The sequence below is a fragment of the Callospermophilus lateralis genome, chromosome 17 (genome assembly GCF_048772815.1).
Source record: "Callospermophilus lateralis isolate mCalLat2 chromosome 17, mCalLat2.hap1, whole genome shotgun sequence".
NCBI lineage: Eukaryota > Metazoa > Chordata > Mammalia > Rodentia > Sciuridae > Callospermophilus > Callospermophilus lateralis.
The window spans coordinates 76,958,947-77,031,035 of NC_135321.1; the positions used below are offsets into that span (position 1 = coordinate 76,958,947).

The 72,089-nt window shown below is 43.5% G+C and overlaps 1 pseudogene; it reads left to right on the top strand.

Annotated features, from left to right (window-relative positions):
• Window positions 1-23,257: 23,257 nt before the first annotated feature.
• LOC143382725 (RNA-binding protein EWS pseudogene) lies at window positions 23,258-24,626 on the top strand (annotated as a pseudogene).
• Window positions 24,627-72,089: the final 47,463 nt, after the last annotated feature.

Sequence of the window (72,089 nt, forward strand, 5' to 3'; positions counted from 1 at the left end):
AACATGCTTTCAAGTATATCAATATCATTGTATATTTGTTTTCCTTTAGGAACTAATATTTTATAGTCATTCTAGTGTTTGTCCTAACAAGTCTACTTACCCAAGTCAAGCATAAGAACAATTATTCTATTTATTTAAAAAAAAAGTTTAGCTGCATGCAAACTGAAAATATGCACATGCTTGAATTGTATGCAAAATAAAAAAGAAAGAAACTTTATGCCAAATAGATATTTAAATTATGAAATAGTAGTGTCAAATGCCTATTCAAAATTTTAAGCTGATAAGATTTTCATATCATAGTTAACAAATACTTTTAGTTTTATATTTCACATTAGTGATAATTAAGTAAATAATATATTAAATAAATTCTAGGCATTCAGTTTAGTTTAAACCAAATCATTTCATGATGAACATAGACAATATAAGCAATTAGAAGCTGCTCTGATTAACTAATGGACACAAAGATTTCTAATCAATGATTTTCCTGTACCTACTAAAAATCTATTATCATTGCAGGTGATTGGAATATTTGTGTCATTTTTTTTAAGTTTGGATTTGCAAGACCAGTATGTTCCTTTTAATGACACATATCCAACAATTCAAATAGCTGTCAGGGAGTGGACCAAGACTTCCAGCTCTAACTACATGATTGATTGAGATATCCCAGTCACTATCTTCATGGATTTATTTCACTCTGCATAGATTAACTGAAAGTAGAAGTACAAGATATAATCCATCTTTTTATATTGTGCACACACAAATAGCACTATGTGATACAAAATGTTATATTATTATATAATGTTATTTTTGTAGGGTGTCTACTGTGTGCTGGGCACTGAGCTGGTTCACTCTTTTATATAGAATCTTAGCTAGACAGTTTTACATGTACTCTACTTAATCTGACCTCATTCCTTGGTATAAGTGAGAGTGGTGAATTTCAAGAGTATTTAATATGCCGATTATCATCAGAGAGACTATATTAATGATGCATCTGCAATTACTAAGCAACATTAACTATAATAAGGTTTTCCTTACAACTTTCAAATGTTCTTAACGTGATTTGATTTTTCTTGTGGCATTGAATGCACTGAATGCAACAAAGATGGTTTTTCTCTCTGCGCATGAGGGTGACATCATCCCCCTGTCAGAGGGCCTCATATGCCCCTTGCTCTGTAGACAGGACGGGGGGTGCAGACAGCTGTTTTACCAGCTCCCTAAAAGCTAGGTGTGAGCCCAAGGCAATCCTGGTCATAGGGAGGTCTGCTGGGGACAGAAGAGCAAAAATTCGTCCCTCTGACATCAACAGAAATGTTTGTGTGAAGATGTGTCTTGAGTTGCTGTACCAACCAGGGAACTGCCCAGTCTGCAAAAGTCTTACTGTAGACGGTAATCAGGGTCCTGATTTTTAAGCCATTGTAACCTAAAATGTGGCCCCCAGCCAACCGTATCAATGCTCCTGGGACCTTAGGAGAGATTCTGGATCAGGTTCCCACCCAGACCTGCTGGATCATCACTTTCATTTAACCAGATGCCCTGATGACTCATTGTGAGCCCTCTGTGTGACTGCAACTCAGAGCACCCACCCGGGGCAGAGCCATGGGGCGGCAGCCCTTGGGCTGGCAGCTGCCCAGTCGTCTGCATCAGCCGGCAGGATGCTTTGCTAGAGATGCTACTCACTTGAGTTCTCAGACTCTGACTCCAAAATGCCCTCTAGACCCTTTTCCTCAGGCGACAAGAGCTTCTTATCAATGCCAAGTCAGGTGTCACTGCCTGGGGACCACAGCCCGGCCCGGACTCTCACTAAGCATGAGCACCTGGCCTGGACTCTCACTAAGCACGAGCACCCCGGGCTGGACTCTCACTAAGCACGAGCACCCGGCCTGGACTCTCACTAAGCACGAGCACCCCGGCCCGGACCCTCACTAAGCACGAGCACCGACGAGCACCCCGGCCCGGACTCTCACTAAGCACGAGCACCCACGAGCACCCCGGCCCGGACTCTCACTAAGCACGAGCACCCCGGCCCGGACTCTCACTAAGCACGAGCACCCCGGCCCGGACTCTCACTAAGCACGAGCACCCGGCCCGGACTCTCACTAAGCACGAGCACCCCGGCCCGGACTCTCACTAAGCACGAGCACCCCGGCCTGGACTCTCACTAAGCATGAGTACCCCAGCCCCAGCTTTCTATTGGGGCCAACAATAGAAAGCCAACAATTCATTGTGGCTCTGGAAACTGTTTACCTTTAAAAAATAAGGTTTGTAACAAGTTTCCCATTCCATTCCCTCAACCGTCCTTGTTTCTAAAGACACATTGTAATAGAATAACAGGAGAAAAATGACTGCTTTGAAAGTGTCTGAACAAGAGGTTGGCCTGGTCATAGCAATAGGAATATCTCGATACTGCTTTACCCCATCTCAGTCCTCCTTTAAGGAGAACTAAATCCCACTTTTAAAGAAGACAGATAGGCACGTATTAGTGGATAGCTTCACAATGTCTGTGTATGCAGGCATTAGATGACATATTCCTGTTTTTAAATAAGCAATACTAAGTAGGACCCAATTATTGGCATTTTGTGTTGTTAAAAGTAGCAAAAAGTAGAGAAAGTCAACATGTTTCCCAGTTCCCAGAATATGATTTTCCAGCATGGGAATGATGTTGACAATGTTTTAGTAAATGGGAACTTTTTCCCTCTCTTTCCAGAACTGAGACTGGACTTTTTCCTGCCCTTGTACAAATGATTATTAATCTTTCCACAAGTCCATTTTTTAAAAAATATTTCCATAAAGTGGAATACAAAACTGTAACTGAAAAGTTTGAAGACAGATGAGTAATATTCTAAACTATCTCTGGATTCTCTTTTTACTATTTGTAGGCTCAAACAGGCTTCCTCTGAAAATGTCACTGTGAAGTTGTCCCCCTTACCCCCAAGCCTCCTTCTCCCTCAACAGGTAGAAAGTAAAGGGTTATTATTATTGTTTTTTGCATTACAATTCTTAATACACCTTTATACCACAATTTATCATATCTCTGTTTGTATATAAGGTATGTTGCGCTGTGGATGGATGATTATGAATGTAATGCATTCCACTATTGTCATGTATGTAAGAAATACGTTTAAAAAAAAGAAAGTAAAGGGTTAGTAATGGAACCCGTAAAAAATGACACCGCCGCTCCCACCTCTGTTCAGTAGTGAGGAATGTGTGTGCTTATACAGCCGGGTTAGTCTAAAGGAATTTCCATAAAACCACCAATTGCATTACATCAATGCATCCTCTGAAACCCCATGGTGATTTTCCTAAACAGGACCAGCTCACTGGCTTCTTGTGTATTATCTCTCCTTGTCATTGCCAAAGATTCTCTAAATGTTTACATTCCTGCAGGACCATACTAACATGGCCAGTTAGCTAATGTGCAGTATGAAGGGAAAAGTAATGCATAACCTGCCAAGAAATATGGCTGAGATGGAAAATGTAGCCACAAGGCAAAAGTGTCGGAATACTATGCCGCCTAAAACCTGGGGTATGAAGCATTCCATCCACCCCTCCTGACTGTTGGGGTGGAATGAGTGGGTGGAGGAGACCTGGGTGTGGGAAGGAAGAGCAAGCAGGAGAGTGACTCAGAGAGCCCTATTCCTCTTTCCAAAACACCATGGGACAAGAAGGCCCATCCTTGATGCTCGGGCAGTGCAGATGGTGAGGAGAGCTCACCAAATCAGAACGTGAGCTCCTGAGCGCAGTGACTGTGGCCGGGGAGAGAATGCTGTGAGGTCCAGGTCAACCCACTCCTGAGCATGCCAGCATGTTGGACGTGGACAGCTCTCGGCGACAGTGGGGGAATCCCGTGAATAGCACAGAAAGGAAACCTGGCACCGCGCATTCTTACGTTTTGCTCCAAGTCCCCGTCTGTCTCTGCAGGCCCTTCTCTTCTCATTTCATGTGTTCTCCAGAGTGGCTCTCCCCAGGACTTCAAAAACTGCTGGTGTGCTGACGTCCTCCGCCTCCATTCCCTGCCCAGCCTCTCTTCTGAGCAAGTTTCAGAAACGAACATCTTGCTGCCTAGGGGACATCTCCTTAGGGGTCTTCCATGGGTGCCTCACAGTGGCCATTCCAAAGACAGCTTCTCCCTCCTGCCTGCTGCCTGCAACCTGGTCCACTGTCCTCCCCCATCGTATTTGAGAACTGCTCTGTAGCAGGAGCCCTATTCTCTGTGACTCTGGTTCTGCCCTGGGCTGGGCTTCCTTCCTAAGGGTGGCTACCTGGACCCCTGGGGGACAGCTCCACCTGGCTCCAGCTGACCCCTGAGCTCCTACCTGGTGTCTGGGTGGCCCCACCTGGAGTCAACCTTCTGATAGAAGGCCAGGGTGACTGGTTCAACAGAATCACCACAGACCTGGAGAAAGCATTTAAAAATCATGCAATTAAACAAGAATCTAGGGGGAAGGAACAAACCCCCGAAACTGCCCCACCAACATGCCCTGTGAACAGCAGCCCAGAGCTGCCGCAGAGTGGGCCCCTATCCCCTGTCGGGAGGTCCACTCACGTTGCTCTTGCCAACACCTATCCACAGCCTTGGCTCTGGCCATTCCCAATTGCGTGAACCTGGCACCTGGTGATGTGCTGTTTCTCCCTCCATGACGGCACCTTTATTTTTTCCCCTGGATCACCTTCAACTTGCAGCTCCTCCATCCAGATCATTCTACATCCTTCCAGACTCTGTCTCAGGCATCGCCTTCTAAGAGACCTCAGAGTCGAGTTAGAGGGACATTATCAACAGGTGGGAACACACTCACATCTCCCTGCAACCTGGCCCGTCTCCTGTCCTCCCCACCCCCTCAGAATCAGGGCCTTTGTCTTCTCCGTGTGCCAGCTCTCAGCTCATGGTACTTCTCCAGTACTTTCTGGAAGATCAGCTGCTGTAAAGAACAGAGTTCTTGTGTCCATGACCTGGACACACTTAATATAACACTCTGCTAATTGCAAAAGTGTGTGGTTTTGCTTTGTTTTTGGCACCAGGGATTGAACCCAGAGGTGCTCATCCACTGAGCCACATCCCCAGTGCTTTTTTATATCTTATTTAGAGGCAGGGTCTGGACGAGTTCCTTGACATCTCGCTAAGTTGCTGAGGCTGGCTTTGAATTCGCAATCCTGCCTCAACCTCCAAAGCTGCTAGGATTATAGGTGCGCCACTGTAATCCTGCCCGATGTGCGCTTTTGCTGAGATAGCTCAAGGCCCTGATGTCCCTCAGTTCTCTTATTCATGAAATGAGGATCATGAGGTATTCCCTTTCTTAACCTAATGAGGATTGGCATCCAAAGGTTAGAGTTCATGGTCAACTCAGAAGTCTTACCAAATGTAAGCTTTTTAAAAAGGAAAGATGATAGAAAGAAGAACAGTCACAATTTGTGAAGCTCACTTTGGGTGCCAGGCACCATTTCTTGGATCCTTTCAACAACCCCAGGAAGGAGGTTAAATCATTTGCCAACGAGCATAGAGTTGGGACATGATGGAGACAGGATTTGAAGCCCAGCAGCTTGGCTCCAGAGTGCATTGCTGATGAGCATGATAAAAGCTAACGTGGACTGCACCGTGACCATTCTACGATATGCTTTTTACAAATATTCCATCTTATATGCTCTACAGCCCTGCTGTTACTGAGCAGTTGGGGTAAGGGAAAGGATATTCAGGAAGCTAGTAAAGCAAAGAAGATGAGAAGCTTGCTTTCCAAATAATTCTTTTTCCTTGTGCTGACAACTCATCTTAGAGTCATAGGGTTTTTTCAAGTGGCGGATAAATGAACTTGATTCTGTAGTACTACCACCTGGGGACCATTGTTCTCACTGCCTGGATGAGCAAATGGAGAGAGAGGAGAGGCCAGCATTAGTTCAGACCCAAGTCTTCTCCAGATGGGAAACCAGAGGAACAGCACTGAAGCAGTGGCTCCCAGGGTGCAGATCCACAGGGAAGCTCAGCCAGGTTGACTCTAAACTGAAAGTGTTGAGTATTTTTCTAGCCTGCATAGGTAAGGGGGATCCCAAACAAGGAGCTAGAGCTTGGAGTTTCTGGGAATGGGGGGAGGAGTTAGATGGACAGGAAGTCTTGTCAAGGTTCTGGACCTTTCCTAAGTTCTGCCAAGCTCACCATATAACCAGGGTGGTTGACACAAAGTTCCATTGGCAGTGAAAAGCTTGTATTCCAAAATTTTCTCACATTATGCTAGCATCCCAATGTGTTCCGTTTGCTGTTTCTTCCTGAATAGGTTCACGTTATGCATTTTTGGTGGAAATACAGCAGGCACTATATGAAGTCCAACGTCAACTTCGCTGGCCGAGGTACGGTGGGGTCTGCCAGCCTGGCCCACGGCAAAGTGACATTTTCTCTTCCTAGTCAGTAAGTATTCTGGGGGGAGGTGTATGGAGACTAAGTAGTAGCCTCCCCTGTCCACAGGGGAGACATTCCAAGACTCAGGGGTGCTAGAAGCCACAGGTCAAACTGAACCCCATCTATGTTTACGTCCACCTGTTCATTTAAAGAAAGTGCTACACTACTTTTTTTTCTTTTTTCATAACCAAATTGCCAGCATAGCTACTATTGCTCTTTGAGTCCATTAGCTAGTAAAACAAGAGTGCACTTTAACACAAGCACTGTGAGATACTTCCAAGTTCACTTGATTTCTCTATTTTTTCTTTTCTTTTTTTCTCCTTCTTTCTCTTTCTCCCTTTCTTGTGCTGGGTATCAAACCCAGTGCCTCACATATGCTAGGCAAATGTTTTACCATTGAACTATATCTTTGTCCCCAAATTTGATAACCAAGATACCCATACTAAGATATTAATGGGCAGGCAGAATAGACAACATGGATACGCTGGATAAAGGAACAGTTCATGTCCTGAGCAGCACAGGGTGGATGGCATGATATTTTATAATGCTACTTAGAAAAATGTTCAACTTTTAAAACTTATGAATTGTTTATTTCTGGGATTTTCCATTTGCTGTTTTCAACCCTCTATTGAATTCAGGCAACTGAAACCACTGAATAGGAGCGGGACTACTGAGTCCCATCCCTGTTAGTTCATGCATCAATTGAAAATTAGATTAGTCTTTCCATTGATTATTGCAAAAAAAACCAAAAGGTGATTCCTTCTTTAGATCCAAAATGGGGATATTTTACAGAGTAACTGACTTTTCCTCCTCAAAAATCTCAATCTCATGAAAATTGAGAACTTGGTCCAGATGAGATGAGATTAAAGAAACATGACAACCAAATGCAATATGGGATCCCAGACAAGGACTTTTATTTCTTTTGCTCTCAAGGATGTTCTTAAACAATTGGCAGAAATTATATAAAGCCTGCATATTAGATAATCTACATCCATGTTAATTTTTTTTTTATTTTGAAACTTGAACTTATATAAGAGAATATCCCTGCTTTTTTGGAAATTCCACGTTGACCCATCTAGGGGCAGAAGGGATTATGGGTAAAACTTTCTATCAAATGTTTCAGAAGAAATAAACATGAATCTATAAAGAATGTAAGACCTTATGATAAGAAGTTAATATGCGGGAATCTGAGTGTAGGGCCAATGAGGGTTATTTGTGCTATTCTTGAAATCTGTCTGTAAATCTTAAATGATTTCAAAGTGACACAGATTTAAATATTTATTTTTTATTTTTTTAGGTGGACACAATATCTTTATTTCATTTTTATATGGTGCTGAGAATCAAACCAGTGCCTCACGCATGCTAGGCGAGCTCGCTGCTACTTGAGCCTCATCCCCTGCCCAACACAGATTTAAAATGCACCGTAAGACTGAACGGAATCTGTTGCTTGGCTATATTCGACAGGAGGGATTGGAATCTTCACTCCTGGGGAAAGAGGGCTGGGGTCACCTCACCTCTGGGAACATTCCAAGATGGGAAGACAGTCTATCTACTCCATCCGACTCTGACAGATGAGGACTCCCAGGGATGCCTGGTATGAAGCCCCTTAGTCAACAGGGCTGGGTGTTGAGAGGGAAGTATCTGAGTCCCTGCCAAAAATTCATTTTCTAGAACACTGGTCATAGCTATTGCTCCTGCCTCTAAATTCCAAATTCCAGCTACAACATTGCCACTGTCACACAGCTCCACTCTATCAAGTCCCCTGAGATAGATCATTCCAGAGTCTGCGCTTCCATGTGTTTTATATGGCGGCAACGATGAATCCCTTTAGCCACTAACTCTTACAAGGAAGTCATCTGAAGCCACCCCATGAGTCAGCTCCTGTCTCCACGACCCCTGTGCCCACATGTAGATAATGGCTCCAGCCTACCAAAGGCTGAAAGGAGGGACCCCAAAACAGACCTTGGAGCACTCCACCATCTTTGGGGACAGCACAGTCTGCTGTTCATTTCAGTCTCTCATTGGGAACCCTTCTGAGTCAGCGCTCTGTTTGCAGCACAAAGTCAAGATTTCTGTGGCTTCGGCCAGAGACAGTCACATGGAAGGGCTGCTGAGCTGGCTCGCTGACTCAGGCCCTGACAGTCCCTGGTTCTCTGCAGGGATGGGGAAAGGTTCACCCAGAATAGCTTTTTTATGGCCTTTCTATCCTTTTCCCACCACATCCACTTAGCATGCCTCTAGAGAGAATATAAAATTGAATACATGCCAAGAAAATGGACACGGCCCACCCATATTAATAACTTTACTGTATTAATAGCTTGCCACGGTCAACGGTCTCCCCTGGGGAGAACTTAGTGTCTCTCCTTGTGAGTTTCTGTTGGTTCTTTATTTGTGCTTTTTTGCACCCCCTGGACTTGTTCCAGGAACAGCAGGGTAACTGACATGTGAGGGAACGGAGTCACATCCAGTAACAGCTCTCACCTAGGGACAGCAGAGCTGACCCAGCAGATACCCCTCGGCTGCCGAGTTCCCATCGGGGGAGGGCTCTGCGGGTGCCCTGAAGACCAGTCTATATATATTGCATCCCGGTTTATCAGCTGAGTAAACAGAACCCTAGAGAAGTTGACTAGCAAGCCCAAAGATCCATGGGTAATACAAGATGTGAGCCCTTAGTCTTTCCACGGGATGATACTTTAATACCAGATAGCGGGAAACCAAGATGGCCTTCTTCATTTCCCTGTTGGTGTGTCTAGACTACAGGAGGACGCTCATCCCTAGCACCTCTTTCCACTTGAAGTTGCCCTTTTATTTCATTGCTTGACATCCTCCATAATCTTGCTGAGCCAGAAAGGATTGCATTCCTATGATTACTCAGATCTCTCATGAAGTGGGAGCTGGAGTTCTTCAGAATGCAGCTCCTGTCTGGCAGTGAGGTGGGCTGCAGTAGCCAGTAGCTCCACATCCAGTCTTGTAGTGTGGTTTCTAATCTCTTTTGACTTTTTGTGACTTATGCATCATCTGGGCTTGTGAAAGGAGATGTTCCCACTTCTGGGGGAACTGAAGGTCTGCCATATTTCTCTGGATAAAGTTATTTCTTTATAGTAGCATCAGTGGCCAAGTGCATCCCTAGAATAAAGCTTCCAGAAAGTGTCTAAGAAGACATTTTCTCCTGTAACTAAGGTGGTGCCGTTGTCCCCAGAGCATTTACTTAAATCAGGCACACTGGTGGCACCCTGCAGTATCATCCACAACTCTCCACCTGAGAATTTCCCTGTGAGCGTGACCTATTCCAGGGAGAAGCCAGCGATGACAGGGATTAACCTTCAGTCAATGAGCCAAGATCCTTCTATTCCTTGCCCCCTGGGGGGGGAGTCAGGGGGATGGTCTCACTCTCCTTTATCGGCCTCCAGTGGGATTGAGCCAGGACTTCCCACCACATTGGGCTCCAGGCTTAGATTTTCCACTCCAGAAACTTGTTGCAGGCTGAAGGCATCCATCAGAAGTTTCTGGAGAATACACGAGGGCCACACCACAGTGCTAATGAATTTTCTATTTTAACAGCCTACACTGAAGGATTCAACACTCCTGTTCCAACGCTGAGCGCCTTGAAGCTCAAACACAAAAAGGAATTTCCAATTATAAGGAGTGGAACATTTTGTCTTTTGCAGAAGAGTAAGATGTTTCTTTTTCCTTATAGAAACTCTTCCTTGGCTACCCTAGGGTGCATGCTCCATTAAGTCATATGAATGGCTTCCAGGGTAGAGTGGTCCCTCACGTGTGCTAGCAAGCACTCGGGGACCCAGCACGCCCGGTTTCAGCAGAGTAGGCCAGGGGTAGGTGAGGGTGTGTCTCAACATCTGGGAGTTCTTCAGCTTCTTCCCCTCACAGCCCTTGGCACAGATGTGGGCGTTTGGCACCTTGAGACCCAGTGAGGTTTCCCCTTTGCTTCTCTTCTCTGGATTTACACAGAGATGACAGGTCAGGGCTTTCACAGCCACTTTGACCCCATGAGAGAAGATCTTGAAGAACCCATTGGAGAGGAGCTGAGCTGAGAAACAGAGAGACACTAAGTCCTCAGGACACTGGGCAGGAGACTCTGCCTGTCCTCTGGACCTTCCAGCAGTTGACGCATGAATTTTTCTTCCTGCTTAATCAAATTTTAGACCAGTTATCTTTCCCTCACAGAAATGCAATGGATCGGGAGAAGTTTCATAAACTCTCATTTGCGCCATGACTCAAGTTTCTTTCCCTTTCCTCTGTGGTCCAGATTGGCCCACGGGGCAGTGTGTCTCTCAGCTGCCCCTCAGGTTATTTGTATTTGACATCCATCTTTGGAGTCCTCTTGGTCTGTAGGAATGTACTGATCCCTCCATAAAGGGATGACTAAATCGACAAGGAGCGTAAGGAATTTGGTTTTGAGATGCTTAAGGGTCTAATTCTGACACTCCAAGGCTTTATCCCAAAAGTTAAGATTTCATTAACACATAAGTAAGTTCAAAAAGCACTTGCAAAAGTTAAACTTTGACTCAAAAGTACAAAACATGATCAGTTTGACACATGGGGCTAATGTTTTGAAAAAGGGAGGAAAACATGATCTATTGGAAGAAACAAATTCAAATACATAAAATAAACGTTTACTCAGTGTCTTTTGAAAGTCTTAGACCGTCTCAAGCCTCAGTGGAGAATCACTCCTATGACCGCATGTAAAAATGATCCTTTCATTCCTCTCCGAATTTTATTATGAAATACTACCTCTACAGAAACGCTGCAGGAGTAATCCAATGAACATCTGCACAGCCTTTTCCAGATCCCCTGCTTCACCACATTTGCACAATGTGTATTGACATGTGATGCCATGTGCACCTTTTTTGAGGAGCCATCTCAAAGTTAACTATAGGCATCGTGACATTCCACCTTTGGACATGTTAGCCTTTATCTCCTAAAAAAATAGTACACTCAACACAGTCAGGAAAAATTAACATTAATATAGCACTATTATTGAAATACAGGGTTCACATTCATATTTTCCTTTTATCTTTCACAACTGGCTCTTCTTTCTTTTGATCCAGGATCCAACTGAGTATCGGGCATTGCGTTTACTAACAGCTTACTTTTGAGCTTCACGCCACAGTCTTTCTTTTAGTTCTTAATGAAATAACTTGGGTTATCATAAAACCATATGTGTTGATTGATTGATCGTTTTCTGTTAATTCCCATCAATAACTTATCGAGAGAATTAACTGAAGAAGTCACACAGGTTCAGGTTTTTTTTTTAATAACTTTTGTAACCCAAAAGAACCTGTTGATTTTATGCTTACAAATAGCATTTGTCCTGTGGTATTACACATTATCCCAGGAAGAAAATCGAAAGAATATGAAGGGGCTTAATGGCAGATGGTGTTGATACTGATGACTCCAGTGATGAGGAGGAGGAAGACAATGTTAAGTTAGGTTGACTGGATGAGTTTTGTTGCCTGAAGACGGATGTATTTGTGCTCTTTCTTCTTAAGAGTGTTTTGCAATAGGTAGATGCCTCATAATACCTCTGGGGTTACAAGCCCCTACTCCAAGGCCATCACCTTAATCTCATTTCCACTGAACTGCACCACCATGCTAAAGATCCCAGCCATCGACCATCACATGCGGCCTGAATGCAGCCCTATCGACATTCTGCAGTGAGGGGAATGTTCTAGATATGCATTGTTCAGTCCCTGTGGCTATAAGGACTTGCTAGTAGGGCTAGTGTGACAGAGGAACACAATTTCTTAATTTATTTACTTTTAAGTACTTGAAAAAGCTACACATGACTGGAGTCAATCATTCGGAAGAGTATGTCTCTAGGTCATGACTGCAGAAACTGTATGTCCCCTCAGATTCACCAGCTATCACTTCTCAAAGGCTTTACATTATGTAAAAGTCACCATCAGGTAATAGGGACGTCAGGAAATAATTCAGAAGTGGTCATTTATGTTAGTCAGCTTTCCATGACTGTCACAAAATACCTGAGGTAAACAACTTACAAGGAGGGACAGGCTTATTTTGGCTCACGGATTTAGAGGTTTCAGTCCATGGTCATTTGGCACAGTTGTTTTGGGCCTCCAGTGTGGAGTACGTCATGGTAGGAGTACTTGTCAGAAAAGACCTGTTCACCTCCTGGTGACTGGGAAACAAAAAGGGGATGAAAGGCATGAGGGGTGGCGGTGGGCTGGATCCCAGTATCCCTTTCGAGGGCACACCCCTTGATTAATTACCTAACTTCCTTCCACTAGGCTCCACCTCTTAAAGGTCCCTCCACCTCCCAGTAGCACCATAGGCTGTCCACCAAACCTTCAACACACGGGCCTCTGGGAAACATTTCTGATCCAAACTATGGCACCCCCTTATTTAAATTTCACAAATCCTCCTTCTCTCAGCCCAGTCTACCAGAACTCCCTGCTCTCCTTCAGTGTCTCATTTCCACAGCACTCACCATTGCTTGGCATATTCTATAACCTGTTTAACGGCTTGCTGTCTGTCTCCATCCTCAGTTACGTAGGCTAACGTCTGCCTTTGGGAGAAGTTGGCAGAGGGAATGTCGATCCTGGGATCTCCTACTTCTCACCTTGCATCGATGAAAGTGGTCAGAATCCAAATGCTGATGCTCGTGTTGAACCTTAATAAAAATGAATAAAGCTGGGAGGTGGTGACGGAGGGGCTGTCACACATGGGTGTCAGGTGACAAGAACTAGCACAAAAGACTCAGCCAGAACCAACACCTTGCTCAATGGCCACCACAGGCCGTCTTCTTACCCTACACAGAAAAGACTTCTGCAAGGATGTTCGCCCAAAACTGCCTGTCCGACTCAGACGTATGCCACCTTTATTATTGGCCCTTGTAGCCAAAGGTCATTCTTTCAAGCACAACTTATGAAATGCTCCTCATTTCATCTGTTAAAGCTGCTGTCTTCAATTGCCTCCTGAGTAGGCATGTGATTCACTGTGGTGCTTGGGCCTTCATTCCCCATGAAGATCGTCATCTTTGCAGACCTCTCTCAGTCACTGTTTAGGTGACACACCTCACACCCAACAGAAATGTCCATGCACCCTGGTGGCAGCTGACAGTAGGGAGGTAGGAGAGTCCAGTAGAGACGGACAGGGTCTGAATGGATCTGAACACTTGGCCACGTAGTTGGCTAAGTAACTTATAAAAATAATGGCACGTTCCTGGCTGACTGAGTAATGAAATGTGGAAATAATGTATGTAGAGTCTAACATGCTGCCGTGGCAGAGAGGTGGCCCAGAGCACGAGACTCACAGGTCCGACGGCAGGCGGGTGTCTCAAGGTGTTTTTAACGATGTTTTCTTATAAGAGAGCAAGTCAAGTGCTTTACCAGGGAAGCAAGAAGAATGGCACCCGTGCATCTAGCCGTGCGCGTGCTCATGGACTGTGGTGACCCTTTAGGTGGCGGTCACTTCCATTTTCAGCTGGAAACCCGAGGCCCAGAGAAAGCCTTGCAGACGGTCAACGCTGTGGCTGGCCGTGAACTCACAGAACTCAGTCTGCTTCCAGAGTCCAGGGCCCCGGGTTGTGGCTCGGGAGGGCTGAAGGCTGAACCGCGGGAGTTCCAACGATGCAACAGGAATGAAGGACTCTCTTGCCGTTCACTCAGAGCAGCCTCCTCCACACAAGCCTCCACTCAGGGGGCAAACAGGAGCTGGGTGAGGCAGGCAGCTCCCTGCTGCAGGGAGCTGGACGCTCGCCTATGGAGAGCAGGATGTCCTCCGTGGAGGGGCCTTTGAAGTCTTTCCCACACCTCAGGGAGTTTGATCCTTAGCTCAAGGAGCTCATGGGCGGCTCCTTCCCACTCTTGGAAACTACAATTTCAAGGTCAGGGGCTGCAAGAGTCTCTTCTTTGCATCTGCCATGGGTGTTCAGTGCCCAGGGTTGGGGTTATCTTTAGCCAGGAACGTCACCCCAGAATGCGGTGACTCCAGAGATGGCCACCCAGGCCACCCTCATGCAGACAGCTGAGTAATGCTCCAAGGACGGGGGAGGGGAGGACAGAGAAGCCAGCTCCCGGGACCTCATTCCAACTGACTGCAAACTCCAGATGCTGACCTCTGGTTCCTGAGGCTTACAGACTCCAGCTGGGGATCCAAGGAGCAGGGCATCCCCTGGTCCTCCTGGGCTCTGCAGCATGGCTGATGTGGACCAGGGCGAATCCTATCCGGGCTCTCCAGATTCTATTTTTGTCCTGCTGGTGCCGGGCCCGGGCTGGATATTACAGCACATCCTGGCAGGCTGATGGTGGACTGGCCAGGAAACAGAGGTCAGGGTGGACAGAGGGAGAGCCAAGCAGCAGAGACTGCTGCTTTCTAACTTCTGCAGCCACTAGGAAGCTCTCCGCCGGGACCTCACGTGGCCTCGGCAGAGCCCGTAACCAGGGAGAGGATCCAGCAGGTGGGAAATCCCTTTTGAAGGACAGAGGAAAGAAAGACAGCAGGAACGTGGGCTTGGAACCCTGGACAACAGGTCTTCTAGCCAGGGATATTGTGCCAGCTCAAGCTTCATGACCCTGGTGTGGACACTCAGTCTATGGCTGCTGTTATTTGGGTATAGTTTGCGTATATCTTCCAAGGGGCCATGTGTTGAAATGTCATCCCCATTGTAAGGAATTAAAAGGATGGAAACTGTGTTTGACTCTATTGTTTAGAGGGAAGATCTTTGGGAGCTGATTAGGAATAGGTAAGGTCATTGGGATAGAATCCCATGATTGAATACTAGTGGCTTTGTTAAAAGATGGAAAAGTGATCACACACACACACACACTCCCTGTCTCACCATGAGATACCCTGCACCACCTCAAGACTCTGCCAGTAACAAAGTTATTACCACATTTGGGCCCTTTAACCTCCAGCACTGTGAGCTAAATAAATTTTTCTTCTTTATACTGTTATCAGCCTCAGGTATTTCATTACAGTAAACAAAGCAGACTAACACACGGTCTTATCTGTGTAGATCCATATTTTGTTGTCTACATGTAACCCTTCAGGGTGATGATGCATCTCCATTAACCTATACCTGTGCAGAAGTTCTTTAGCCCACAGTTAATAAGTTCATGTTTATAAGTTCATTGGGTGTGATGGCATATCCCTGAAATCCAAGTGGCTCAGGAGACTGAAGCAGGAGGATTGGGAGTTCAAAGTCAGCCTCAGGAACTTAGAGAGGTCCTAAGTAACTCAGTGAGACCCCGTCTATAAATAAAATACAAAAAAAGGGCAGGGGATGTGGCTCAGTGTTCAAGTGCTATTGAGTTCAATTCCCAGTACCAAAAAATAAACACAAAGAAGACATTTTGCAGTTTCTGGTGTGGTGTAGACATCCTCAGATACTAGTACTTCTATTTTTATGAGGTGGATTCTGATGCGTAGGATTGCAAGGCCAAAGGGTACGCTTATTTTTAACTTTTTAGTAGATATTGCCAGATTGCTTTCCAAATAGTTGCAGTCATCTTATTCCCATGAGCAACATAAGCAAGGACCTTTCCCCAACACTAGTATGTGTCTATTTTCCTCAATTTTTAAACAGATATATTGAATGAAATTAGTATTTTACTGTTACTTCAACTTGCATTCTTCTGGTTAATAACCAAATTAATCATATAGTCATTATCATTAGTATTTTCTGTCTTTATATTTGTATTCTCTAATTTGCATTGAGATTTAAAAAATCCTTTTCTTATTAAACTCCAAATATTTTTATGACATAGGTGTCAACTCTTCATTCGTTAAGTGTATTTCTTTGTTGATCATGTGTACTTTGACTTTGCTTATGTTTTTGGCATAAAATTTTAAACATAAATATCAATATTTCTTGTGTTTACAAAAATTTTTAATCACAAAATCAAAAGGAAAATATTTAGAAAAGCACATGAAGATTTACATGAGAAGCATCAATTTGTAAGCCAGGTTTATCATTAAAATGAAAATAATTAGAATATTGAAATATTAGGGTATAATTTATTTATAGTGTTATACAATCATACCCGTCAAAAACCATGGTGTGTCAGGTGTGGTGGCACATGGTTATAATCTCAGCTACTCAGGAGTCTGAGGCAGGAGGATCACAAGTTCAAGGCCAGACTGTGAAAATTAGTGAGACGTGTCTCAAAATAAAATAAAAAGGGTCTGGGGATGTAGCTCAGAGGTAGAATGCTCCTGGGTTCATCCTCAGTGTACAAAAAATAAGCAAACAAACAAGTCATGGTGTAAGTGTAAACTTATTTACATGAAATGAGGCTTAAAAGTGTCTATTTTAGAAAAAGCAGTCATGAAATTCATTTAGAAAAATGAAAGGCTCAGAATAGCCAAAGCAATCCTTAGTGAGAGAGGAGAAGTAGGAGGCATCATAATACCAGACTTTAAATTATACTACAGAGCCATCGTAACAAATACAGCATGGCACTGGCACCAAAACAGACAAGAAGACCAAAGGCACAGAATAGAAGACACAGAGACAAACCCCCATAAATACAGTTAGACACAGGTGCCAAAAATGTACTTTTAAAAAACTATAGCCTCTTCAACAAGTGCTGCTGGAAAAACTGGAGATCCATATGTAGTAAATGAAAATGAATCTCCATCTCTCACCCTGCACAAAACACAATCAAAGTGGATCAAAGACCTAGGAGTGAGACCAGAAACTCTGCCCCTGCTAGAAGAAAATGTAGGCTCAGTACTCCAACATGTCAGCTCAGGAAGTGACCTCAACAAGACTCCTAGAACACAGGAAGTTAAATGAAAAACCAGTACTCCATCATGTCAGCTCAGGAAGTGACCTCAACAAGACTCCTAGAACACAGGAAGTTAAATGAAAAACCAGTACTCCAACATGTCAGCTCAGGAAGTGACCTCAGCAAGACTCCTAGAACACAGGAAGTTAAATGAAAAACCAGTACTCCAACATGTCAGCTCAGGAAGTGACCTCAGCAAGACTCCTAGAACACAGGAAGTTAAATGAAAAACCAGTACTCCAACATGTCAGCTCAGGAAGTGACCTCAACAAGACTCCTAGAACACAGGAAGTTAAATGAAAAACCAGTACTCCAACATGTCAGCTCAGGAAGTGACCTCAGCAAGACTCCTAGAACACAGGAAGTTAAATGAAAAACCAGTACTCCATCATGTCAGCTCAGGAAGTGACCTCAACAAGACTCCTAGAACACAGGAAGTTAAATGAAAAACCAGTACTCCAACATGTCAGCTCAGGAAGTGACCTCAACAAGACTCCTAGAACACAGGAAGTTAAATGAAAAACCAGTACTCCAACATGTCAGCTCAGGAAGTGACCTCAGCAAGACTCCTAGAACACAGGAAGTTAAATGAAAAACCAGTACTCCAACATGTCAGCTCAGGAAGTGACCTCAGCAAGACTCCTAGAACACAGGAAGTTAAATGAAAAACCAGTAAATGGGATGGCATCGAACTAAGAAGCTTCTTGACTGCAAAAGGAACAATAAAGAATGTGAAGAGAGAGCCTACAGGATGGGAGAGAATCTCTGCCACCTACAGATAGAGCATCAATCTCTAAGACACATAAAGAACTCAAAAAACTTCACACACATAATAATAATAATAATAATAATAGTAATTATTATTATTCAATCAATAAACAGGCAAAGGAACTAAACAGACACTTTATAGAAGAAGTATGAAAGGGTAACAGATATATGAAAAAATGTTCAACATTTCTAGCAATCAGAGAAATGCAAATAAAAGCTACACTGAGATTTTATCTCACTCTAGCCAGAATGACAATTATCAAGAATACAAGTAACCATAAATATTAGCAAGGATGTGGGGAAAGGGGTATACTCATACACTGTTGGTGGGACTGCAAATTGGAGCAAACACTCTGGAAGGCAGTATGGAGATTCCTCTAAAAGCTAGGAATGAAACCATCTTATGACCCAGCTATCCCACTCCTTGGTATATACCTGAGGGATTTAAAATCAGCACACTACAGGGACACAGCCACATCAGTGTGTATAGTAACTCAGCTCACAATTGCTAAGCTAAGAGCCAACCTAGGTTCCTTTCAACAGATGAATTGATAAAGAAACTGTGGTATATGTACATAATGGAGTATTACTCAGCCATATAAAAGAATGAGTTTATGACATTTACTGATAAATGGATGGAACTGGAGACTATCATGCTAAGCAAAATAATCCCTTCCTCCCAAACCAATGGTTGAATGTTTTCTCTGATATATATAGAAACTAACCCACAGTAAGGAGAGTTGGAGGGGAAGAATAGAAGTTCAACAGATTAGACAAAGGGGAATGAAGGGAAGGGAGAAGGGACAGGAAAAGGAAAGACACTAGACGGAGCCTGATGTAACTTCCCTATATACACATATGGATACCCCACAAGAATAGGGCCCTAATTAGCATAAGTTACATTCCATACTTGTATAATCATATCAAAATGGACTCTGCAGTCATGTATAGCTAAAAGAACAAAGAAAAAAGTATCCATTTTATGTAAAAAAATAAGATTAGCCCATAGTAGGTATCTTATGACACTATAAGCCATGGAAAACAGTTGGAATATGAGTAAAACAAGTTATATAGTTTATGCTTGTGGAATCAAATGTACTTTCCCTTTATTTTTATTTATGTACCTATGTTTTGTTCCCAAAATGATCTCAAAATAATCCAGCAATGAAACCCCAAGATCTACAAGAATTCACACACAAAATTTGTTCTCCTTCCCTGGTAAGAGTGGGTAAGATCATTGGTGGTGGAAGGGGACTTTCAGTGTTAACTCTCACATCTAGTATTATTTAACTTTTCTCAGCCCATGTAATTTCTGAAATACTTAAAGCCGAGCAATTAACAATAAATGGAATGTGGATGTGAGGAAATAGTCCAATGACACACATTGATGTAAAAATAAACCTTTTAAAGGAGCCCTTTCCCCAAATGGCTGCCAGCCTGCCCGTCTTTCCCGTGGGTAACTGGTTATATCATCTCGTCTGTACCCTTTCACGTCTTTTGAAGGTATGTTACACCTGAGTGTGCCTATTTACACATCTCTGCCTTTTCCACAACAAAAAGGCTAATGTCCCACATCAGCTCATCCAGAGTGGATTTTTTAGAAACTCCAGTCATTTTGTTGCCTGCCTTGGAACTTGGCTCTGTGGCTCTCTCAGACCGTAGACTTCAGGCCCATCAGAATATTCAAGCTTGTGTTGCTGGGTGCCATCACCGTCTTTGACTCCTCTCATGAGATTTGCACACTATCTTGCTTACTGTTAATTTAATATCTGATAAGCCACGTTCTCCTTCTTGTGCTTCTTCAAAATCTTTCCACGTGTTTATTTCTTTAAAGAAATAAAGAAGCTGGGCACAGTGGAGCCTGCGTGTAGTCCCAGCCACTCAGAAGGGTGAGGCAGGGGGATTTCTTGAACCAGGCAACACAGCAAGATTCCGTCTCTTAGAAGTAAGTAAACAATTAAAGGTTTGCTTTCTGTGACTTCCTGACATTGTTTCCTTTTCCCATTTTAAAAAATAAAACTACAAATAAATGAAAGGGAGACCTGTAAATATGCTTAGGCTCCCTTTTACTTGGGTGTGTGTGTGTGTATGTGTGTGTGTGTGTGTGTGTGTGTGTGCAGGAAACATTCATAATTTTATTTACCTAGATCCTGAACGTTTTTGTTAGTTTCATCTCTGCCTGTTTGGGGGTTTGTTTCTTCTTTTAACCTTGAATTTTTCCCCAGCACATCTCATAGTTGATCATTGGAAAGCGATTGACTTTTGTAGTTTGGTGATTGTATGTGGCTGTCCTGTTATCAGTGGCTCCTTTCAGATTTTCTTAGCAGGAATTTATGGCCAGTGGAAGTCTAAGATTGTCCCCCTGGTCCCCTCTCTGGTGTTAGTCTCATGTTACACAACAAAGGGGATTGTGCAGAGGTAATTAAGTTTGCTAATCAGTTAACCTTAAGATAGGGAGGTAAACGGGTGGACCTCACCGGGCCACGTGAGCCCTCTAAAAGCAGAGTTTTCTCGGACTGCTAAGAAAAGGGGAATTCAGAGATTCAGGGCTTCAGGGGGTCAGGGTGAGGGAAGCCCTCTGTAGCTGAGAAAGAATGGCACCCATCAAGAAATCAGCAAGTTCGACCCTCCAGCCACCAGGAGCTGAGTTCTGCCAATATCATGCGTGAGATTGGTCATGAATTTTCCCCATAAGAAATTCAGATAGAACTTGAGTCCAGCTCACACCTTGACTGTAGCCTCCTAAAACGTAAGCAGAGAACCCAGTGAAACCCATCAGACTCTGGCCTACAGAACTGTGAGAAAATAAATAGATGCTGTTTTCAAACACCAAGTTTGGAGTAATTTGTCAGGCATCAAAAGAAAGCAAGAGTCATGTTATTTATCACAAGTGAGAAATTGCTCTTCCCTTTGCAATTATTGAAACTTGTAATATATATATATTTTTTTCTAAGTCCATTGTAGCATCTAGGACCTCAAGAAAAAGATGATGGACACAGAGAACCAGAGTGAGAGCCTGATTATGGCAGGAGGTCCAGCGTTTCACCATCAGGTGTTACTATTTACGATGGAAATCTTTATCCATTTCCACCCCTCAATTCTGGAAGCTGGGGTTTGGAAGATACAACAGCACTGTATTTACTTTGGACACAGATTCCAAGGGCATGAGGCTTTGTGGAGAACTTTGCTCCCGCCCTGCAAGGTATTCCTGCCTAGCTGGCACGGTAGCCGTGACTTCAAAAGTCCACCCCCCTGTTTTATGAAGCCAGCTCATTGTTATCCTGAAAGCCCAGTGATTCCCTGGGCAGGGCCGATTGCTGCATTCCTCGTGCTGCAGAGGGAGTTCCTAATCAGGGGCAACGTTCTGTGGAATATCACAAAGCAGGTGGGTCATCCTGGAAGTCTCTGGACAGCAGTTTTGGCAGAAGCATTATGTGCAGGGCAGGCGTGTCTGCATCCAGAGTGTCTATTCCCTGATGGCAGTGGCCCATTGTAATCAACCCATCACCAAGTAGATGGATGGCCACCTTGAGGATCAGCGCCATATCTGGGTCTCAGAGCTGGAGTCTGTTGCTGGAAGACCAAGTCTTCAGAGATAGCTGTAGCCAGGTCAGCCTTCATGAATGGAAGTCATGTCACTTAGCTTCTGCACGATTTCTACCCCTACCACCATGGCTATTTTGATCATGGGTAGCAGGGGAAAGAGGCCGACTGGTAGCCATAGAATGTGTCATCCACTTGATTATTAAAGTCCTCTTCTGCTGAGGTCATCATGGTGAGCATTCACAGGGGTCACTAAGATCCTCACCCTTTGCCCACTCTGAGAAGACCATCCACGTACGTTTTCCCTCGACTTTATTCTCACCAGTTTTCCAACAATGTTCCTTTCAGATACTTGACCATCCAACAAACCAGTGGTTAGAGCTCATGAATCACTGTATAGTCCTGTGTCTGGTCAGTTCCCTTCTTAAGCAAGATGAACAAGTAGGTTCTTTGCTCAAAATTCTGTCCCTTCACAATGTCCAAGAAAGAAGCTGTAACGCAGCCACTCTCCACATTTCTAGGTGGTCAGCAGGCCAGGCCGGAGTCTTTTCTTTCTCTGCAACATGGCCCTAGGAGATGCCCAGGGAAACCACGGGAGCAGGCTGGGAGAGAGAGTCCCTCACTCTAACATGAGCACCTTGCAAGGTTGGGATTCAGTTTGCACTGTCATCTAGCCACTTGTAGGTTGAGATTCGGGGTTTGGTTTTCGGCAACCTCAGCTTTGTGGGTACTGGAATATTATTCAACAATAAAAAGAAATGAGACGGCAAGTCGTCGTATTCTTAAGTAAAAGAATCCAGTGTGAAAAGTGCATGATTTCAAACATATGGCAGCCTGGAGAAGGTGAAACTAGGGAAGTAGTGAAAAGTTCAGTAGTTGTCAGCAGTTCAGGGGGAAGGAAAAGGGATAGGTGAAGCATGGGACTTTTAGGGCAATGAAACTACTGTGTGATCGTGGATACACTTGTCAAAATCCAGAGTGAGCCTACCGTACACTATGGGCTTTAGTTAATGAGCATGATATTGTTCCATTGATACGAATGACTCTAATAACACTAATGCAAGATAGTAATAGAAAAATGGTGGGGTTGAGGGAAAGAAGTTAGAGGATTTATGGGAACTCTCTGTACTCTCTATACAATCAAACTGCTCTAAAAAATAAAGTCTATTAATTTTTTTTTAAAATTCCCATCCATTTTAGAGGTCTGCTGTCAGCATCAAGCCAGTTCCAGAGACCCCCTGCAGATGGTTTACCCTGATGACACTCTGCATCCTTCCATCTTGGAGCTTGGTTCAGCTGCTGCAATGTTCTCATCCTGTGTGCGGGGCCAGCTGACAGTACCATGCAGGTAGCACCCACAGGAGTAACCCTAACCGGTAAGGAAAGGGAATCAGGGGATCAACACCCCGGCTCTCGCATCCCTGGTGGGACTCCTCTGAGGTGTACCCTGCAGTCTGCCAGATGGTGCCAGGAGGACTGAGCCCCAGTTACCCACAGCAGGAACTACTCCCTGACATACCTTGCAAAGACTTTCCTGTCTCCCCACCTCACTGTGCTTCCTGGGGCCCCAAATTTTGCCACAAGCTGACTTTAGGGAAAACCCAAACCAAGGCAGGGTCAGATTGGAGATAGATGCTAGTAGCTTTGCTTCAGAATTTCTGCAAAATGTTCACATGCAGGAGGAGGAGGGAGAGAAAATGGTGTCTAGTACCTCCAGCTGAGTTACAACCTAGCAGAACACAATGCTTACACCCCCAATCAACTCAAGGAGACGCATAGGTCACCCAGGCGTATGGACAAAGAACTATGGCTCTCATGGACAGCTACTGATGCCAGCCATACCCAGGCTCAGTCCACTGACACTTAAGGGCAGTCTGCATATCAACTTCTTCTGGATAGCTTCCCACTGGTCATACTATGCCAACTGCCCCCCACCCAGGCAGGCAGCCAGCCTGCCCAGGGGTACATACAGCACAGGTGCTCATGGCCTTACCGCAGCCACAGTCACCACCACTCAGGCCTCCTAGGCAACTCAGTCTGCATATGGCACTCAGCCTGCTCACCCAGCCTCTCTAACAGGCAACCACCATACCTACAAGACTGCAGGATGGTGACAAGCCCTTGAAGACTAGTCAACCTCAGTCTAGCAACAGGGGGTTATAACTAGCTCAAGGATACAGACAAAGTAACTGCAGTTATCTCCAGGTTCCTGGGAGCTTCCCCATGCTGCCAGACCCTGCACCTCCATCCTGTCGTCTACATGGCTTGCCTCTACACAGCCAACCAGCTATGATCAGAGGAGTACTTGCAGCAGAGCACATGAGCACTGAGCAGCTATGGACGGCAGAGTGGCTCTGGTCAATGGGTACAGCTTCCTACTAATTATCCCCTATGTGCACTGGATCTCACAATCTGGCTCCAAGTCAGTACCTCCAACAGGGCAGCAGCTATGGGCAGAGGAGTTCATGCCCACGGGACCTCCCAGTAGCCTGGGTATTTATGGGCAGGAGTCTGGAAGGGTTTCCTGATGGGGAAAGGCCCAGGTACCGGAGCAGGGGAGTGTAGACTTGATCACGGAGGCATGAGCTCAGGTGCGTGGGAGAAGGACGCAGAGGGATGAGAAGGCTTCAGGAAGCCTAGTGGACCCCTGGGCGAAGGACTGGATCCTGATGATGACCCTACCTACCATGCAGTTTTGGTGCAAGGATCAAATGACAGCGTGACTCTCCACCACGAAGTGGCAGACTTCTTTAAGCAGCGTGGGGCTGTGAAGATGAACAAGATAACTGGGCAGCCCGTGGTCCACATCCACGAGGAATAGGGCTTCCCTGGACGAGAAACAGGAAAACCCAAAGGCCATGCCACAGTGTCCCACGAAGACCCAAACACTGCCCAGGGCGCCCTTCGACGGTTTAGTGGAGCAGATTTTCAAGGGAGGACACTGAGAGTCCCGCTTGCTCAGAAGAAGCCTCTGGTGACACATGCAAAGTGGCATGCCATCCCGTGATGACAGGTGGATGTCACCATTCCGTGGAGGCTTTCGCTCAGGGGGGCCGGGGTTTCTGAGGGAGGGGTAGTGCCCAGCACCAGGCCTGAGGCTGGCAGTGTCCCAGTCGGGGTTTGGAACCCAGAACTTCACCGTAGAACGCCTGCCACCATAGTGAGAGCCCCAGGCCTGAGGACACCATGGATGGTGGAGACCAGGTGGGACGCTCAGAGGTGGCTTCCCTGGTGGCCTTTGCATGGACCAAGGTGATTTGGGCAGAGAAAGGTGAGGTTGGCAGATGGAAGGAAGAAGAGGAGGACAGGTAGGACATGGAAACTAGATGAAGGTCAATACCCTCAGGAACACGGACCAGGTCCCATTACCGCAGCCCCCACAGAGTGCCAAGGACTCCCAGATTTAAATTGAAACCAGAAAATGTTTTCCATTCATAATTCTATAATTATATTGCTGGCCACAACATTCTGATTATTCCTTTTCTGCATGGTAGTACTTTTCACCGTTTGTAAAGAGACATTAAAACAAGTCAAATGGCCTGGAGTGGTGCACCTGTCATCTCAGCGGCTCAGGAGGCTGAGGCTGGAGGAACGTGAGTTCAAAGCCAGCCTCAGCAAAAGTGAGGCACTAAGCAACTCTGTGAGGCCCTGTCTGTAAATAAAATAAAAAATAAGGCTGGGGATGGGGCTCAGTGGTCGAGTGCCCTGAGTTCAATTCCCCCCCAAAAAACGAAAACAAAAACAAATCAAAAGGTAGTGTGCCTTTTTTTCTTCTTCTTCTTTTAATGATGGTTGTTTAAGATCTAATAATGGTAACCCCTTCGAACATGCTCCATGTCATTGAGGAGAACCAAGAGGGCCACCAACCGTAACAATGTTTGTGGTTGTGATTTTTTAAAAAATAAAATTTCAAATGTTTATAAACAACAACAAAAAATTCCAAATGCCTTCTCATATTTTTTTCCTCTAAATGCATGTGAGTTTCACAGGAACCGCTTTAGAGATAGGGGATCTTTTTTTTTTCCTCTCATTTTTATTGTTTTCCTGTTTTAATTACCAATATTATTGCAGTTTTGTTTTCTACACTTTCCATTGCAAATGTAGTGTTTTAATTACATGATGAATTGAAAAGTTGCTCACAGGCTGTCCTGAGACACCAAGCGTAACACTTTTTCTCCAGGAAAGTGAATCACAATGGAAAGAAACAACTTTAGGAACCAAGTTTTGGAGCATGTAATTTGAGTACTGCCCTCATGTCAAAAAACTTAGATGAGACATACAAAACAAACCGGCCACTGCTACTGGTGACAATGTCTACCATTTTTAAGTTTTTAAGGATTTTTGCTGTTGTCTCTCTTTTTTTTAAATTTATTTTGATTGCTTGATAATAGCCACGTTTAGAAGCTTCTATCAGTTTCCCTACATCTGCTAGCAATTGGCATCCTTCCACTTTGCTTGGATAATTCAGTGGCATCCCATCTTGTGGAAATAGCTGTTCCTGGCAAAACTGTTCAGTTTATCATTTACTCAAAACATTTGCACAGTTACACTTGGTTAGAAAGCAAAAATGGGGCTGATGGTTTTTGCATAAAGAAGTCAAATCAAGGAATGCTCTAAACCATGAAATGAAATTTAATTAAATATTGGAAAGTCAAACACTTCACCATGAACAGACATTCTTTAAATAATGGTTAAATGACACACAAAAGAAATTTCTGTTTTACTCATAGAAAGTATCTTGTGGAGACTTTATAAAGTTTTCGAAGACAACTAATGCATGCTGTCATTGTGTAACTGGCTCATGTGGGGAGTTGGTTGCTCTGTGAAGATGTCGTAGATGGAACTTGTCGGACTTTGCCACTGAAATATCTCCCACGACAGTAGGAAGCAAGCAGATGGTTAGGGTTGGGTGGAAGTAGCTTGCTGCCTCCTAGTCATCCATTCCTGCATTTATGTGCCTGGTGAGTTTGCCTCCTGCTTATTTGGTTGATGCTTGTTTTCATGTTAGGGTAAGACTGTCCTCTGAAAAGTACGTCATCAACTCTGAAGCTCCAAGAAGACCCAGTCTACCTAGACTGTACCATCAGCCTCTCCAGTGGGTACACACTGCAGCGGGTACCTCTCCAGCTTGAGGACGATCCCTCAATGAGACATTAGAGAATCCCAACCCCACCCAATATGGAGGTGCTAAGAGGTATCAAATGTCACTTGGCACTGGGACACTAGGAAGGGCTGCATAGGAGACCATCCAAGTTTCAGCAAACATCCAACAAGGAAGGCAATAGTCTCACACCCAAATCAATGGACTTGAGAATCCGGTTAGGGTTCTGGGATGTCCATAATTTTTTAAAAAATAGCTTTAAGATGCAACTCAATACTACATAATTTACTCATTTGAAGTATACTACACAATTTTTTTCTCAGATGTGGACAGGATTGTGCAGCCATCACCAAAATCTAATCTACTTTAATCTAATTGGAACATTTTTATCTCCCTGCACCCAGAAAAACCATGCACCTATGAGCAGTCACCCTCCATTACCCCCCACAACCAGCCTCCTGCCCTAAGCAACCACTAACCTTTCTGTCTGTATCAATTTGCCCATCCTGAATATTCCATATATACAGAATCACATAATATGCCAGCTTTTATGACTGGCCTTTTAAATCTAACATATTTTTCAGATTTTGTTTCTTTTTTCTATGGCTGAGAATGTTCCATTGTAAGGATAGGCCACATTTTATTTATCCATTTATCAGTTGACGAACAATTAGTTGTTTTCACAGGTTAACTATTATAAATAATACTGCTAGGAATATCCCTGAACAAGTTTTTGTTCAGACACATGTTTTCAATTCTCTTGAGTATAAACCTAGAAGGTGAACTGCTGGGACATCAGAATGTTAAACCACATACCCCAGCAATTCTACTTATATATTTTTCCCCAAAGACTAGAAAACACATGTCTATATTATTTTAACATTCCTCCACCTCATTCACACTGTTATTTTATGTCTTTTTGATGATGTTTGCCTTAGTAAGTAGGAAGTTGTATTTCAGTGTGGTTTAGATTTTCGTTTCCCTGGTCCCTAAGGAATTTGTTTCAAATGTGCTTATTGAACATTTGTGTATTTTATTTGGAGAAATGTCTACTTAAGTCATTTGACCTTTTGAACAGAGGAATGTCTTTTTTATTATTGAGTTTCAAGAGTTCTTTACATATTCTGGATACAATCCCTTATCAGATGCATAGTTTGCAAATGTCTTTTCCCATTCTGTAAATTCTACTTCTGCTTTCTTTATAGTACTCTTTGCAGCATGAAAGTTCTACATTTTGATTCAGACAAATTTATCTATGTTTTCTTTTGTTGCTTGGGTTTTGGTGTTCTATGTAGGAAGTCATTGCTAAAATCCAAGGTCATAAAGATCTACTCCTAGGTTTTCTTGTAAAGGTTTTATGGTGTTAGCCCTTATGTTTGTGTGTTTATGATCCATTTTTAATTAATGTTTGAGAATGGTGTAATATAGAGATCCGCTTCATTCTGTTGCATGTGGTTTTTCAGTTGTTCCAATGTCATTTGTTAAAACAAACAAACAAAACCTCTTCTTTCCCCATTGAATTATCTTGGTACCCTGTTGAAAAGGAGTTGACTGTGAATGTGAGACTTTACCTCTGGACTCTCCATTGATCTCTAAGTTTATCCTTATGCCTGTATAACACAGTCTTAGTTATTACACATTTGTAGTAAGTTTGTTTGCAGTTAAGAAGTATGAATCCTTTAACTTTGCTCTTTTTCAACATTGTTTTGACTATTCTAAATCCCTTGCATTTCCATATGAATTTTGTCAATTTCTGTAAAACCCAGATTTTGATGGAAATCATGTTGAATCTTCTAAGTATGGTTATTATCAAAATGGTATAAAAATATTGCCATCTACCAATAATAAGTTCAAGACAGTGGATGTCTTTACACTTATTTCTATCTTCTTCACTGGTTTCTTTTAATATCCCATAGTTGTCAATGTTTAAGCCTTGAATCCTCTTATTAAATTTATATCTAAATATTTTATTCTCTTTGATGCTATTGAAGCCAAGCCCTTGTCCTGGGGCTGCAGAGCAGTGGACTGGTCAGGTTGGAGCACAGGCTGCGAGCTTGGGCCAGTAGCAATGCAGAACCTACCCTGTCAGCACAAGCTAAGGCCGAGGAGAGCCAGGGTTCATGGACCTGTCACACTATGGCAGCCCAAATCCACTCCACCCAGCTCCACAGCCCTGAACCCCTCAGTATCTACAATCTGCTGATCTCAACCTCCTCCTTCCCAGTGAGAATGGGAAACAGAGTTGGACAGACCCAATGGAGACTGCAAGGCTGACCACAGCACTGTGCTGTGTGGTTGGAGGTGGTGGCCCCCGGAAGCCTACCTGTGAGATAATTCAAGAAGGTTCAGAGGAGAAATGATTGGATTGTAAGAGTCTTAACCCAGTCAGTGATTCAATCCCCTGACAGGGGAGAACTGAGTGGTAACTGAAGTGGTAGAGTGTGGCTGGAGGAGTGGGCATTGGGGTGTGATTTTGGTGTATACAGTTGTAGCTGGAGAGTGGAGTCCCCCCGCCCCTTCTTGATCACCAGGATGTGAGCTGCTTCCCTTCCCCTCACATTCCGCCATGATGTTCTGTCTCATCTCAGTGGAGCCAGCCTTCTATGGACTAAGACCTCTGAAACCGTGAGCCCTCCAATAAACTCTTCCTCCGCCCTAATTGTGCTGGTCGGATCCTCTAGTCACAACAGTGAAAAAGCTGACTAAAACCCATTGGTATTTTTCCAAACCCTAAATAGCATAAATTTAGACCCATAAAATTGACCCAAGGGCTATAAAAACCAGCGCACTTGAGTGGCCACCTTTATAAGACTCCCTCCACCCTATGAGAGAGCTGTCTCTTTTCTTCCACATGAATAAGCCCTAGTCTTTTTCACTCACTCTTCTTTGTCTGTGGAACCCAGACAGAAGAAATTGGCAGTGGGCTCCTGGGGTCTGCTGCAACACTGGGGGGGGGGCATAACCTGCCATTAAGAGTACAACACCCCACTCAACAGCACTGGAGAAGAATTGGGCTTTGCTGGCTGCAACCCTCACAGCATCCCCTGCCGTCACACCTGCTTACACCACGATAGGCTTTCTCAGCTGCCGATGCCTGCATCTTACACAGACCCCAGCCTCCAGCAGAAGCAGAGAATTAGTTTCATCTCAAACCCCGGTTTCACTATTACATCTAGAATTGTTTTCTCAATTTTATTTTCAGAATGGTCACTGAAAACGTATAGACACAGGCCTGTAATCCCAGTGACCTGGGAGGCTCAGGCAGGAGGATCATGAGTTTAAAACCAGCCTCAGCAATTTAGTGAGGCCCTTAGCAATTCAGCAAGACCCGGTCTCTAAATAAAATACAAAAAGGGGCTGGGGATGTGGCTCAGTGGTTGAGTGCTCCTGGGTTCAATCCCTGGTTATATATATATAATATATATACATTAATATCTGTATATTAATGTTTCACCCTGCAACCTTGATCAACTCATTTTTTACTTCTAATAGTTTTTAGCAGATTGATTAGGATTTTGCACATATGTATAAGCTAGGTCATTTGTGAAGAGACATGATTTATTTCTTTTCTAATCTGAATATTCCTCTTCCCCTTCCTCTTTCTTTCTTGGTTTCTTTCTTCTCTAGTTGCTTCCAGTGCAACGTTAAATAAAAGCAGTTGGGGGTGGGCCTCCTGGTCTTGTTCCTGACCTTAGGGAGAGACCGACCCTTCTTAGGTATGACATCAGCTATAGACTTTTTATAGATGCCCATTATTCGGCTCCTTCTATTCCTAGTTGGTTAAGAAGGTTTACCACCAAGGCGTGTTGGATTCTGTGACAAGCCGTCTGTGTGTCTGCTGTCCTTTGTTCTGTTTGCATAATTTATTGTATCGACTGTGCCTTCCTAATAACACTATCTTCCTCTGTTTACTACTGCACGTCTGTGGGGATTTGCAGGAAACCTTTTGTAACAATATATGTTGGTAAAGAACTAAACAAGGAACAAGTTAAAGAGGCTGAACTCTAGTTTAAAAGTGTATTCAGGGAGTGGGGACCAAGAAGAAGAGACAGAAACAGAGGAAGCTGATGGTGTCCACTGCTAACAATGAAGGGAAAGCAGTTGGCATCCTCCCAGATTCCAATAAATATCATCGACTTTAACAAAAAGGCTCTTCACAAAGTCATCTGTGGTCAAACAAAGGCATCATTAAAAATAACTTTTGTAGAATTATAATTAAATATGATACTTTATCAAGAATGGTAATAAGTGCTCAAAACGCATCACTTTCTAGTTATTTTAGTACATTTTACTGTTGCCTGTGTTCTTGAAATTATTTATGTCTATTGTATCTGTGTAGTATAAATCCTATAGACTGGTGTGATACTACAGATCTCTTCCCAACTTCATATTCAGTGATGTCAGGTTTGTTTCTGGAGCCATGGTAACAAGTATTTCACCATAGAAATTGACAAGTACAATAAAATTTTTGGAAGAGCATTTACTAGCACTAGTGAGTTTAGCCCAAGATAATAAAAGAGAAAGGCAGGTGAGCAACAGGGGGACCTTCATTCAATTTTCCAGACAGGAATACCCAAGAAAAATGTGTGGTTTTTCCCTGGTATGAATTTAGAACCAGATACATCCAAAGCAGGAAGGATTTATTGGAGGCAACCGCACTGCAGAAGATAGCCGGCCTGAATGCTCAAAGTTATTTATGCAAAGAGTGCCTCTTTGTGGAGAGGGGATTAAATGATTCACAGAAGATTCTCTATTTCAAAGAATGTATTCATCTATAAAGAAATGCTTAATTCAAGGCTAGTAGCGATGATAATTGTTTTTCTTCATACTGAGAAATCACAACGTCATTTCTTCTATTTATATTCAAAGCATCCAGGTCATTCAATGAGTCTGTTTGAACTCCTCCTGCAATATAAACAGATATTTGAAATGTAGATAATTGATGTTTGATTTAACTCTTCCCTATTGCTTTAAAAATTACCGAGAGAACTCAAATATATTAATCTGATATAATCTTTTCAGTGATCCTAAGCAAATGTCTTTTATCTAAACCCTCCTCTTGTAAGAGCTACGTAATTCAATCTCCAAGCTGGTGTCCCTTCCTCCTCCTATCCTGGCCTAGGCTACTGATGTATGTAGCAGAACTAGGAGGAAAGCTGGGTGTAGCAGCACGTGACTATAATCCCAGGAGCTGGGGAGGCTGAGGCAGGAGGATTGTTAGTTCAAAGCCAGCCTCAGCAACTTAGTGAGACTCTAAACAACTTAGCAAAATGCTGTTTCAAAAATAAAGGGCTGGAAAAAACATACATTTGAGGAAAGAAAGCTTCTTTAAGAAATGGTGCTGGGAAAACTGGAAATCGATATGCAACAGAATAAAATCAAACCCCTATCTCTCACCATGCACAAACCTCAACTCAAAGTGAATCCAGGACCTAGAAATTAAACCAGAGACTCTATGTCTAATGGAAGAAAAAGCAGGCCCAGATCTCCATCATGTTGGATTAGGCTCCAACTTCCTTAATAAGCACAAGAATTAAAATCAAGAATCAATAAATGGAATGAATTCAAACTAAAAAACTTCTTCTCAGCAAAAGAAACAAGCGGTGAGGTGAATAGAGAGCCTACATTTTGGGAGCAAATTTTTACCACACACACATAAGATAGAGCACTAATCTCTAGGATATATAAAGAACTAAAAAATATAAACACCAAAAAATAAATAAATAAATAACCCAATCAAAAAATGGGCCAACTGAACAGACAGTTCTCAGAAGATGATATACAATCAATCAACAAATATATGAAAAAAATGTTCAACATCTCTAGCAATAAGAGAAACGCAAATCAAAACTACTCTAAGATTTCATCTCACTCCAGTCAGAATGGCAGCTCTCAAGAATACAAACAACAACAAGTGTTGGTGAGGATGTGGGGGGAAAGGCACACTCATACACTGCTGGTGGGACTGCAAACTGGTGCAGTCAATCTGGAAAGCAGAATGGAGATTCCTTGGAAAACTGGGAATGGAACTACCATTTGACCCATCTATCCCACTCCTGGATCTATACCCAAAGGACTTAAAAACAGCACACTACAGGGACACAGCCACATCAATGTTTATAGCAGCACAATTCACAGTAGCTAAATTGTGGAACCAACCCAGATGCCCTTTAGTAGATGAATGGAAAAAAGAAAATTATATATACACACACACACACACACACACACACACACACACAGTTACACACACACACACAATCAAATATTGTTCAACATTAAAAGAGAATAAAATCATGGCATTTACATGTAAATGAATGGAGTTGGAGAATATAATGCTAAGTGAAGTTAGCCAATCCCCAAACACCAAATGCTGAATGTTTTCTATGATATAAGGAGGCTGATTCATAATGGGTTGTGGGTGGAGCATGGGAGGGTTAGACAAACTCCAGATAGGGAAAAGAGGTGGGATGGGAAGGGAAAGGGCATGGGGGTAGGAAAGATGGTGGAATGAGACGGTCATCATTACCCTAAGTACATGTACGAAGACAAATGGTGTGACTCTACTTTGTGTACAACCAGTAATATGAAAAATTGAGTTGTATATGTGAAATATGAATTGTAATATATTCTGCTGTCATATATAACAATTTAGAATATAAAAAATAAAAAATAAGTAAAGGGTTGGGGATGTGGCTCAGTGGTTGAACACTTCCAGTTCAATTGCTGGTACCCCCCTTCCCCCCAAAAAAAAGGAACATAGGAGGAATATCAAGGCATCTGAGCAAAAATTCTCCCCTCCATCCCTTCATTTTAACTCATCACCTTTGTTGAACAATGATGTCATGTTCAAAGCTTAATCTTGAACATTGTGCCACTATTAATTTTCATTTCAGTAGAAAAATATCATCTCTGTGTACAACTATAGAAAGTATTTGGAGACTCCAAATTAAATCATCCCTTGATGTGAAGTGGCCGCATCTCTTAGTAGTGTTAACAGGCACCCAGTGGTGCTAGGACAGCCACTAAAACATTCCTGGGGCTTCCTCTTCCGTCAGTGTGATGCCTGAAGACGTATGGAACCTTTTTCCCATTTCAAATACGAGAATGCTGAATAGAACTGAGCAGAAATAAAAGTGTTTAAATGTACACTTTATCTCACAGGAAATAAAATGTCAGAAACAAAGATTGAATGGAGATCGGGAGCATTTCCATGCAAGGTCTGGCTATAGCATCTTGCAGGGAAAAAAATGGTATCAGATCAAGTTAGAGTTCAAATAGTCAAAGACAAGAAATGAGGCTTTGGGCCCAAGAGCTTAGGTCTTGGCATAAATTGGGGGTTTTGAAAAGTTTAGACTCTCTGATAAGACAGAGTAAAAATTCATACCAGTGGCCAGGGTAATGACCAAGAGGCTTCTTCCAATCAATATCTGGATAGAAAGATATCTTTCGTTAGGCACTAGAACACCAACCCAGAGCCACATGGGACAGGAGTTTATACTGCACTCAGGCCATGAGACTCCACGTGGCAAAAACTCACAACACTGTCCTGGGACAAGAAATGGCCTGAAGAAATAAGCATGCAGCTTCTCTGGAGGACCAGCTCCATATCACATGAAATGTGGGGTTTCTGTGAAAAAACAAACAAGCAATCCCCACCAAAGGAAAGTTGTTGGTTTGGTTTTTGGGTCTATAATGTAAAAACTAACTGAAAAAATGTTACCAAGTAAAACACAAAAGGAACCTTTCACTTAGAGAAGACAACTTCATATGCTGAACTTAGAGTATGTTACAATCTGAATACGTAGAGAAATGCTGAAGAAGGAAAATGCAAAGAACCCCAGTAGAAAAACAGGCAAAGGTATGCAGTACCTGAGTAGTTGCCCACCCAAGGGTCCTTCTACGCTTCTTCCTTTCTACTTTGAATCAGATCTGACTATGGTAGCAACGAACCTGGCCCTGTTCTTTTCTAGACTTTCCGAGGCCTGAGGGTGATCATGTGACACAGGTCTGGCTAATGAGACACAAAGAGAAATCTGCTAAAGGGGCTTAAAAGAGAGCCATTTATTTCCAGATAGAAAGGTGGTGGAACCTACTCATGTCATCCTGGAGGCTGAGGCAGGAGGATCACATGTTCGGAGCCAACTTGGGTCACTTAGTGAGACCCTGCCTCAAAATAATATATATATATAAAGGGCTAAGGATGTGGAACACCCCTGGGTTCAATTCCTAGTTCTTTAAAAAAATGAAACAAAACATAAACAAACACGTGGAGACTTCCTGATCACCATGTGAGCTGGTCCCCTCTGCCACCCTCTCCTGCCATGATGTTCTGCCTCACCTTGAGCCTCAAGGGAAGGGGCCGGCCTTCTATGGACTAAGACCTCTGAAACAATGAGCCCTCAAATAATTCTTTCCTCCTCTACAATTGTTCTGGTTGGGTCTTTAAGTCACAGCAGCAAAAATGTTGACTAAAACAATGACACAGGCCTGGGATCCTCCAACCCCAGTCTGGTAACCCAGGGCAGCCTGGACGGACTAACCTCTTCTCCCAACTAAGGTGAACCAACTAGGAGGCCACCCTTAAGAAAGCTAGTGGAAGTTTTCACACAGAAAGGCGATGATAAAATGAGGAATCCTGGAAGATCAGAAAGGAAGAAAGACCAAGAGAAACAGGAGAAAATTGGTACATAAAAGAGAGTCGACTCCTCTTCAGTTTTATAAATCATATTGATGATGGAAACAAAATTATAATACCATTTGATATTCTAGACAATCTAATTTAAATGAAGGGAAAACAAAGGGACTTGAAAGAAAGGGAGGTGTGCACACTTCACTGGAGGTGCAAAACTGTCTATTTACGTAATATTCATCTCGTACTTAATATAAGAGGTTTAAAGTCAGTGGAAGAAAAATGACATCTCACGTTCACATTTTTAAAGACATGGGGGATTATATAAATATCAGATTGAACTTCAAGAGATGTAGAGGAAAATTATATAACAATACTCACCAAATACCTTAGTCAGTTGTGTATCCTGTGACCAAAACACCTGACGAGAACAACTTAGAGGAGAAAAGACTTATTTGGGCTCATGGTTTCAAAGTTCAGTTCATGGTCAGCAGAACCCAAGGCAGAAACATTATGGTGGAGAGGAAATATTTTCAGCTTATGGCATCCAGAAAGCAAAGAGAGACAGTGAGAGAGTGTAACAGGAAGGGACCAGGGACAGATACAGTCCCCAGGGGCATGCCCCAGTGACCTATTTCCTCCAGCCTCGTTTGCCTACAGTTACCACCACTAAGCTGTCAATGGACTGATTAATTAATTGAATGATGAATTCAGATCTCTCATGATCCAATCATTGTCTAAAAGTCCCACTTCAGAATCTTGCTGCAACAGGGAACATGCTTTCAAAATGTGAGCTTTTAGGGGTGGGGCTCATTACAGATCCAAACTGTACCAACAAACAATATGGCCTCAAAATGTATGATGCAAAAACCAATGGAACTGAAGATGAAAGAAACAAGTAAAAACCTTGCACTTGGAGACTTCCGCATCTCCTTCTTACCAACAGCTGATTGCACTTCTAGAGAAAACAATCAGGAAGAATATAGAATAATATCAGCAATAGGATCTGATTGACACATACAGACTACTCACCCGACTACAGCAGAAGGCATGCTTTTCTGGTTTTCAGATGTCTCTAGAACATTCACCAAGACCACGTCTGAACTATAAAACAAGTCTCAACAAATCCCAAGTAATTACAATCATACAGAGTATTTCCTCTTCCTACAATGGAATCAAAGTAGAAATTAAAAAAAAAAAAAAAAAGAAAGAAAGAAAACAGGAAAATCTCTAAATGCATGGAAATTAAATGACACACTTCTACGTAAGCCATAGGTCAGAGAGGAGTCTCCAGGAAATAAAAAGTGAACGAAAATGAAAATAAAACATTTCACAACAGGTTGGATGGAATCACATGGTGCCAAGAGAGAAATGTAAAATGCTAAAAGTTTACATTAGAAATCAATAACCAAGTTTCTAAGTGAAGACTCCAGACAAAGAAAAACAAATCCAAAGCCAACAGAATAAAATATTAGAAAAGAGTAGAAACCAAACTTAAAAGTAGGAAAACAATAGGAATAAAAACTAGTTCTTAGATAAGATTTGATAAAACTGACAAACTCATAGCAAGACTGACAAAATAGATGAGAGAAGTTTAGAAGTTGCTAATGTCAGGACTGGGAATAGCGCCATACAAACTGTGGGCTTCGGAAGAGAATGACTATGTAAAAACCCTAATAACTACATGTATAATATCGGCAACTTATGTGAATAGCCCAGTTCCTTGAAAAGTACAGAGCGCTACAGCTCACTGAGTATGAAGAAGATAGTCTGATAAGCTTTGTCATTTCAAAGGCAGTTGATCATTTAAAATCTCCTGGAAAAGGAGTCTCTAGCACTAGTTGTTTTTTTCTGGAGAACATTCAGCCAAACATTGCATAAGCCCATTCTATACAACATGTTCCAGAAAACAGAAGAGGAAATAGTTCTCACTTTATTCCACGAAGACAGTATTGCCCGATACCAAAACTAAACACAGACAGTTCAAGGAAAGAAAAAACTACAGAGCTCCACCCCTCATAAATAGACAAAAAATCCTGAAGTACCAGCAGGCAGAGCTCATCTGAGATTTATTCCAGATACGCAAGTCTGGCTCAATATTCGAAAAGCAATCAGTGAAATCCACCATGTGAACAAGCTAAAGAAGAAAAATCATAAGGACTATGTCAATTGATGTTGACAAATATTTTTACCTAATTCAACAACCAATTATGATAAAAATTCTTGGGAAACTAGGAATAAAGGGGAACTTCCTCAACTTGATAGAGACATGAGCAAAAACCCTAACACTAATATTGTATTTACTGGTGAAAAGCTGACTGCTTTTCCCTAAGACAGGGCAGAGCAAGAATGTCGTATCCCATCCCTTCTATTCCATATGATAATTATGAAGTTCTAGGCAACAAAATCAGTCTGGAAAGCTGTTCTAATGGCAGGTGGTATGGTGGCCTGTGTAGAAATTCTTTCCCTACCCACCCCCCTGAAAAAAAAGAAGAGGAAAAAAACAACAACTAGAAAGAATAAATATATTCAAAAATTTGCAATTGGTGTCTTCCCTCTTTTTTTCTTAATCAGTTTCCCTAAGTGTATGTATTTTGTTGATCTTCCCAACACACATTTTTGTTGTTTGATTTTCTGTAATGATCTTTCATTTCTTTCCTTGATTTTTATTATTTCCTTCCTTCTATTTACTCTTGTTTTAATTCACTCTTCTTTTTAGAGCTTCTTGATGAGACAGCTTAAGTAATCCTTTTTTTAGAACCTTTTTCTTTTCAAATACAGGAGTTCAAACATACACATTTTTATTTCTCTAAGCTCTCTTTTTTCTGCATCCTCTAAGTTTTGAAAGGTTGTGCTTTCCTTTTCAGTTTGAGACATTTTTAATTTTGTTGGTGACTTCTTTGATTTATGAATATTAAGAAGCTTGTGGTTTGGTTTCCAAATATGTGATAAATTTCCATATTTATTTATCTAGTTGATTGCTAATTTATACTGTTTTAGTCATAGAACACACTTTGTATTACTTTAACCTTTTAAAATTTATGGACACTTGTATGATATGCTAAAAAAGATCATCCCCCAAAGGATCATGTCCCAATCCTTGGGACCTATAAATAGCACACTGTATGTGCCATGATTTGATAAGGATCCCCCAAAGACCTACATACTGAAGACTTGGTGGCCCATCTGTGGCACTATTGGGAAATACTTAGGAGGTGGGTCCTAGTGGGCAGAAGTGGAAGTCACTAGGGACATGTCCTTGAAGAGGATACTAGACTCCCACCTCCTCCCTCTATTTGCTTCCTGGCCTCCATGAGGTGAACAGTCTCCTTTACCAGAAGCTTCTGCTATGATATGCTGTGTACAGGCCCAAAGTAACAGGGCCAAGCGACTGTGGACTGGAATCACAAACCAAAATAAACCTTTTCTCTCTTTAAGTTCATTTATCTTAAGTATTTGTCACAGCAACAGAAAACTGACTTACATAATATGGTCTTCACAGATGTGATTACATGAAAGATCTTGGGATTATTCTGGAAAATTCGGTATGGATGTTCTTCTAAGAGAATGGCAGAGGGAGAAGAAGAGAAGGTGATATGAAGTTGAAGGCCAGCCAGTGCAACCAGAAGCCAAGGAAGGCTGCCCGCCACCAGATGCTGGAAATTGCAAGGAATGTTCTTTCATCAAACAATTGACTGTGGGTATCTGAAGCCATGGAATGTGAAGTCAAGGATAGAAGGGTACTTCTTTATGTCAATTAGTTCCAGTGGTTGATAGTATCGTTCAGGTCTTCTATACCCTTCCTGACTTTCTGAATATTGTTTTATCAATTCCTGAGAAAGCCTTCAATCACAATTGTCCAAATGTCTCTTTCTCCTCTCAGTTTTATCAGTTCTTACTTACTGTGTTTTGAGAGCCTGCTGTTGGGTGCACTTATACCCACTACATCTTTCTGATATATTTACCCTTTTATTATTATGAAATGGCCCTCGCTTCTCTGGCGATATTTCTTAGTTCAAAATCTATTTGTCTGATATTAGCAGAGCCAACATAGTTCTTTTTCGCTTCTCTCTGCCTCTATTTGCTTCCTGGCCTCCAGGAACCATCATACCATCCTTTTATTATCAACCTGCTTATTTCTATGCGACCAAATGTGTCTCTTACAGATGACCTAGAAGGCACAACCTGTCACGCACACTCTGCTGAGGGTCTTCTAGGAGAGAAGAAGTTGTAGTTTGGTTTCCAAATATGTGATAAATTTCCATATTTGGAAACCAAAGTCATGCTTTGTTTCCTCCCATATAAATTTCTTGTTTTCCACATATAATCTGCTCCATGCTGCAATTCATTTGGTTGTCCCACATCCAGCATCTTTCTTGCTTAGTTTCTCCAAAGAATAACACTCTTGACTCATCCCTGGAAGTAGGAGGAGGAGAATTGGGAGGAATAACATGCCTGACTCAGGAGGGTGATGAGGTACCCTAGGAGGGTGATGCTCAGTACACAGACAGCGCAGCCCACCACTGTGTGTGGAACATTCCTGAGTCACTTTCCTCCCATTGATATCACTCTTTCTCTCTCTCTCTCCTACTGACCATCATGTGAGCCACTTCTCTCCCCTACACTCCTCCGCCATGATGTTCTGCCTCAGCTTGAGCCCAGAGGAATGGAGCCAGCTGTCTATGGATTGAGATCTCTGAAGCCATGAGCCCCAAGTAAACAGTCCCTCCTCTAAAATTATTCTGGTCAGATGTTGTAGTCACAGCAGCAGAAAATCTGACTGAAACAGTTACCATGGTGTCCGAGGTCTCTAGACGAACAGAGCAAGCAGTCTATACAGGTAGGTTTGATTATAAAAAGGGGATTTATTCAATTGGCTTCAACGACTGGAATCTGGATAGTCCTACAATGGACATGAGCAGGCTGGAGAGCTGCTTAGTCCAACAGGCTGGAGCCTCAGAAGGAGAGAGATCCATGATGCAGCCCCAGTCCAGGATCAAAGGCCGGGAAGCTCCCTGGACAGCCACCAGTCAGAATTCACGTTGGAAGAGTGAAGGAGCTGGATTCTGATGACCTTGGGAATCCTGGCACCAATCGAAGCACCTTCCCAAGAAGAATGGAGCTCACATCTGCATCATCTTTCCTGGTCTTCCATCTTCTTCTTCCATCCAGGCCCCTGACCTATGGGACCGGGGACAGTGCTACCCACGTTTTAAGGTGGCCTTCCCCTCAGTTTGCTATCCCTCCTGCCAGTCATTCCCAGAAATGTCCTCACTGACCCAGCCAGGAGCCTTGTGCTCTTCAGCACCTCTTAATCCAATCAAGTCGACGATTCAGATTGACCACCACACATGGTATCTTCTATGTCTGTCCTTGGTTTTCTATTATCTCATGCACATCACTTCCACCCATGGTCCAAACGCCTTCTCAGCACTGATTACCACGTCTGCATTTCTTTCATTCAGCAAGAAAGGAGAGGAAATGAGGAGGGCACACTCCACACTCTGCTTTTAGTGACTTTCTGTGTCAAGGCTCTGCTCACACAGTTACGCTAGTGGTGGAGGCTGAGAATCATCACATCCAGGCAAAAACTGAGAGTCTACAGCCAAAGGAAAAAGGAAGACAGGAATTGGTGGACTTTTCTCAGTCTGTCACACTATTGACCTAAATTAAAATAAATAAATAAATAATAAATAAACATAGATTCTCCAAAAACTGATGTTTATTTGAAAATCTTTTTGCAATGAATGAAGCGGAGATTCACACACACCATAGGAAACCATGAGTGCATTCCAGAGGCTGAGGCCAGGGGAAGTTTTGTTTTACTTTGCTTTGTTTTTCATGGTATCAGGGACCTAACCCAGGTACACTTTATCCCTGAGCTAAATCCCCAGCTCATTTTATTTTTACTTTGAGACATGATCTTGCTAAGTTGCCCAGGCTGGCCTTTAATTTATGATCCTCCTGCTTCAGCCTCCTGAGTAGCTGGGAGGGATTACAGGTGTGCACCTGGATACCTGGTGACAAGGGGAAGTTTTTTAAAGAAAAGGATGATACTTGGATTGCTGAGGCAGAAGTATCTTGAGTTCAAAGCTAGATTGGGCAACATAAGGAGACCCTAACCAAATAAAAAAAAGATAGAAATAGGATGATTACATCAGATATTTTGCAATAATAATGTTGGGCCATGATGACCAATAGCAAGAGTAGCCTCCGTCCAGGGTTGAGCAGATATTGCCTGGCAGCTGTCCTTGTACAAGTGCTCTTTGTATAAGGTCACAGTGGGCTCTGTGCAAGATGGTGCTCTCACAGTCCTTGGTGGTAGCAGCTAAAGGGTAGCCAGGAGTAAAAATCCTTCCTTTGTAAACTCTCCAACTTAGTTGTTTTTTGTTATCATTGTTAAAGTTGACATAAGCGATTACATTTTGATTCTGACAACTTTTGCTACACTCAAGATGATGATTTTATTTTTAAAAGCATGAAATGAGCATATAGAAAAGAATAGCTATTCAACTCTGCATGCTGGGCCACACAGGTGAGCAGACCTGGGCAGTGCTGACATCCATTAGGGACTTCTTAGGTATTTGTTGGAAGGATGAATGAATGTGAATGAGCTGCCCACTGAGCAGAGGGCGGTTTCCTGTGTTTACTATGGACCATGGTAGATGATAAAATCCATTTTTTTTTCTTTCTTTGAGTTTATCTTCCAAGAGAAAAATATCAGCCCACCTCTGGTGGTCTATGCCAGCTCTGTGTCTCCCTGTGTGTCTCTGTTGCATTTGGTCTTCAAACTCCAGATGCAGTAATCAGAGCCAAGTAAAAAGACTGGAGAGATGAAAGAGAGAAGTCAAGAAGTGGCGAGAAGTCTTTGTGTGGCTCACATGAGCCCACAGAGGCTCTCCCAGCGCAGAGGGATGGAGATAGAACAATCCCAAGCTTATGAGCCATCGTCACGGTGAACTTGGAGCAGAAGCCAGGATTAAACGGCTGGCATTTTTCAAAGAAGCAGAGACAGCACTGTTTAAAAAGTGGACATCTGTGAGCTACAATGTCTCTGCAACTCAGCAGCAGAGCACTCTGCAGTGGGGGACAAGATAGAAAAGTCCCTTCTACATAAAGCAGACAAGGTGCTTCCGGGGACGGGCTCACGAGCTAAGATAAAGATGTGAGAAGAACCTAGTAAGTTCTATCAACAATGTCAAGACCTTACTCCTTAAAGGTAAGGGGAGATGCTGGGGTAGGGAAAATAGGGAAGGGAAAGGAAGCTCCTTTATCTAATCCCTGGAGATGTACAGCAAGATCTGCACACATCTGCGCGACTTTTCTCTACATTTGCCGAAAGGTCAAAATAAAGGTCCTTTATTCCCTGAAGATATCTATTCAGAATGTCCTGGGGACCGCCCACTCTAGTGTGGTCACAAGAGGCCACTAGGAAGAGAGCACATAGACAATGTCAGGTAGCCCTGAGGGCGGGCGAGGAAGACATCCACTGGGAAGTGGGAAGACAGGATTAGTGGGGTGGGCTGTGTTTGAGATGGGGTGGTCAGGGGAGGCACCTCTGGGGAAATGAGCCTGGAGCATGAGAAGAAGCTGGTCAGGTGGACAGGCGGATATAATAGGATGAGTGAGTCCCAAGGTCCTGAGGTTGGGAAGCTTAGCATGTCGGGTGTTGTAAAGGTCCTAGGGCTGACTCCAGTGATGGGGGGACTGTAGCCCCATATGACAGCGGTGAAGGAGGCCAGGGTTACATCAGGACAGTCTGTTGCCATAGGAAGGAATCTTAGTTGTAGGTGTGGTGCAGTGGAAGTTGCTGGAAGGTTTTAGGTGGGGAAGCAATGCCAACACTCACGTGCCGATCACCGTGGCGAGCCAGTGCAGAATGACCTGCTTGAGGTCACAGCGAGATGCATTAAGGGCTGACACAGAGTTGAGGCCAGAGACGATGACGACCTTGAGGAGGGGCCATGTGGGCTTGTTTGTATTATTCATCTTTGTTTCACTATGAACACGGACAACGGAGAGGAGAAAAAGTTCATCTGGGCTCATGGTTTTGAGGTTTAATCCATGGTGGGCTGACTCCCTTGCTCTAGGCCCGAGGTGAGGCAGAACATCATGGCGGAAGGGCTTGGTGAAGGAGTACTGCTCAGTTCATGGCGACCTGGAAGCGGGAGAGGGAAAGGGGCCACAGGAAAGATGAGCCCCTCCAGGGCACGTCTCCAGGGACCCACCTCCTCCAGCCACACCCCACCTGGTCACCACCCAGTCAGTCCATTCAAACTAGACGGACTGATTAGACCACAGCTCTCACAGTGTGACCATTTACCCCCAAATATTCCCGCGTTAACACAGAAGCTTTGGGGGGACATCTCATCTCCAAGCCATAACAAGCCGTAAGATGAAACGATGCAGAAAGACTCAAGACAGATATCGAAGGAAGCCCAAGAGGATTTGATGGTAGAGATGAGAAATTTTGTCCTAGAACTATCCATCACATACCAGATTCATTATCCCGTTTGATACTTGAATACAACTATGTGAAATTACAATAGAGACAGGAGTGGAGAGAAAACCTCACGGGCAGCAGTCTCCCATGTTAGTGGAGAGCTGGCATTACCATTGTAGGATCCCATCTCTTCTGAGTCAGATGAAATAAAAACTTTTCATAGGGGCTGGGGCTATAGCTCAGTGACAGAGCGCTTGCCTAGCATGTGTGAGGCACTGGGTTGGATTCTCAGCACCACATAAAAAGAAAATAAAGGTCCATCAACAACTAAAAGAAAAGAGAAAACTTAAAAAATATATTATAATTTATCATGATTTGGTAAACCTACTACAAAAAAATAACAAACTCAAGTGAGAAGTATTGTTACTAGATGCAGGATTCTAGATATTCTTTAATGAATGTGTGTGTCCTTGTGTTCATGTGTGTATGTTTGTAAATGGAGCATATACATGCATCTGTATGTTTGTATGCACATATGTGTCTCTGTGTGTTTGGAAAGGTATGTGTACATATGTATTTGTGTGTGTATGCGGGTGTGGTGTGTGTGTGCGTGTCTGCAGGTGTGTCTGTGCCTGCATGTTCTTGTGTGTGTGTGTGTGTGTGTACAACACTCTGGAGTCCTCCAGAACATGAAATCTATAGCAGGGATTCCTCCTGCCGGGTCCGAAGGCCTCTCTGGTCGTACCTCGCAAAAGAGCATGAGGAGGCAGACTATCCTTCTCGTCTCTGACGCTTCTACCCCTCAAGTGGCTAAGAGGTAGTGTAATGCAGCTTGTCTCCCTTGACCAGACTTTAGAGGGACTTCTTCAATGCTGACTAGGTCTTGACCTTGGTCACGTCCTACGAGAGCCTAATGAATGTCTCGAGGGCTATTTAACCAGTACCCAATGACATCAGCATCTGCCCTCCCTTGTTATCCCATCCAACTCCTCACCTCCCACCCCTGACCCCTCCCCACAGGTGATGCCTGGACACTGGGCCCGTCTTTGTCAAGAATCCCACTTGACGCTTCTGCTCAGGAATTTTCCATCCACTGACCCCTGCCCTGCTCCTTGGCTGTAGATTCTCACTTTTCCTTATTGTACTTGGAGTTGAGCCCAGCTCTATGCCGAGGTCTTTTCCCCCCGTTGCAACATTGAGTAATATCCATTTTACCACTTTATCTACTGTCACTTTCTAGTTCTTTGACAAACATGCACTGGGAATCCTGAAAAAAATGAGAACAGCCAATCACAAGTATTTATTGAATACCAACTCTTTGTTTACCACCGTCCTTGGACTAGAGGGGACACATATATAAGCAGTTTATGATGTAAGTGGAGACAAGTGACTTTTAATGGAACAGGATTCCTTTCCAGCTTTAGGCGAAAATCAGAGTCTATATAATGGTTGCACCTAATCCATACACAACATGCAACTGGCAGCCAAGAAATTGGCTATTCCACAAGAATTGTGTGGAATAGAGAAAAATCTAGCTATATGTCTTAAATGCTAAATGCAAAGGCATAAAGAAAGGCAGAATTCTGCAGACTCTGAGAATCTTGGCTGAGGGAGGAAGGAGGAAGAATATGTAGAATATGTGGAAAAAGAAACTGAGTCGAGAGAGATGTCCCTAACCATGAAAGGATATAGGGCAGGAAGTGGCCCTTTTTATCAAAGAAAGGGAAAAGGATATTAATAGAAACATGAAAATAAACAGTAAGAAGATTGTTTATCTCACAACGTCCTTACCAAGTAAACACTCAGGGGGACAATCATGTAGGTATGCAAAAAGATGGCCATCTATGAGCTAAGGGGAGAAGCTGGAACAGATTCTACCCCCAGCCCCCAAAGGAACCAACGAGGGTGACACTTGGATCTCTAACTTCTGGCTTCAGAATGACAAGATCAAAAATTTCTGCTGTTTAAGCCATCCTGCCTAAAGTACTTGTAACAGTGACCCTAGCAAACTCATATTTAGAAACCAGTACTTTCCAGTTTTAAAAACCACACTGTGTGCATGAGGAAAAGGCCAGGAATAGTGAAGTTTTGCTATCCACTATTCTCTGTATTTATCAAAACTATCCTCTAACTAGAATTCAGTTGGTTCTCTTTAGAGGACCTCCGGAAACTTTTCAGAAATTGACCGTTCATTCCTCTTTTGTTAAACCCATCACAAAATAGTAAAACATCTGCCTGGACAGTCGGCCAACGTGTGCGGAAAATGACTCTGCCTGTCCCTCTTCATCATTCCCTCACCTACGGCAAGAAAAAGGGTGGATGAGGAAGAGAGAAACAGCAAAATCAAACACTTTCATCCAAATGCTTGAAACAGTCCCATTCTACGACTGTCCCAATGTGGACACCGTTGGCTCTTGTCTTAGGTACACTCCACGCTACCCTTAGATGCCCCCTGGGAATTCTTACTCAACCTCCATGACTGGACGCTCAGATGAGCGCCCCGGATTAACAAATAGTCATATTTTTAGAGTATTTTAAAATATTGTAGTCCCAGAACATAATTCCTGGGGGAATTCTGAAAACTTTGAACTCACAGAAGCAGCGGTTGCCAGGGACTAGGGGTAGGCATGGGGGGTAGGGGAGAATGTTGGTCAAAGGGTTTGAAGTTTCCATTTGGATGAGCAAATTCTGGAGACGGATTGCTCAGTTTCAACACCGTAGTTAAAAAACAGTGTATCTTATAATTGAGCATTGCTAAGGAAAAAAGGAGAGAAAAATTCTTGCGGGGTTGGGGGTGAATTTTCTCTTAAAATTTGAGAGCTCTGACCCCTTCCCCCCCAAGTAGGACACTGCCAGCTACCAGCCACCTTTCCCGTGGTAAGGAGCAGGCGGCATCCCAATTTGGGACGCTTGTGTACTGGGAGGGGGGGGCAGTAGGGCCTGAGAAGACGTTTGACAGAAGATGCAAGAGTTCATGGGGGGGCACACAGGAATAATGACGTGAAATGCTCAGCTTGAATCCCACTGCTGCATTTATTCTCCTAGATCTTAAGCCTTCTGGCTTTCTGGAAGCAGAGATGGGGGAGTCCAGAGCTAGGAGGCGGAGAGTTAAAGATCTGCTCCTGGCGATCTTCCCTCACGCAGCGGGACTCGCTGTGCCTCTGCAGGCCAGAACACAGCTCTGTATGGCACAGAAGCAACACCACGGCGGGTGGACACCACCGCCCTTTGGCAGTGTGGCTGGAAAATCCAGCCATCACCCCTCTGACTTGCTGCATGAAGCCTGCAGGTCTGAGGGCAAGTCTCGACACTTGCCTGCCCTCTAGGACTCATCAGAGACCGACTGGGCCTGAAATCGTCCGTGGGGCCATCAGTGGGGCTCCCCAGGAGCATTATGGAGTCCTCACTCCTGGCCGTGTTCAGTTGGCACGAGCTGCTTGCCCTCAGCGGCCCGTGGCCACTCCCAGTAGCCAGGGCTGATTCAAAATTGCATCCTGGGAAATTGATTCCCTTTCCTAAATAGGGCTCCCCAAGAAAAAGGACCAAAGGTGGCATGAGCTAGAGAGTTCCTAAAGTCGCTGCCACATTTCTTTCTGGTTTTGGCCCAAACTGTTAAAAGAAAAAAAAAAAAAAAAAGGTGATGGGTTATTTCCACAAGCAAGCAAGGAGTTGGGGAGACAGAGGATGTGACAGAGACATGGGAGGTCCTCTATCCTGCCTCGGACCTGAGCATCTGCTCAGAAGTGACTAGGAAATGAGGAAACTTGAATGGAAATCCTCACTTTAATTTTAAATCCTCCTGGGATAAATCCAAGGTAAGCCAGGTAAGCACGGTTGCCTTCTCGGTGATCCTAAAATACTAGACTGGAAAGGTCCAGGTACCTCTAACTCCAACAGCTTATTTGCAGTCCACTCAAAATTGAACCACTGCTGGGGCTGGAATATCAGCTCCTTCCCATCACTGCTTGGTGCTGCAGCACCAGTTTCCCAACAGAGAGGTCTACGAGGAGACCTCTCGTTGTAGAGACTCCTTCTGCAAGTCAAACCACTCTGACATAGAACTTGGGAAAAACCACAGCTTACAGCAAGCTCAGGGTTGCATTATCCTCAACATTTTTCTGATCCTCAGTTGCAAAGCATTTTTAAATCCAGACGTGGTCTGGTAAAATGTATGTTTTCTTATTCCACTTTCTATTGCTGTAAAAATAATACCAGACACGAGAGGTTATTTAGCACACAAATCTGAGGGTGGGAATGCCCAAGATTGGGCAGCTGTTTCTGCTACTTCAGCTCATGGCAGAAGATGGAAGGGCAAGTAGGTGTGTGCAGAAGCAGCAAAACACAAAGGGTGGCTTCACTTCATAACAACTCACTGCTGTGGCAATTACTCCAACACTGCTAGAACAATAAGTCCCAGCTCCAAGAATCAGCCTAGACCCAAGAGAAAGGCATTATTCCCTTCTAACATGCCATGACAGCAATCAGATATTCTGCGTGAGATTCAGAGGCACAAACCATACTCAAATCATTCTCATGTGCAAATAACAGCTGTCATTTTCTTTATTTTTTAACTGCTATTGGGGAAAATCGAATGTACCATTGAAGCTCACCACGTACCATTGCCTCCATTTGGGCCCCTCTTTGGGGTTCCCTAAGGTGCTTTGGGATATAGGCTGAGCCTCTCCATGGTGCACTCCAGCTGTCGAGACACCCCTTTAAGCAACTGCCTCGTTACTTCTCTGTCCCAAGAGGCCTCTGGGTGCTGGGAGGCGCACCTGGCCCTGTGGCACTGGACAAGGCTGGTGGCCCAGGACCACCACCTTAGCAACTGGCTTCTCTTGCTCTGCAGATGCCTCCACTCCTGATGCTTCATGAACAAGGCTCAAGACCCTCTCCCAGGAGGCTCTCACATTGGCCCTTTGGGGACACAAATTCTTAAACGAGTATGTGCAATTCCCATGGGATCCCACCCTTTGGGCCCTATTCTGGGGTCCTTGCTCACCTTGCTCTGGTGCTCCCACAAACTCTAGCCAGAAGCATGAGGCATAGTCCTTGTCCCCCGGGTCCCACGGGGAAGGGGTGTCTAGGCCGGGCTGCTGTGTTAAGCTTCACTCCCTGACATTGCTGCTTGGTCGTAGCTAGAAAGTCTGCTCTGCGCTCTGAACCCCATGTCATCCTGGCTCTGTGCCCTCTCACGGAGGCGTGGAGCTAAAGACTGATGACAGCCTCACCTTAGCCTTGCTCTTCCATGCAAACCTTTCTCTCTCTCTATCTCTCTCTCTCTCTCTCTCTCTCTCTCTCTCTCTCTCTCTCCACCCGTGTGCCTACCTGCAGGCAGGGGAGCATCCTCAACCTCCCTATGGGGGCTTCCTCTTTGCAGAGCCTCCTATTATTCTCACCTTTGTTGTTTACAGATGACTGCAAGTTTGGGGATACCAAACTCCATTTGTCCTTACAAATCGTGGCTGGCAAGACCATGTTCTCCTTGAGTGCTTCAAAAATCTCTTCTGAAATTTAAAGGCTAAACATTGTCTCTTTTTCTTTATATCAGACAATACAGGGCCTGGATAAAGGGAGAAGAGGGCACATCAAAGAAGGTGGGAAGAACAATCACATCAAAGTTTTTTTACAAATTCATTCCTCTGCATCTAAGGAAGAGAGGTCTTAGTTCTGCAAGAGATTCAAATGCCTTAAATGGCCGACAGGGATATCTAAGTGTTAAGGAAAAGATCCCTTTATTTCTTGTGTTTGGACAAATGGAGGTGAGAGGAAGAACTATGTCATAGGATGTCATCTGGGGGTCTCCAAATAGTTGTGTTATTTCCTGGAAGAAAACCTTTTGTGAAAATATTGTAATCAATGTTGGCACTTTATATCATGTTGCATTGCCAAATAATTTCTTCTGCAGTAATTATGATTCTTCACACACCAAAGGGAAGCCATAGCTGGTTTTTAATAGCTAATAAAGGATAATGTTGGCATTAACTATCCTGGCTTGGAGAGAAGCCTAGCTGCTGCAGATACTAAGGGTCCCAATGAGACCTTCCTCTCCCCTTATGCCACAGCCCGAGTTCTTCCCAGGCTGGGAAACTGGGCTTGTGAAACTGGCTTACCTTTCAAGTTTGTCGTAGGAAGTCAGTAGAATTCCTCTGTACCTGAATTCTTTCATCTGGAAAAAACCTTGCTCTCAGCTGGGGTCTCAGGTCAATTGCAGATAATACATAAACAGTATCCAACCCTTATCCATAGGCTTGGATAAATAGTAAATATTTGGCCCTGGGACTTTAACGGACCAGGGAATTTGTCCTTGTGACCCATAGAAACAGTGAGATAACAAATGTCTATTTTTTCAAGCTACTGAGTTTATGGGTTTCCCCCCCCCTGAAAGGTACTACAAAACATATTGTCTCAGCAGGCCACGGACCACGCCACCTGGGACGCTGTAGAATACTGCAGGGTTCCTAGTTTGGAGAATACACTCTGGGTTTGGTTGGAGGCAGGAAAGAGTGGCCTAAGTTCTGTGCTCGGTTCCCACATCCTTGCATTGCCTGTAGGAAAGTGCAGGAGTCCATCAGGGAATTCGCTGCAGAAGGGGTCAAGCCCATCGGGACTTACTGGGGTGGGGCAGCTGGTAGACCTGACTTTCTCCTTTGGCAGAGTTAAGGTCTCCTGGTGCCAACTTGGACAGCTGCCTGGGTAGCTGGAAAAATGGGAAGTGTGAGGGCCATTGCCTCAGAGAACAGGGATAGGAAGAGCTGTTCCGCCCTCTCTTCTCACTGTCACCTTACAGGGTGGGATCAGTGCCACCCACCAAGACCAAACTGAAACAAAATTCAAGTAGACAAGACCTGAGCTGAGTTTTTCTTACTGCCTAGCTGTAGCGTGGTGCTAGAAAAGTTGGCGCAATTATGGAGTGGTGGTGAGGGGGGCCGCAGAGTCCTTTCATTTTTATTTTTAAAATCATGAGTGTTAAATAATCTTCAATTAAAATATTGTTTTAAGCTCAAGATTAATTTGCTTTTTAGGACAGAGTCACTTCCCAAAGGACTATGAAAAATATTTTTAAGATATTTTTTAAAGTATTTAAAAACATTTAAAAAATTTTTTTAAATCTCCATTTTTGTCTATCTTACTATGTTCTAGGGCATTTTGACAATTATTCCTTTGCACAGTCTGTGGGGGTTAGTGTTATTGTCCTCCTTTTGCCGGTGAAGACCAATGAGCAAGGCCACACAGCTAGTTGGCAGCAAAGTTTGCATTCAAAGTCCTCTGTGCAGCCTCCAATATCCACCTAGTCCAAAATGCCACTATGGCCGTCTCCTTAGATCCAACCAAGGAGGCACAGGGGTGCTTCATGACCTGGTGGCTCCTTATGGGGCTGGGAAGAGCCTCCTTCCTGTTTCAGTTCAATCCCCAGAAACATATCTGTCAAGGAAGTGACAGAGGCCTCTAGGTTTGGGTGATCCAGAGTCAGCAGCCAATTCCGACCTTTCCTTAGCTTTGTGAGCACGCGGATGCTATTTAGCCTCTCTTTCCTCCACTTCTCATCTGCAAAATGGACATGATGACGGTGCCTACATCCCATTGAGTGGCCCCGAAGAGCACATATTTGCAAAGTACCTAGGCCAGTGCCTGACATGAGTAAAGAACCGAATAACTGAAGTGTCGGTTTTGTTGGAGAGAAGGTATCCTTGATAGGCAGCACCCACAGGAAAGGATGGTGGACGTTTGATCTGAATAGGAACTTGTTAAAATCGACTTGGCCCTGCTGAGCTCGGGGTTGGGGTGGATAGCCTAGGTGCTGTGGGTGAGACACTGATACAGGAAACTGCTTCCTGACCAAGTTGGGCTGGAGCGGCATGCAAATCAGTCTTCTTGACGGCAAACCTCAAATCTATCCATTGAAATGACTCCCTGCTAGATGGGGACATTCTCCACTACAATATTCGTCGGGATAAATATGCGCTTACTGTTTCGCAACACAGAAGTGCTTGCAGTTTGTTGTCTGCGTATGAATTTTAACGATGTCGGCACTGGACGTGATGCCGGTTGTGAGCGTTTGAAGCAAGCCCTTGCAGAAGCTGGAGCCAGGACAAGGCAGGATGGAGCCGCACAAAGACAGCTTTGATGTGGTCTGCCTCAGCCAGGCTGCCCAGCTGATCCTCCTGCAGAGTATCAACAGTACCATCTGCACACGCCCCAGCCCAACATGGCATTCTCGCCTTTGGAGCGAATCATAGCTTACAGAACACTCTGGAAGCGCTGCCAGAGACTGACGAAAGATGTTAAGTTGCCCATTAAAACTCAACAAAAGGGCCTCCTTGTTAACAAAGAACAATTTCAGGCAAGAAAGAAAACAACACAAGGCATCTGACGTTATAGCGTGTCTTCAAGGAGGCCATGATCTGGTACAGAATTGATGTTGGAATAAACAAGAAACACATTTGTTACTTCTTTACACTCACTAACTCTGGGAGACCAGGTTCTCTGGGTCTAGGGACCCCAGCTAAACACTGGGGCAAGGCTGTAAGTGAATGCCTCATTCACCCACACCCCCCACTCTGTTGGTGTTCACTCCCCTGTCCTCCCATGAGATTCACAGTGGACACTGGGCAAGAGAGGGCTTTGTTGGTGTGCACAGGTTAGATCCAAATCCTCCCTCTACCCTACCCAGGCTTTTGTGCAGCTGATCAATTTGCCAGCGGCCCCAAGTCCCAGTTCTGCTCAGTAACTAAGGGTAGCCACAGAAAAGTTGGTGGAACGATTCAATAAGATAAAGGAATGAGAACTAGCATTTATGTAAAATTCTTAGTACAGCAAGCAGTTCTGTGACCAAGGTGAGCTGCTGTTACATCAACGCCATGGTCACTCTGATTGTTAGTATCCCTTGCCAAATCTTACAGACAACCAGTCCATCTTTCTTCCCGGTGCAGCCCTGGGAGGAGACTTGGTTGACACTCAGAGTGGACCATTTCTTTTCTGCTCCTTGGCCAGTCCCAACAGGATTCTAATTATTTTCGTTTGTTCATTGAAAGGTTTTTCCAGAGCCATGCACAGCTTGGAATTTATATTCCTCTATTAGAAGAATCTCTAGTAGCATAAATTTAACATTCAAAAAACTAAAGTCTGTTTTCTCACTGGAGACTTTCATGAAATGACTGTCTGACTGATGGCTTTAGGAACGACTCTCGCTCTATAGGTAGCCCCCCTGGATGACAGGCATGCTGGAGATGGACAGATAAACCTCTTGTGTGGATATTCCCTTGTCAATTCCATGCTACTGGAATAGTGTGGGCTTCAAGGTACAGGACTGACAAAATAGGGAAATTCAGTCCTGTGACTCTTGATTAGGTAGAAAGGAGAAAGAAAAAAAGCCGTTTTCTTCATCTCTGCCTGCCTCAATCAAACTGTTCATTTTAGGGGGCTGGAGAGTCCAGCTTATTGAAACGTTCAGAGTACAGATCAGCAGAGCACTGAAGGAGATTCTCAAAGACTTTAAAAATTCAGTTATGATGTCTCAGGACCCAGGTTGTAATACCAGCAGTCATGTGTACATTTGTGTGCTGTCCTCCCTCATGACATCTAGTATGTCTTCAGTGACAGAGAAACAGAACAAATCGCTTCTCCACATGTAGCAAGGCTCCCTCGTCTTTGACCTGGCCCCCTCCTTCTTGTTTTCCCTGGTGTATTTACTTCATTTTTCCCTCTTAATGGGAAAAGCAGACCACCGGGCCCTGAGATATGGAAAAGAGCCTGACTTCTGACGACCAGGCCTTCACAATGCTACAAACCTGCCGGGGGCCGTGGTTTGTGGTTCCGTGAGCTATCTCAGGATTTCTTAATCCTCCTCTTCACCTTCTTTAGGCCACAGACAAATCTTTTGAAAATTAGGGAAAAGAATGGCATCTCCTCCAGGAAAATGAGAAATCTGTGTGATGTCAGCCTCCTGGAGCCTGCACACACCCTAATTCTACTTTCCTCTTTCCATTCAACCTCCACTGTTCAATGGCTGTTCCGCATCCCAACCCTCAGCTGCTGGGAATGTGGGCAGGCTGAGGAGGATGAGTGTGGGCCTGAGGAGTGGGGATGCGGGCATCAGGACCATGCAGAGAAACAGAACTGGGGATGCATGTGTGTGTGGGTAGACGGATGGATGGATAGGTAGACAGGCAGGTGAGAGATGATACTAGACAGATAAACAGGATAGACAGATGATACACGATAGACGATAGATAGAGAGTAGATAGATAAATAGATGACAAATGGCAGATGATGATGTAGAGAGATAGATGGTTGATAGATGGAGTTGGCTGTCCATGTCTGTATGTTCTACATTTGCTGATTCAATTAACTGCAGATAAAATATTGAAGAACAAATATTTAATTTGCACTAAACATGTACAGATTCTTTTTCATACCCTTACTCTCTAATGATACAGCATAATAACTATTTATGCACCATTTACATGGTATTAGGCATTGTAAGTGATCTGGAGATGGTTTAAAGTACACGGGAGGAGGCTCGTGGGTTGCATACGAATACTTCATCATTCCATATGAGAGACTTGAGCAACTGAGAAATTTGATATCCACCACCAGGGTTGGGGGATCCTGGAACCATTCTACCTTGGCTACTGAGAGACAACCAGAGACAGACAGACAGATGATAGATATATGATTGATAGATAGATTGATTGATTGGCTTCTACAATTATGGAGGCCACCAAGTCTAAAATCACCATGGCTGGCAGGCAAGAGGTGGAAGAGCCCCGTGAGGTGGTTCAAGTCCAAAGCTGTCACAGAGACACCAGGATAAAGCTTGACCGCTTCCCTGGCTCCACCACCCAGCCCACTTGACACAGACAGTGAACTTGACCCACACTGTAGGCCAGGGGTCAGAGGACTGGCCCTCAGAGGCCACAGAGCGAGCTCCCTGGACCGTCATCTTCTTCCCCTGCCCTCGGCCTCTCACCCTCTCTCTTTCCCTCTCTTCGCTCCTGATCACCTCCCTGGGAACCTCTCTCCTGTGTGCCTGAGGAGGCCTGGGAAGAGAAAACCCCTGCAGCAGAGGTTTCCCAGCACATGACTAAAGCCCTCTGCAAACAGGTCAGACACTCCCATGCGTTCTGTTTCTTGCAATTGGCAGGGCAGGCTGCGGCTGGGTGTTGAAACTGGTGTGGTCCCCAGGTCCACTTGGCCATGACATCAGCCAGGCTGCCGTGCTGGTGTGGCCCTCACAGCCCAAACAACTGGTTTGCCAAGTGGTGACGGCTCTTGTCCACATCCTAGGGCCCACTGGTAGGACACATAAGGGCCCATTCCACAGAGGACCAGGAGCGCTGCATGGGGGATGCTATATCTGGCTTTTGTACATTTGAATGACACAGGTGTCACTGTCATGGGCTCAGAAACATGGCACATTCCTCATCAGCAGGAGGCTTGTGGGGGAATGCGCAGAGACTGCAGCACTTGGAGGACGGAGGGGGAGCCACGCTCCTCCCTGACCACCTGCCTGGGAACAGGTAAGCAGAGCTGCAGGAGGGTCAGCTTGTCCCACCCATGGGACTGGGTTATCTTGGTCCTCTGGCGCTTCACTGGGTGGGATCTCTCTGTCTCTACTCAGCAGTGCATGTGACCACAGGCCTATCTTACCTGAGACACCTCACAGCCCTGAGCAGGGCTACGGAATCGGGAGGTTCTACTGTCAGAAGATACCATCATGAGCTCCACGAGCTAGCTCTTGAGTATAGAAGCCTCCTAGTCCACAGTCTCACTTTCCAAGATTTCAGTTACCTCTGGTCAACTGTTGGGTCCAAAAATATGAAATGGAAAATTCCAGAAGTAAACCATTTTATGAGTTTTAAATTGCATGCTGTTTTGAGAAGCACAATGAAATCTAGTGTCAGAATATGAATCGTCCCTTTGTCCAGTGTATCCATTCTGTATACCCTACCCACTCATTAGTCACTGAGTAGCCATCTTGACTACAGATCCATTGTCATGGTGTCATACTGTTTGTGTTCGAGTAATCTTTATTTTACTTCATAATGGCTCCAAAGTGCAAAAGCAGTGAGAATTTGGATGTGCCAAAAGAAAGTTGCAAAGTGCTTGCTTGAAAGTCAAAAGGTGACACTTTTTCGTAATTATGTATATAAAGGGGAAAAAACATATATATATTAGGGTTTGGTATTATCATTGGAATATTGGAATATATCCTTCGCAGATACAGGGAACTATTTTTGCAAGCATCCCAAAACACTCGGCCAAGGTGTACAGAGCAAGGTCCAGGGCCATTCAAGGGAAGTCCAAGCATAAAATGGAAAGGGACCCAGCATCTGAGCTTATGCCGCCAGGGGACTCCATGTTTCTTGGCCCTGTAATGTCCTGCAGGAAAAGAGGTCTCTAGGCTACTGCCTGACCATGCTGAAATGAGATTCCATCAGCATAGAAAGAAACTGAGATCTCATTGCATTTACCGTAGTTAAATCCTCTGCATTATCTCTGGAGAAGCTGCCAAATGAAAATAAAACTTAAAACAAACAAACAAACAAAAAAAAAGAAACAAAAACAAAAAACAACCCACTTTTGCTAACAGACTGACCTTGTCTGGATACTAGCTACCAGAGGTAGGTGAAGAGTTTCCTTCGCTTTCCTTCTTTTCTTCTTTCTTAATCCCCATTTCTTATTTGAATGTCAACCTCCCTCTCTGCCCCTCACTTTACTTCCAAAGAAAAACTGTTGCTCCAGAATTTGGCAGAGATTCAGAAACAAGAGGGAAAGAGACAGAACACAATGAAGTAGCTTTGTTAGGCCATGATGCCTGTGCACCCCATCCCTGAACACATCCGGTTACCCTGTCTCCCCACAGTGGTCCCAGATATGGTGAAAGGCACCAGCCAGGTGGGCACCATGACCCCAGCCATGGGGCAGTTTCCATCCCCCTCCAGCCCACAGACACATTCCCAATCATAGTTGTATGGTCCCTGCGAGGCCGGGTCCTCTTTCTTACCCTCTCCTGCCCCCAACAGTCGTGAGGAAAGAGTATAGGCTTGTCCTGATTCTCAGTGAGGCGAGGCTATTCAGAGCACCAACCAGTTCCCGAGCCAAGAGGACTGTGGACACAGCTCAGTGCTCCTTCATCTTGGCATGCCCTCCAAGCTGCTGCCCCAGCCTTTGAGAGCAGTAACCTTAAAATGACTGATAGCTGTGGACATCGAGTGTGTGCTGGACCACAGGAACTTGTTAGAAATGTACTCTGTGGGGCTCACCCTCGGTCCACTAGGTCAGGACATTCGGTGAACCAGCTTCTGTGTGTTTGCAAGCCCCCCAGGGGGTTCTGGTTTTGCCCCAGGTGAGAACCTATTAGGGCTGAGGTCCAGGGACCTCCCTTTAAGGATGGCCCTATAAAGGGCTGCATACAACAGCCAGTCATCTGTTTTGCCTTTCCTTAAAGAGAAAAGGAGACTATGCAAGGTTGAAGTCTCCCCCACGCAGCCCTGCTTGACCTTGAGGATGCAGCCTTGCTCCCCAGGTGGCAGGTTCAACCGGGCCCAGCCAGCCCCTGCTAGTATTGCCCAGCTTCCACCAGGTGGGCTCTGCTTCCTCTCGCTCACCCTGCTCTGGGGGACTCTCTTCTTTGGAAGCAGGGCTGCAAACTAGGGGGTCCTAGAGAGAGAGAGGCTAAGCCTCTTTCACACACACATATTGGCTAAGTAGGTTTCGGTTTTGGGTGAATCATCCCTACTTTTTCCCATTTTTTAAGATGCAATGTCTTTTTCTTATTGACTTGCATAAATGGTGGCCCATTATGAAAATGCCAGTATTCTACCAGTTTTGTGTCCACCCATCCTTCCTCTTTCCCTCTCTGTGTTGCTAATGCTGTTCTTTGTAAATGACGATTTTGTTTCTAGCTTTTCTTTCCAATTCTTTTGCCTCTCTCTTACACCTTTCTTCCCCAGGTCTGGATCTGCAGAAAACGCTGATGAGACCAAGCTCATCTTTCATGCCCCATTTTAAACGTGCTCTTTCTGATCTTTGCTTGTTACATATTAGTAAGTCTGTTCAGGTTTTCAGTAGGTGATATCTACGTGATTAAGGAAGTGATATTCTACTTTTAGTTTTCGGACATGTTTCATGATGAGAATTTCATCAAATGCTATTTTTTTGCATCTCTTTGTGTTTTCTTCTTTAATCTGTGATATTATTATTGATTGTATTAACATTTTCTAATATTAATAATGTTGCATGAAGTATGCTTATGTATGGTATATTAGAGACTAAAGCATTTAATTTGTAAATTTTTTCTAGGAATTTTTTATTCATCTGCATCGGTGAGATTGAGCTATTTTCTTTTCTTGCATTGTCTTTTTCCTATTTATTCTCTATCTCTCGCTTGCTTGTTCTTGCTCTTCTTGCTTGTTCTGCTCTTCTTCTTTATGAGAAGTTGTTTTTTTCTTTTCCTGGAAAATTTTATAAATTTTACACATATATCACCTAAGCTTGGGCTTTTAAAGGTTTATTGGTTTTGGGGGGCTGAGACAGAGCACTTGCCTAGCGTGTGTGAAGCACTGGGTTTGTTCCTCGGCACCACATAAAAATAAATAAAATAAAGTAAACGTATTGTTTCCATCTACAACTAAAATATTTTTTTTAAAAAAGGGTTTATTGGTTTTTGACTACTGATTTAAATTCTCATGTCATTATTTTTCAAACCATGATTATAATGATTATGGTTATGTGGTTAAAGGTCTATTCAGGCTTTTAATTTATGCTTGAGTCAATTTTGATAGTGCACCTTTTTCTGGAAAAACGACCGTTTTGTCTGACTTTTCAGATTTATTGCCAGAAAGTTGTTCATTGTGTAGGTTATGATATATATATATTTACTATCTTTTTTTCCTATTTATATGCTTTCCTTTTTTGTTGTTGGTCTTTTTTCCTTAATCAAAACTTCCAGAGTTCATAGGTGTAACTTCTTTTCAAATCTTAGCTCTGTTTTTGTTCATTCTCACTGTTATTTTTGTTCTTCTAATCTGGCACGATTTCCTCATTTCTTTCTTGATTCCTGACTCGTTTTTGGTTAACTATGCATCTCTCCTCCTCCTCCTCCTCCTCCTTCTTCTTCTTCTTCTTCTTCTTCTTCTTCTTCTTCTTCTTCTTCTTCTTCTTCTTCTTCTTTTTTAGAAAATAATTTCCTGAGTTAAATGCCTAACTCCTTGTTCTCAATTGTTTTTTTCTAATAAACGCATTCATTTTGACCCTACATATCAAAACATATAATATTGAGTTTTGAAATTTATTTTTAAATTTTAATTTGATATACATGGCAGCAGAATGCACTATAATTCATATTATACATATACAACACAATTTTCCATATCTCTGGTTGTACATAGAGTCACACCATTTGTGTCTTCATGCATGTACTTAGGGCATTTGATGTCCATCTCATTCCACCCTCTTTCCCCGGCCTTCCCCGCCTTCCCCTTTGCCCTATCTAGAGTTCATCCAATCCTCCCATATCCCCATCCCCAACCCCATTGTGAATCAGCATCCTTAAATCAGAGAAAACATTTGGCATTTGGTTTTGGGGATTGGCTAACTTCACTTAGCATTATATTCTCCAACTCCATTCATTTACCTGTAAATGCCATGATTTTATTCTCTTTTAATGCTGAGTAATATTCCATTGTGTATATATATTTTGGCTATTTTCTTTATCCATTCATCTACTGAAGGGCATCTGGGTTGGTTCCACAGTTTAGCCATTGTGAATTGTGCTGCTATAAATATCATTGTGGCTGTGTCCCTGTAGTATGCTACTTTTAAATCCTTTGGGTATAGGCTAAAGAGGGATAGCTTGGTAAAATAGTGGTTCCATTCACAGTTTTCCAAGGTCTCTCCATACTGTTTTCCATATTGGCTGCACCAATCTGCAACCCCACCAGCAGCGTATGAGTGTGCCTTTCCCCCCACATTCTTGCCAACTTTTATTGTTGTTGTATTCTTGAGAGCTGCCATGATGAAGAGCCGTTATGGAGTGAGATGAAATCTTAGAGAAGTCTTGATTTGCATTTCTCTAACTACTAGAGATGTTAAACATTTTTTTCATATATTTGTTGATACATCATCTTCTGAGAAGTTTCTGTTCACTTCCTTGGCCCATTTATTGATTGGGTTATTTGTTTTTTTGGTGTTAAGATTTTTGAGTTCTTTATATATCCTAGAGATTAGTGCTCTATCTGGTGTGCGTGTGGTAAAAATTTGCTCCCAAAATGTAGGCTCTCCAGTTGGGGTTGTGGCTCAGTGGTAGAGCTCTCGTTAGTACTTGTGAGGCCCTGGATTCCATCCTTAGCACCATATATAAATAAATAAATCAAATCCAGGCATTGTGCCCAACTACAACTAAAAAATAAATATTTTCAAAAAATGTAACCATAACTTACTGTTTTTTTTTTTTTAATGTAGGCTCTCTGTTCACCTCACTGATTGTTTCTTTTGCTGAGAAGAAGCTTTTTAGTCTGAATCCATCCCATTTATCGATTCTTGATTTTAATTCTTGTCCTATCGGGGAGTCTCATTAAGGAAGTCAGGGCCTAATCCCACATGGTGGAGATTTGGGCCTACTTTTTATTTTAATAGACACAGTATCTCTGGTTTCATTCCTAGGTCCTGGATCCACTTTGAGTTGAGATTTGTGTATGGTGAGAGATAGGGGTTTGGTTTCATTTTGATGCATATGGATTTTCCCAGCACCATTTATTGAAGAAACTATCGTTTCTCCAATGTATGTTTTGGAGCCTTTGCGAATAAGATAACTGTAATTATATGGTTTTTTCAATACTGATTTTTTACATGTTTTGATCTATAGTGTTTTCATTGCTCACCTCCAGATATTATATAGCTTTTATAATGGATATTCTGTGAGCTCAAAGTGTCTATGATTTTTGGGGGGGCAAATTATTATTACTAATCATAGTTAATTTACATTTTTGTCAGAGGATATCATCTATAGCACTATATAGAATTTTTCTTTTCCTGTAAAAGGCCAGGTTGTAAATATTTTAAACTTTGCAGTCCTCATGAAATCTTTGCTACAATTCTGTCTCAGGGCAGACCCTGACCATTCTGTGAAGCAGATCTGAGCCAAGTGAGAAATGGTCTTTGAGAAGACTCTTGAGCTAGAAGCGGAGCGTTAACCCAGTGACAGGCATGTTTTCTTTTTTATTTGTACATAGCAAGAGGATACCATTGTTCATACCTGTCAGTACTGTCTGGGTTTCTAAATTCCCAGAAAAATTCAGAGTGAAACTTCCAGGGGCACGGGTTAGGGCTCAGGGGTAGAGCGCTTGCCTGGCATGTGTGGGGCACTGGGTTCAGTTCTCAGCACCACATATAAGTAAATAAAATAAAGGTCCTTTGACAACGAAAAAAAAAAAAAAATCAAGTGCATTCCATGTAAGATGGGAAGAACGACCTATTCCCCGCTCTCTGCTGCAGATTGCTCCCTGGTCCCAAGCTCCTGCTTGTACCACAGTCTCCCGGGACAGCTGTTCCTCCAGCAGCTGACCCTCCTCTCTACCACCAAGGAGCAGAGATGGAGGCAGAACCCACCTCATTCCCTCCATATCCCATGCCCCTTGCTACCTGCTGGGGACTGCCTTAATGAAAATAAATCCTCACCGGTTCCCATTGACAAAATCCTATGCCCACAGCAGTGAGTGGAGATAGATTTTGGTGTCTTGTTCGCTTCCTCCATGCTCAGTAGGTAAGCCTTGGGCTCAGCCCAGCCAGTCACCCTTGGTAGGCCTTTAAATATTTTGCCCAGAGTCATATACCAGATGGGTATTTTAGCCTGCTTGAGGATTTTTATCTTATCTTTAATTCTAATATGAACTGACATACTGCCTCAATTCTGGCTGTAATCACCTGTTGTTAGCACAGACCCGGTGAGTTAAGAATTCAGTCTTTTGCCAGGAGCAGTGGTGAGTGCCTGTAATCCCAGCGGCTCAGGAGGCTGAGGCAGGAGGATCAGGAGTTCAAAGCCAACCTCAGCAAAAGCAAGGCGCTAAGCAACTCAGTGAGACCCTGTCTCTAAATAAAATACAAAACAGGGCTGGGGATGTGGCTCAGTGGTCGAGTGCCCCTGAGTCCAATCCTTGGCATCCCCCCACTAAAAAAAAAAAAAAAAGAACTCAGTCTTCTGCATGGCTTCCCCAAAGCAGATACCAGCTACAAGTACAGAGTTCCCCCAGGCCCCTCCTACTTCTGGCTCACTGGTCAGTCATTTAGGGGTTCTCCCAGTCCTCACAGTTTTGATCACTTGTGAGAACAATGCATAAGAAATCAGGAAAGTGATCTACTTGCCATTATAGTTTTGTTGCAAAGCATACAATTCAGTATCAGCCAAATGAGGAGATGTACAGGGAGAAGTCTGGGAGGGCCCCAGAGCTGCCTTGCCCTCCTCTTGGGGCCAGAATGCCACTCTCCTCCTACATCCAGGTGTTGTCACCTAGGAAGGCCCCTGAAGTCCAGTGTGTAGAGGTTTGTCTGGGTGGGGTGTCTCGTTCTGGAGGCATGAATCATTAATCATTAGCTACAGGATTGAACTCAGTCTTCAGTCACCCTTCTCCTCCCAGGACATCTGTCTGGGTCAAAGTCCCAACCCCTTCAATCAGATGTTTGTTCTTTCTGGTAACCAGCCCCCATTCCTGAAGCTGTATCTAGGGGCCACATGGAATGATCTCATTAGTATGTGCACAGGAGTGATTCAAAGGGCACATGAATAATAAAGAGACACTGTGGCTCAGGAAATCCCAAATACTTCGGAAGCTCAGTGCAAAAAGCAGACACATTCTTTATTATAAATCACCTTTGTAGCTTATCCTCTGTTATAGATGGGACTGTTATTCACCAAAAAAAATTAGGATGTTATTTTACTTCTTAAGAGTAAGTTAAACACTTTTTTCCTCCTTTGTATGACTCCAAAATGCTGTCCAAGGGAAAAATTTAAATTATCAAGGGCCAATGGACCATAATTTTACTTGAAAAGGATAGTATTGCTACTGCTGCTTCTTCTACCATGATGATGAATAACCATTGTTGAATTTGCTATTGGGGAGTATGTCATTTACAGCTTTAAAGACAATACATTAGGTAAAGGCAATAAATATAAGAGAATTAGATTGAAGAAAATCATTATAAAGACTTGCCTTTCAGAATTGATTTCCACCCAAAGCCAACAATTTGTATATGCTCTGCATGTATCAGTGTAAATTGTGTGCACAGATATGTGATCCTGGCTGGGAAGTCAGGTTTATAAAACCCTTGGGGTCAGGCACCAGTGAAAATGCATGGCTCAAACTCAAAATCAATTTTCAATAGAAAAATGCTGCTGGTTTCCCTAAAGAATGCAGTGAGGGCCGGGCATGTTGGCGCATGCCTGTGATCCCAGTGGCTCAGGAGGCAGAGGCAGGAGGATGATGAGTTTGAAGTCAATCTCAGCAACTTGGCGAGGCCCTAAGCAATTTAGCAAAACCCTGTCTCAAAACGTCATATAAAAATGTCTGGGGATGGGGCTCAGAGGGTAAGTGCCCCTGCGTTCAAAACAAAAAAAACAAAAGAGTGCAGTAAGACTTGGAAAAGTATTTTAAAAATCAAGAAAAAATTTAGGGGTGGAGTGCAAGGCAACCATTGCCTGAAGCCCTTCTTCCAAACAGGGAAAGTTCTAGAAAACTCAGGGCAAGTTCCAACCCTGAGCAGCAGAAAGATCTGGCAGGAATCCCCCTGGTAAGAACTGATACTAGTGAAGTCGAAATAAGTCATCAAGGGGTGATTCTGCTTCAAAAGTCTAAACACATTTACCAAGACAGAAATCTTCGGACTCTTGAATTTCTGCAGCAGGCATAAATGTGTTCTCTGTTTTCAGTTTATGACTGAGAGAAAAAGAGTGCCAGAGAGAAAGTGGGATATTTTTTCATTAGTCAAAAGGAATGTAACGCTGCTATCTGTGCATCCTACACTCAGCAAGATTCAGAGTTTAAGACTGCCATTCAGAGGGTTGATATTGAGCAAAAAATCAAGTTGCACGAATTCCCTCCTGACACCAAAAAGTGTCATTGATGTTTCTATTTCATGAGAATACCATGTGCTCACACATTTTCTCAATTAGATCTCGAGAGAATGATTTTGACAATGTGCCCACCTGTAAGAATGTCTGTGTTGATTCTATGAGAGAGCTTATTATTGAAGTACTCTTAAAACTATTTTTGTATACAAATACTTTTTTTTTTTTTTTTTTGGTACTAGGGATTGAGCTCAACGGCACTTCACCACTGAGCCACACCCCCAGCCCTATTTTGTATTTTATTTAGAAACAGGGTCTCACTGAGCTGCTTAGCATCTGACTTTTGTTAAGGCTGGCTTTGAACCCAGGATCCTCCTGCCTCAGCCTCCTGAGCCGCTGGGATTATAGGCATGAGCCACAGGCCCAGCTCCATAAATAGTTTTAAAAAAAAAAATGTTAAAATGTGAGCACACACAACTTACTCAACTTTACTCAGTGGAAGACTGGATAAACTCTGGTTTGAGAGCCAAATTCAAAAACTGACCTTCTCCAGAAGGTCACCCAAGGCTGGTGAATTGATGAGCAAGACAAAGGGTTTGTGACTGGGTGGAAGCCCTTGAAGGCCAAAGACCAGGCCTCCCTGCCCATTTGGTATTCTCAATTCCATCCCTCTTCTTGGAGCTCATGTTTTTCCTACCAGATGACCAGGTCTTTTGTAAGGATTCAGGTATAGTATTACTGAGATCTAACTTTTCTTTTTTCAATAAGTAACTATTGAGTGACTCTTGCATCCCACAACCTCTTGGCACTAGGATTCAGTGCAATTATTTCTTCTGGATTCCTCTTCCATAAAAGAGAGGAAAAACAAACAGAACAGACTTTAAAATCCTTACAACATTTCCAGTAGTGATACAGGCTCTTAGGGAGACATGCTTTGGAGTGACCACACGAGATGGGATGGTGCTGGAAAACCAGGCGGAGGCATCCTCCTTTTTGCTGAGATCACACACTGACAAAGAAGATTCAGGCAAAGACTGGCAAGAGAGAATGGGCACTTGAGGGAAACCGAATCTCAAACAGAGCGGACATGCAAGGCAAAACCTGTGAGCTTGAAACAAGCCTGGTCTGGGGAAGGAATAGAAAGAATGTCCTTATGGATTAAGCAAGTCATGGTAAGACCCGGAATCTAGGAAACAGGCACAAACTGGCCCATGCGGGCCTGAGATGCAGCGATAAGGTACTAGATTTTGTTCTCAGGTACTGGGATGCTGGGAGGCACGTCGGAGCCTGGCAGCCTGGAAGGAGTGTAGTCTGACTGACATTTTCTGAGAAGTCTCTTTGGCTGCTGTGTCTACAAGTGTCTACAACCTGTGAATACTTTGAGGGTGTCAAGGACCCGACATGACAGCATTCTAGGGCTCTCACTAGAATATTTGAGCTGGGTTCCCAAGAAAGCAAGGGATAATTTCAAAAAGGATGAGGGGAAAGAGTGAGTTAAAGTCGGAACAAAGCAGTTGAGCACACCTGGGAATTCTGAGAGTGAATGACACTAGAAATAAGCCGCTAAGCCTTAGGGTCCACTGCAGGGTGAGGGACCTGGACTTAGGCTCTTAAGGGGGCTATGAGGATCCAGCTTGGTAGTACCCTGGAGTTCCCAGCAAAAGCAAATAAAAATGCTGTTATGGTTTAGAGGTGAGGGGTCCCCCCCAAAGTTCATGTGTGGGGCGATGCAAGCATTTTCAGAGGTAAATGATTAAATTATGTGAGGTGTGACCTAGTCGTGGATCAATCAACCGATATGGATTAACTGGGTGGTAAATGTAAGCTGGTAAGGTGTGACTGAAGGACATAGGTTACTGGGGAGCATGTCTTTGGGGTATATATTTTGTTCTCTGTGCTTCCTGGTTGCGATGTCCTGGCCTGCTTTCCTCCACCATTCCCTTCCACCATGATGTCCTACTATGCCTTGGGCCCAGAGCAGTGGGTTGGCCGTCTATGACTGAGAACTCTGAAACCATTAGCCCACAAGAAACTTTTCTTCCTCTAAGATTTTCCTGATAGGTCTTTTGGTCACAGCAACACAAAAAGCTAACTAAAGAGAAATTGGTCCCAGCAGTGGGGTCGTTGCTGTGACTAACATGACCATGTGATTCCGAAGCATTTGGAGCTGATCTGCAGGCACGGGGGAGGAATTTTGAAAAAATTAGAGATGCAAGCTGCAAAGGTTTTAGAATGTTATAGGCAGAGCTTAATGAGTTATTCTGGTGGGAGCTCAGAATACCAGGATGATGATAGGGTTGGGGACAGTAAAGACTCATGAAGTTTCGGAAGAGGAGAACTTTATTGGAAATTAGACTAGAGGCCATTTGTGTCACGTTGTGGCAAAAAAATTATCTGCCACAGCTCCCTGCCCACCACCCCTCACTCCAAGGAGGGGAAGCTATAGGGAAAGGTATTCCCTGTAGCTATCACAGCTTAGAGAGCTGCTCTTTAGGATTCACATCTGCTTCTTCCTCATTTGGCATGGACTGGTTCCCCTTCCTGCTTTATACATGTAGGATATATAGATGTGCGAAGTTTCCTTTTTACCCCCTCTCACCACACATCTCAAGGTCAAAGGACCACACACAGACAGGTAAGAGGACACCCTACGAAGTGGAATGGTCATTTCTTGAAGCTTCTCTCCAGACTCCAGGGTAGGAGTGGAGAAATGAGTCCCAGGAGTTGGGAATTGAATCCTACAGAGGGGCTAGAGAATGGTCTAGAAGGTTTGAGGGCCTTTCATATCATGCACCTCCCCAGTTACCCCTCACCCTCCCAGTGTCTGCCTGATGCCCCCACGGTCCAAAGAGGCAGCTAGTGGACTCCAGAATTCTGGGCCTTTGTCATCTGATTTATTAATAAGGAACCCAGGAAGCTTCACAGGGCAGTATCACCACATATGTGTACTCTGGCCAGGGTCAGAGTCCCTACGGGTTGCCCCTGAGAGGGAGATGAATGAGGATGTGAGAAGGAAGTTGAAGCTGCAGTGAGACCCCTGGGATTGAGAGTTGCCAGTAACATGGGCCATGAGCTGAGGAAAGCTGCAGGAATCAAGCAGAAATAAGATGGGAAAAGCCATATATGGACTGCCACCAGCAAGGCAGGTGGCGTACCCCTGCGCTTTGAAGAGAACCTCAGGATGCCATGTATGCTGGTCTTACCACGGGGCATGAGCCATAATCTGCCTTGAGACTCAAGGGACTTGGATTTTTAGGTAATGCTAGAACTGTTAAGACTCTGGGAACTCTTGGAAATGGACTAAGTGTATTTTGTATTATCATATGGGCATGAGGTTTTGGAGACCAGCAGTGAAATATTATGGTTTAGATATGTGGCGTTCCCCAAAAGCACCCATGTGAGACAAAGCAAGAGTGTTGAGAGGCAAAAATAATTAGATTATGAGAAGTGTGACCTGTAGTGGATTGATTCATTGATATCAATTAATTGGGTGGTAACTGTAGGCAGTTAGTGTGTGGCTAGAGGAGGTGGGTCACTGGGGGCATTTCTTTGGGCTATATATTTTGTCCCTGGTAAGCAGAGCGCTCTCTCTCTCTCTCTCTCTCTCTCTCTCTCTTTCTCTCTCTCTCCCCCCCCCCCTGACTGTTTCTTCTCCTGTTTGTGAACAGCTTTCCTCTGACACACCGCTCCACCATGATGGTCTGCCTCATCTGAGACCCAAAGCAATGGAATTATCTCATTATGGACTGAGCCCATAAAACCATGAGCCCCAAATAAGCTTTTCCTCCTATATGATTTTCTTGTTGGGTCTTTTGGCCCTGGTGACACAAAAAGCTGACTAAAACAAATGTGCAATTCTGCCAATAGCTTATTAAGCTGTTCTGCCAAGCACCCGAGGGTATTCTCACATGAATCACAGTCAAATATGAACCCACAATCTGAAGTCACCAGCACCCAGAGAAGCAAGCCAGCATTAGGGGACATCAAAGAAACTAAAACAGAACTCAACAGAGACGTACAAGGTAGAGAGTAAAGTAAAAACCTGCAATGTGGTTAGTTGAGTTTGGTTTAGTTTAGGGGCTGGGATCAAACCCAGGGACTCACACATGCTGTTTGCACCCTACCACTGAACTGCATCACCAGCTCTGATTTACAGTTTTCATATTTAAATGATTTGAGAGCTATTGCTAGGGAGAAGGCAAAATAATGAGATTAGATTTAAAAAACACAAAATACAAGATTGAACCTTATGAAACTGCAAATATCCAACACTTTTTATTTCCAGTGTAGTTTAAATCTAATAGCTTCAAGGATACCGGTAACGTTCTGTTGTTCAAAAGGTAAGTTGTAAGTTTACAAACATTCAGTTTATTATTTTAACTCATTAATCTGTTTCAAATATCATCACATATGTGTACAATACCACATCATTTTTTAAGAAAGAACATTTTTTAAGAGAGTGCAATAAGGTCACTGAAGTCCATGGGGAGGGAATTGCAATTCTGAACAGACAGAAGCTGGGCAAAGAGAATAAGGCACAGAGATCTGGGACAGAGCTGAGGGCAGACTCGCTAAGATCCGTTGACGGACGGGGAGTGTATGTCCATCTTCTCTGAATCTATGATGATATTCTGATTTGGGGAAAAGGAGTTTGAGGTTGATTTGGGTTTACTTTATAGTATAAAACGTACCACCATGCAAATAAGAGATATTCAGGACAGAAATTTTCAAGAATACAAGTGACAGTGTTGGCAAGGATGGGGGAAACATTCACTAACACATTTCTGGTGGTGCAATCACTACAGACTACAAACTGGTGCAACCACTCTGGAAGGCAGTATGGAGACTCATCAGAAAACTTGGAATGCAACCAACATTTGACCCAGTTATTCCACTCCTCAGCTTATACCCAAAGGACTTAAAATCAGCATACGACAGTGATGCAACCATATCAATATTTATAGCAGCTCAATTCACAGTAGCCAAGCTATGGAACCAGCCTAGATGCCCTTCAACAGATGAATAGATAAAGAAAACGTAGTATATATATGTAATGGAATATTACTCATCCATAAAAAAGAATGAAATAATGGCATTTTCCAGGAAATGAACAGAACTGGAGACTATCATGCTAAGTGAAATAAGCCAATCCCCCCAAAAAAGGCTGAATGTTTTCTCTGACATGTGGATGCTGACCCATAACAAGGGAGGGTATGGAGGGGAAATGTAGCAGTTCATTGGATGGAATGTAGTGGACATAACTTTTCTCTATTCTCTCTATTCGTATATGAATACATGAGCAGTGTAACTCCGTATCATGTTCAACCACGGAATGGGAACAAAAATTGTAATGGGTTTCACCCCCGTGTATGTATAACATGTCAAAATACACCCTATTCTCATATAAAAAAATTTTAATTATGCAAAAAAATAATTTATTAGCATTAAAATAATTTTTTACTAATTAAGGTATCTGAAAGTTGAAAATGTAAAAATCTCTTCAACAACCAAAATGAAGCACAGATCATTTTAGATCATAGTTCTCAATGCTGTATTTTGATCTTCAAACTTTTAAATGTATCTTTTGACCTTTTTAAAATTTGTTTTTGTTTTGTTTTGTTTGCCATGTATGCTTTGGATTGTATGCAGCAGGCTTTGCGGAGAAGCAAGGCACACAGTAAGTACATACTCTGTGCCTATTAACTAGTCACCTTTTAGCTCCCAGTCCCTGTGTCTACTTTCCACCCTGTTCTGTCCTGCCCTGTTCCAGGAGACTCACCTTAGTGGTCTGCATCATCCAGTTCCATTGCCTTCTGGATTTCAGGTGAATCCTGTGCACTATTGTCCCCAGACAGGAGTCCAAGAGGGTTCTTTTAAGGGGACAGTGGGACCTCAGCTGGGCCCAGGTGGGCTTTTGATTTTTGAATTCCAGGACGCATCAAAAGCCAGGCACAGGCAAAGGTGTATCACAGGACAGCAACAGCATGCACAGCCGAAGGCAGAGTGTGGAGCCGCTCACCTCTCAGAGAAGAGGAGTGGGGAGCTCGGGGTTCAGCTCTCTGACTATACGCAGGATTTTCCTGGGGGAAAAAACTGTGCAGGTTCCCACAAGAACTTTTGTGAAAATCAAGTCCCATGTCAATCATTTGATATCTGGGTTCAGAACATTGAGCCTTTGGCTTGGGGGCATTGGCTTATTTATTGGCTACTTATTATTTAAGTAGCGTAGCCTTGAATCAGTTGTGGCCACATTGTGTAGGTCTTGGAATCTTTGCAGGTCTTTGGTGACATTTCAGACTGATTATGTTTTTGTCCTGGTTGGCCTGGAGGTTTGGTTCCACTAACTAAGGAGACAAGCATGGGTCATGCTCAAAATCTAGGTCTCCAACTAGTGAGGGTCTTTTTATCCCTCCTTGAGAGTCCACCTGCTTTACTATCATGAAATCAATCAGGTGTAGGAGCTAGAAGTTGGGGTGTTTATTTCCCCTGCTCATTCCTTGCCTCTCTACCTATGTCGGCCTCCCCACAACCCCCAGGTTCAGTTGTTTGGTAGAACCACTCCCAGGACCCTGGAGTGTTGCTTGGGATCCTGATGCACTCCAGTGCAAAGATACAAAGCAAAACTAGGAAAGGGAAAGGTACCTGGGACCATGTTTGGAGAAACCAGGCCCCAAATTCAGTCTCTTCTCCCGGAAGCGCATGCACAATCTATTTAATTCCCTCAGCAAAGAATTGTGGAGCACCTGGGAAATGCTGCACCCTGGAGAAGCCCATTAGGAATTCAGTGCACAGGATATTTGAGGGGGCCTGGTCACTTGGCATTTAAGTTTGTCTTGTCAAAGTTCCAAACGCCCCTAAGGGAAACAGGTATACAGATTAAACCACACTGCTTGTATTAGTTAGGCACAGCTGAGACACTCTTCAACAGTCAGCGTGTTAGGAACTTTCTCAAAATTTAAGACCACAGATTCCAAGCAACAAAAGACAATGAATTCTAAAAGACGAAAAAAAAAATGAATGAGGTGATCCCTATGGGATGCTTCTACTTGGTGCCTCCAGAGAGCTCCCAGACCAACAGCACCCGGAGGAGGATTACAGGAGGAACTGGGTCTATCAGAGGACTCCTTAAGGAGATGGAGCTGAACGGTCAGGAAGGTCCTTGGGGAGAACTAGTGAGGATGGAGCACCCAGGGAGGGACCCCGGGATCTGCAGAAGGGGCCCTCTAGAGAGCTCAGCTGAGGTCTTGGGTCTGGTCAGTGGAGGCATGTGAGCAACTCTGGAAGCCTGGAAGGACCATCTGAAAGAGTTCATGTAGAAGAGTGCTCAGCACATACTCAGAAACGATGCTGGTTCCCACCAGTCAGACTGGTAGATCTCCTGATTCATGGGGTCGTTGGTACAGTATTCGGGACTTTCCACAGGATGGAGAACTATTAACCTACACTGAGCACTCCTCTGGACACATCTAGTTAATCTCAAAAATGGATGAATGGATAAGGAAAATGTAGTATATATATATCCAATGGAGTTTTATTCAGCCATAAAATTATGGCATTAGCAGGAACATGGATGGATCTAGACCATCACGTTAAGCAAAATAAGTCAAACTCAGAAGGTTAAGAGTTGGATGCTTCCTCTCATATGTGGAAGTTAGAAAGGAAAACAAAGGTGGGGGTGGATCTCCTAAAACTCAAAGGAGATCAGTAGAGAAAAGGGACCAAGGAGTGGGAGGTAAGGAGAAAAGGAAGAAGTGCCACAGGTGAAATTGGCCAAATTATTTTGTTATGTTGTGAGCATGTATGAGCATGTACAAACACGTAACAACAAAGCCCATCAAAAAGTACAACTCTAATGCACCAGTAAAAATGTGGAAAAAAGAAATTATAAGGTGATTGAAATAGTAATTATCCTGATTTTTATCAATACATATTGTATACATGTGGGGAAACATCACACTGTACCTCAGATGGGTACCAGTATTATGCTAATTTAAAAGGAAAAGATTAATAATTAAAATTAATTAATTATTAAAAATTGATAATTGTGGAAAAAATGTGAAGGATAAACTCTTTCTGAGCAATTAGTTTCTCAGGAAATAAAAAAGCCCACATGAATATTTACAGAAATACAAAAATACTCAGAACCCAACAATGAAAAAAATCACAATGCCTGACTTTTATCAAAGATCACTAGTCATGCAGAGATAACAATGTATGACTCATAATGATAAGAAAAGTTGATCAATAGAGATTTATCTAGAACTGACACAGATATAAAAATTTATAGACATGGACATTAAATAGTATCCCGTACATTCAAAACATTAATTAGAAACATTTAAGATAACAAAATGGAACTGTTAGAAATGAAACTAATGTCTGAGAT